At 39.1% G+C, this 64,175-nt stretch overlaps 2 protein-coding genes across 3 annotated transcripts; both read right to left on the reverse strand.

Moving 5' to 3' along the window:
• Positions 1-4,085: 4,085 nt before the first annotated feature.
• Positions 4,086-8,311, reverse strand: LOC111891893 (protein ACCELERATED CELL DEATH 6). 2 transcript variants are annotated; one of them, XM_023887955.2, is made up of 8 exons: positions 8,156-8,311; positions 7,666-8,058; positions 7,089-7,559; positions 6,771-6,917; positions 6,415-6,528; positions 5,626-5,673; positions 4,865-5,301; positions 4,086-4,790 (listed from the first exon to the last, which is right to left on the reverse strand). In XM_023887955.2, exons 1-8 carry the CDS (start codon positions 8,196-8,198, stop codon positions 4,170-4,172), a joined length of 2,274 nt encoding a protein of 757 aa, XP_023743723.1. In that variant the 5' UTR covers positions 8,199-8,311; the 3' UTR covers positions 4,086-4,169. The 2 variants fall into 2 exon arrangements, with proteins under 2 accessions (XP_023743723.1, XP_023743722.1); XM_023887954.2 differs by having other exon boundaries at positions 7,089-7,589.
• Positions 8,312-9,143: 832 nt separating this feature from the next.
• LOC111891901 (uncharacterized) lies at positions 9,144-10,196 on the reverse strand. Its single transcript, XM_023887962.1, has 3 exons — positions 9,934-10,196; positions 9,571-9,845; positions 9,144-9,349 (listed from the first exon to the last, which is right to left on the reverse strand). The coding sequence occupies exons 1-3, from the start codon at positions 10,194-10,196 to the stop codon at positions 9,144-9,146; spliced, it is 744 nt and encodes a 247-aa protein (XP_023743730.1).
• Between the last annotated feature and the right edge of the window lie 53,979 nt (positions 10,197-64,175).

Below are 64,175 nucleotides of genomic sequence, written 5' to 3' on the forward strand. Positions count from 1 at the left end.
TGGACTGTCTAAAGAATAAGAAAAATAATTTTTTTTGCTGTCTGAAGCATGAACTTGACGAGTTCCTTGCCCAACTCGACGAGTTGACTAAAATTTCGATTTTCATGTTTAATCTTGATTAGGATAATTGCCATAATTCATTTTTAAAGCCTAAAATCGAATTTTCTGAATGATAACATGATATCCTTATGAAAATTAATAGATTCGGCTAAATTTTGATAATAAGAAGATTATTTTGATTTTAGATTTAATCTAGTATTTGTAAAAAGTTTTAAAATACACCCTTTTGGTTTTATAGTTCAAATTTGAAATTAAATGTTTATTTTGGAAATTTAAATGGAAAAACCTAGAAAATATATTTATGGACTTTATTAATAATTCAATTAAAAGATTAATTAAAAGACAATAATAAATCCATAAAATTGTTTAGATTTAAATAAATTAAAAGTTTAATTTATTAAAAGATTAAACCTTAGTATTTTAAAAGTCTAATATACACCCTTATACTATATAAAAAAAAGTCCAATATATTATATATGTATAAGAAAAGTCAGTCTTACCGTTAGTAGGCCCCATTCATGAAGCTGGTCTATAAGGGGTGTTTAAGGAAGCGACCTGTAAAATGACTGTCATTATGTATCCACTCTTACCCACCGCACTCTTGACTAGTCGAGGGTATTTAGCCAAATGGGTTTGATAGGACATTAAATCTCACTAATAAGTATAATGAATATACAAAGTAACAAAACCTTTTTATATCAACCCGAGGGAGTTAATATAGAGCAACCATCTAGGTTTCTTGCTCTTGCGGGACCATGGTATAGTCTACAAACTAAGAAAATATTTGTATAGCTTGAAACAAGCTCCTCATGATTGGTTTGGGTGATTTAGTATCGCGGTGAATACATTTAGATTACAAAGAGGCCATATGATCATTTAGTTTTCTTTGCTTCATCCACCATGAGAGGGTGATTGAGGTTTGCCTAGATCTAACTCCTTTGTGGTTTTGTTCCTCATTATTTCCTTGTTAATGTCAAGCTTAATCATCCCCTAAATAGCTTGGTAAAGATATAATGTTTTATGTAGTAATTACCTTGTAATCTTTCATATTTAAATCACTTTGAACCTCATTAATTAAACAATTATTACATGACTTAATTAACCTCATTAACTTAATATCTGCCTTGTTAAAAATCACCTTCCGTATTTCTTAATACGTGTCTCAGTAAGTTACTATGTGGTAATGAAAATAGTGATTATTTGATTGTCAATTATAACAACTAACTCTTAAATTGGAAGTACTAATGAAAAAATCTTAGACAAATAATTCACTCAGGTTAAACCTCTGGCTTGAGGCTCTTCCTAGAGCTTAATGATTATAGAAATGATTGGTCACGAGCTTAATAGACAAGTCTTTAATGAGTCACACAATGAGTAAAAATAATCTTATTGGTTTTGCAAAATTCTGAAATTGTGTCCAACCTTTGAAAAATCATATAAAATCATTGGATTGTTCAAATTTCATGAGAAATATGTCTCATGAAAGGTATGGATGTATAGTTTAATCCATACCTAGGGATTTATCAGATTCTAAAAACAAGTATACAAGTTTTGCATTGAATTTAGAATGGTATGACAAATCCACTTATCACTTTGGTGAATTTGTAAAAATCATAATTAAATATAGGAAACTCCAACTTTCATGAGATTTTTTTGGAGTTTGATAATTTTGTCTAGTTTGTTACCTAAAAATGGATTGGCCTAATTCGATTCCTAAGTTTGATGAAATTTACATTCTTTACAGGTTGGTCTATAATGATGGTTGTTTGCAATAACCATATTGTAAAATGAATTAATAATTCTAGAAAAATCCAATAGGCATGAGTTTAGAGTCTGAGTTTATATGAACTATTCTAGTTTAACATATAATTTTTCAATAGAATAGTCCTTATTCCTTCCAGGGTTTTCGTGACCATTTTTACTGATTTGTCCAGAAAAATGGTTGATTTTAATAATAAAATTGTGAAATTCTATGGGGGATGTTCATTAATAACAAGTATTAAACTTTCAAGTAAATGAGAATAAGAGGGGTAAATTGGTCCACAAACCAGTTGTTAAAACGATAATAAAGGTGAATAATGAGTATATTATGAAGTATTATTAAGTAATACTCGAAATTTAAACTAAGTAAAAATTATTGATATGAGATGTAGGTGTTAAGGGTGCTGAGCGTCCATCTTAGCAACGATAGTAGTTTCGTGTTGTGAATTGCTGAATTAGATGAGTTCACTTTTCTATACATGATATTATGTGTTTTCATGTGTATGCTAAGTATGTTTGATGTAAGACTATGGTTGTGACCATTTCATTAATATGTTTGATGTAAGACTATGATTGTGTCCATAATATTTTTATGATAGATATAAGACTATTGTTGTGACCATAGCATTTTCATGATTAATAAAAGACTACAATGGTGGGGGAGGGGGGGTATAGCAATCTAAATTGTACTTAATTATGTGGCTCATTACATATAGTAGGCTGTATAAATATTATGAGATTACTAGGTGTTTTCGTTTACCCGTTGTTTATTAACATTTTTAAGGAAATGATACAGATGGATTGCTATAAGCTGTCACAAACTTAATCAAAGATTTTTATGGTTTTAATTTAATACTTTATATTATGATGATGTAACTTAGGTTTTCGACTTCTGTATTTTTATTATAATAAATCATTATTAAACTTCGATAAATGGTTTATAAAATATTGGGTCATTACAAAATGTTAACTCACATGATATCTTACATTGTTTTTAGAATTAAACAAAATGATGACTTCCAAAATGTAATCTATGTTTGGAAGTTTAATTTTAGTTTTAATGTTTACTTATTCAAAACATTTTCTATCTGACAATGATTTAGGCTATGTTTGACACGCCACAACTAGCTTATTTTTCAAGTTTTTTTATGTGGTCGTGTTTGGTAAGCCAAAAAGTAGCTTATAAGCTAGCTTTTTGAAAAGCTACTTAGACTAGCTTTTTAAGAGTTTTTTTAAAATTTTCCAAATACACCGCGTAATTAATTATAAAAATAAATACTCTTACATGTCATTTTATGTAATTTTATATATTTCAGTTAGTTTTACCAAACGTTATTTTTTATCAGTTAGCTTTTCAGCTATCAGCTAGTGTTTTATTTAACAGCTAGCTTTTCAGCTAATAGCTAGTACGCCAAACATAGCATTAATCCATATCAATTATATGAGAGCATATAAATTTTCTTAGGACAGGGCATTGTTATTATTTTCAAATTAACATATGTGGAATCTTTTATAAGCAAATGTTCTCCAAAAGGTTCTCCAAATTAGACACATTGTTTTTTCTCTAATTCACAGTAGTAGATGAAAAATATCTAGTCTCCAAATTAGTGGTTGAAGAACCTTCCATCTCTAGTTTAACAAAACCATTTGTGATACGATTTCATCCAAGTTAGAAGATACAAAACCATTTGTGATACGATTTCATCAAAATTAGAAGATGCAAACCTTCGGTATCTAAATTAGTGAACACGAATTCAGTTGAACCTCTATTTTTCTTCATCAAGAAGACTATAAGCAATAGAAAAAAATTGACATGGAAAAGCCCAAATTAAAAAGTTGGTCCACATAATGTAAGTTTATTTATTTATTTATTTTTCTTTCGAAGGAAATATTGTCTACTACAAGAAGATTACTAATAAATTTAATAGAAATGCCAAAACGGAAGAACTAGAAAATAAGAGCTTTTAAAAAATAGTTTAATCGAAAAATACCAAAATGTTAGGCCTTTTACATGATTAACTCAAAAATAAATAGTTGTACATAAAAAATAAATAAGACAATAATATGGAACTATGTCTTTTATGGTTATTTTACACAGAAATTTTTAGAATTAAAGACCAACTTATCACATAATTACATTTTGGCATCACAGCTAATCCAAATACATGTTCATAAACTATGCTTTGGTACCTATAAGCTCATACATATTTTTACAAAATAATAGTAATAATAAATACTACTATAAAATAATAAAACAAAAAAAATATAAAAACCATGATTTGGCAAACACACCCTTAGTCGATACATTGTATAATTACAAAACAACATTCAAGTTATGCACCATAATTTCATGATTTTTTGATCCTACAATCATTATGTTTAACAAAGATCCGACAACCATATGTTGAGAAGATGAGATCGACAAGCAATGGTAACTGTAATGTTACAAAGGAGGCAATTGGCAGACATGTTAATGTTGCTATCGGTATCAAAATCCATGCTTTCCCTTGTCCAAATGTAAGATACAATGTCGCACTAAAGGCTACCATCATTGAGCTAACAGACAAAAACAACATTGCAAGGCCGAGTATTAATCTCTTAGGTAACTTATACAGAAAATCTTCCTCTGCATAACGTGCTGTGAGAATCGATAGAAACAAAAGTAACGAAGTAGTTGATGTGAACAATGAGATTGCATCTGAAACCGCAAATATAATGAAACTCGGTTTTGGTGCGTAAATCGCTTTTCCAGTATCGCTATCATTTCCACCGGGTACAGTGATAGCTGCTGCAAAAACGATTGTAATGATGAGTGCAGCTGTAATTGTGTATGAATCCGCTGTCTTTTTCATCCACTCTTCACCTTCTTTTCTCAACTTTTTATGTTCTCTTCTAAACACCATAATTGGTGTCTCTTGGTTTTTGTTCTTTGATTTCTCATGCCAAGGACACGCGAAGCTTTTCACTTCCTGTAAAGATAACAACAAACGTTAATGAAAGTGAATTTAAACTAAGTTATTTAACGTAAGAAAAACGTGTTCACCTCAAACCATTGTAACTCTCTTTGCATTTGTAGAGCTGCACCTGAAACTAGATTGAGTTTGTGTATAGGTGCTAATTGTCCAGCTAAGTGCAAAAGATTGTTTCCATATTCGTCAACACGCACTTTTTGTGAATGTTTGTCGGTAGTTATTTGGTGTACTAAAAAGTTGTAAACCCTTTCACAACGGTTTAGAATAGCTAGCTGAATAAGGGGATATTCATTGTCTTTTGTTGAAATTGCTTGTGGAAAATATCGGATGATTTCTTCTACTGCTTCGGGGTTATCATGTTCCACTGCCGTAGTAATTGCTTCGTGGTAATGTTCACGAATTTTACAAAATTCATTTATTTTACTAACTTGTTCGCATATACACTTGAGTAGCAAAAGAGCTTTATTGTGGTTCACTTTCTCTTCCTTGATTTGCTTGATGTGTGGCACTGTGGTTAATTTGATAATTTCCAACCAATTAAATTTAAGTGTAGTTGAATCAAGATTCTAACACTTGTATAAAGCTTTAGTTAGTTTGTTCCTAATAGGCAGTTCATAGGAATAAAATAACTACCGATGAAAGCTTGTATTTCGCAATTAATTGTTGCATCATATATATAGGACTATAGTAGCGAGAAACTAATGTCCATATGTCCATAAGTATAATATATATAAAGAAGATATCCTTCCATGAAATCATATTTGTAAGACAACTAGAGAATGAAAAAATTAATTATAATGCATTTAAAAGGAACCAACAAAATTTTCATTACCATGTTGTAGTGAAACTTTCCAAAATCTGACATAAATCCACTGGATTACTACAAAACAAATAAGTATGATTACATAAAAATAACGAAATATAATTATCTAAAATTTGGCTAAGAAAATCAATGTACAAACAATCGGGCTAGAAAATACTAAGGGAATACAGATACACCTATGTGTATAATTCACTATTCGTTTATGTACATTATGTTTCTTGTTGCTCTAATATGATAAAATGTTAGTTAGATATGTAGAGGCAGATGCAACAACTACGTTAGTTATATAGATCTAGAGCCCTTTGGGAGGAGAGGCGGGTAGACCCTACATAGATAGAGACAATAGAACTATGTCTAGCCAATATGGAGCACCAACAATGAGCCTAGTTGTAACAACTACGTGACAAAATACTAAATATTAAAGTTTTATTGAGCCAGTAACGGTTATAATGTGATTATGACTATGAGGTACTATGTAGTTTCACATTGGTACATATTCTAATATTATAATGTCTTCACATTTGTTAAAACACATGCATACATTAAAACGATTAAAACGATGACATATGGCAAAAGTGTCCTATGGTAAGGACATGAGAAACTGTTACTTACAATATATCTGGAGAACAAATGCTATGCTTTAATTTATAATGTGTTAATTAGTAGTCTATAGTCAAACATTAGTACGATAGTAGATGATTTAGCTCATCATTCAGAGTTTTTGAACCACAAACCAGGGTAGAAGAACCTCATTATGCACTTGGTTATTGAATTCATTACACTTTTAGGATAACAAACCAGGGTGGAGCCTCCTTCTATACTTGGGGATAAAGTTCGCATTATTTGTCTCTTGGTTCTCAATATCCTGAATCTCATGTCCTCTGTTTAATTCCCCGTCCTCTACAAGTACATCTTCAAAAAAAAATGTTACATGTTAGATCTTGATAAACATAAATCAGTACTAAAACACACAAGAAATAAAATTAAAGGTAACGCTACCTGGTTATCAATAAAAATGATAACACAACATAAATTTAAATATTGTATAGCACTTTGCTATGATTGAGATTGATTCTCATGATCCAGAAAATTGATAGAAAGTAGAAACAACAATGATTCGCGATTATTATTTAAGTGCAAGTGAAGAAACATACGAGAATAAATAAATCTTTCATAAAAGTTGTATCCTTTTCCACTAAAATAACCGTCCAACTTTCCAGCGACAGACTTTAATGGAATTGAGTTCTCTTTCTTTTTTGTAGCCATTTCCGGGTACTCCTTAATTAACCCATATGCGACATCTGCAAATGTGTTTTACAAATCTTAAATAAACATAGACAATAAGACGTTAAATAAATATATCTATATCTATATATAATAAAAAGACGTATAATGGATGTTTTCTTAATATATACTAAATTTATAGTAACATATCCACTTTACATTATTTAATAAAGATTTCAAACACTGACCCCAAAGACTAGCACCAATTACCCTTGTGAGAAGCGAAACACTTTGTTTACCCTTAAAGGGACTATGATATCCTTCTTGTTCGGAGAGTATAATATTATCTTTAGTAACCTTAAGCAAATATAAAAAAGTTTCTGTGTGAGAACCAAAAATAGCTCTATGAACAGGAAAGCAGTTACTTCCGTCAGCAATGAACAACAAATATGGGTTTTTCGCCACCAACATCTCCGAAGCCCTTTTGTTGCCAACAAATGCGGCATAGTGTAGTGGGTTTGACTTTCTAATATTCACCATGTTCGGAAGTGACTCCGAGGTTATCTCCTTCAGAAGATTCTCAACAAACTGGATATTTTTACATGTTCCAATTGCAACATGGAGTGGGGTATCGTTGTCGTCATTGAGCTTAACCAATAACGCGTCTTTGTCCTTGTTGAAAATGTCTCCGGCTTCCTTCCAGTCGCCTCTCAAAATAGCTGTATACAGTGGTAAATACTCTGCTTGATCTATTTCCATATTAAGAGATTACATCACCTTATTCCGAAGTAGTAGGGAAGAAAGAAACAAGAATATGAAAACTACCTTTTGTGTTCGTAGTGGGAGAATAAGAAGGAGGAGTACTGTTACTGTAAGTAGACTTTAGCTTTCTCCATACATCATTAGCTGTGTGGAGGCCGATAACAGTATCCATTACATCTTCACATAATGAACCAAAGATCCATCCTTTCATAAGTGTGTCGGACCTTTTCCATTCCCTATACTTATCCTCAATTGCAGTTATATCTACTTTCTTTTTTGAATCGACGTTTTTCTTGGGGTTTCTAAATGTGCCATCGATGAAACTGAGCATATCGTGGCTCTCTACAAGGCACATCATCTGTTCTTGCCACCGAGTATAATTGGTTTTACTGGATAGCTTCACAGAAAGAAAGCTGGATGCATTCACATGAGAAGGGTAAGAGTATTGTTGTGACCCTGTTATCATATATGATTGATAGTCGTGTTAGTTTGTTGTATAACTGTAAAAATATGAAAGAGCTTAAACTGTGATAATGGAAGTTCGGAACCATACCTTGGTTAATAGTCCCGCTGCAAAAAGTCCCTGAGGAAGCCATTACAGGGAAAGTAAAAGTGTAAAGAAGATAAAGGCCCTTTTTCTTAGAAACGATATTAAATAACAAAGTGGACCATTCAATAATGAGATCCACCTCTTTGTGGTTCTAATAGTTTTATTATAATAGACTCTTCTCGTTAATGTAAGCGACATTTAATGTCCTGACATACACGTATCCTTTATTTCGGAGAAAATTGCAAACTTAAACAAACTATTTTGTTGATTTAGTTTTTTTTTTTTTTAACTAATTTATTATGTGGTTGGCTAAAAACAAAGCTTATTTTATCATTTAGATATCATATACAGTTTTTCAGATATTTTTATTGGTTGAAATTGCATTGTTTTATGAGAAAGAAGATTATAAGTAGTTACCTGTCGGTTGATTTTTGATAAAGGTATCTATAAGACTAGGGACTGTGGACAACTAGTTATGAGATGTTATTACAGCAAAAAATTAACACCTCACATGTCATGTCAATGTGGTGTTATAACACAAAATAGAGGAAATGAACAACTAGTTATAATATTTTTAACTTTCGATGTCATCATTTTTTTCCTTTTCTTTTTTCGATTTAATTTTTATTTTTTAAACAAAATTAATTAATTAATTAAAACATGTTATTTAAATAAAACCTATTTTTTAATTAAACATTTAAAAACATTACGAAAATATAACATTTGAAAAAATTACATTTCAATCATACATAAAATCAGCTAAATCCTCTGGAAGTTGTTTGTGTTTTCGTGTGTCTTGAATATCTACGACGCTATGTAAATATTCCGCTGTCCCGGGTTGAAATTGCTTGTGTCTGGGCTCCGAAGCCGAATACTCCTCAATGTTTCGTCCTTTATCTTCAACCACCATGTTATGCATTATGATACATGCATACATAATATCTTGTAGAACGTCTAACTGATATGGTCGTGCTGCATGCTCAACTATGTGCTATTTTGACTTCAGAACTCCAAAAGCACGTTCAACATCCTTACGTGGTCCTTCTTGTTTTCTCTTGAATTTTTTTTCTCTTGGTGTTATTGGGTGTCGAAATGCTTTCACGAATGTGGAATATGCTGGATATATTCCATCCGTAAGGTAATACCCAAACTTGTACTCATTTCCATTTACTGTGAAATGAGCATCTGGTGCCTTCCCTGGTAAAACATCGTCGAAAATCGGTGACTGATCAAGAACGTTCACGTCGTTATTCGAACCCGCAACCCCGAAAAAAACATGCCAAATCCATAAATCTTGGGATGCAACAGCCTCCAATACCACGAAGGCGTTTCATGATGACTACTTGCGTACTGGCATTTCCACGCCACGGGACAATTTCTTCAGGCCCAGTGTGTGCAATCAATGCTTCCTATCATACCAAGAAAACCATGTCTTTCTTCGTGCGCCACATATAGTTGTTGTATATCATTCAACGAAGGTTTATGTAAATAAACGTCAGCAAAGGTTTCGACAACACCCATCGCCAATCTATACAAACTTTCTTTTGCAGTTCTCTCAAACATTCTCATATAGTCGTCAATCGAATCAGGAGACTCTCCCATTGCGATGAGCTTAATTGCAACAACACATTTTTGCAACCCTGTGAATCCTCGTTTACCACTAGCATCATATCTCATTTGGAAAAATTCATACCTAAAAATATATTTAATATATAAAAACTATATTTGAAAGAAGTTATGTATTAAAATAATATAAAAGCTATATTAGAAAAAAACAATACCTGCTTTCCACCGCGTTGGCTATCCGAACAAATACATTTTTCCGCAAACGAAACTTTTTTTTGAAATCGCATGGCTGGTAGACACAATCATCCGCAAAATAATCGTGAACTAAACGTTTGTGCCCTTCTTCGTGATCTTTATTTAACGATGCACGCCTGATTAATAAAGGAGCTGGAGCTGGTTGCATTAGCATGTTCGTGCAATACTCGTACATCATATTGACAAACATGTCATCGTTGTCACTATTATTGAACGGATTCATTTTTTTTGTGGAATGTATTCAAAATATATGAAAGAGAGAGAGAGAGAAGTGGTGAATAGAGAGAAAAATTGTGATTTTATATGGAAATGTAGAGGTAAATTATGATTATATAGGTAACGTTTATTTTAATGTTACCGTTATTCAACGGTATAAAATGAAGAAATAAAAAAAATCACGTTATCGTCTGTTGCCACGAAAACAAAGGACAACGTAACGGCTAAAAAAAGGGCGGGGCGGTGTTCCACGTTATAACGCCGTTGAGTCGTCTTCCACGTCACAAAACGGTTGTGGGCGTTGCCCTCACCGTTCAATATAAGGTATCTAAAGGATGTCTTAAGAAAAAAGAAAGCAAAAAACGAAAACTATTTTGACCGTTAAAGTGTTCTTTTACATTTTGTAATATTTTAAGGTAGGTTTTACAAAACTAATGTTGTCAGCTTATAGTTGGTAGTTAGTAGTCATTAGTCGGAAGCTAAAAGCAATAACTTTATTTGTTATATGAGTATTTGAAAAGTAGATGAAATATTTTAAAATATGTAAAATTGCATAAAAAAATACTTAAAATAGATTAAGTTAATCTTGTTAATGATAATTTTGGAAATTGACTAAAAACACTCAATAATTTTTTTCTTAAATACTACATGCACTATAAGAAAAAAGGAAATTAGCAGCGACAAAAATCGCCAGTAAAGGCTAGCAAAGTCGCCAGTAAAAAGTCGCTGATATTGCTATGTTGCTATTGCTCAAAATGTTGTCGGTAATACACTTATGTAGCCACTAATGCTCTTATCGCCGATAATAGCCTATCTCGCAACTAATGTACTTGTCACCGCTAATTCCTTTTGCCGCCGACAATACCATTTTCCATTTTTTTTAATTAACAATTTTGGGTGCAAAAAAATCGATTCATAACGACATTAAATGCATAAAAAAATTACATAATCACATCCGATTAGGTACCAAATAGTGTTATAATTAATTTCATACCAAAATAAACAGCCAAAGTTTTATCATTCCAACAAGTACCAAAGTGTCATGACAAGTGTAACATACAAAACACAAACTAATTATCCGATGAACCATCATTCCCGGTCGTTGAGCATTACACGAAGATTTTCCAACTATATAATAAATAACAACATATATAAACTTATAAGTTAAATTATCAAACATAAACAAAAACTACCAAAGTACATTTTTATATAATAAATAACAACATATATAAGCTTATAAGTTAAATTCGTCGTGATGTCGTTTGGGCTCACCAATGAGCCGACAATATTTATGGACCTGATGAATTAGGTGTGCAGGCCGATGCTCGATCGCTCAGTTACTGTGTTCATCAATGATATATCGGTGTATTCCAAGACCATAGAGCAGCACGAGGAGCATCCCCGCAAGCTTTTGGGAGTTTTGAGGTGAGAACGACTTTATGCCAAGTTCTCGAAATGCGAGTTTTGGTTGCGAGAGGTTCAATTCCTTGGACATCTCGTTAACTAGGATGAGATTTTGGTCGATCCGGCAAAGATCGAGGCGATGATGCAGTCAGAGGTCCCAAAATCTCCCTTGGATATTTGGAGATTTCTGGGTTTGGAAGGGCACTACCAGAGTTTTATTCAAAATTTCTCCAAAATTGTAGTACCCCTCACTTGTCTGACAAGGAATGGGGTAGATTTCCAGTGGGGTCCTGAGCAGCAGACAATATTTGAGACCCTCCGACAGCGACTTTTCGAGGCTCCAGTCTTCACCCTCCCGAAGGTAGTAAATGATTTTGTGGTTTTCTGTGATGCATCCATCACTAGATTAGGAGTGGTCCTCTTGCAGAGAGGACGAGCGATAATCAATGCGTCGTGACAGTTAAATCCGCATGAGACGAGATATCCCACACATGATCTTGAGTTGGGAGCGGTGGTGTTCACTCTCAAGATTTGGAGGCATTACCTCTACGAGGTCCGATGTACCATCTACATAGACGACAAGAGCATGAGACACATTATGGATCAGCCAAACCTGAAGATGAGGCAGCGCAGGTGGCTAGACGTGGTCAAGGATTATGACTGTGAGATCCTTTACCATCCGGGTAAAGAGAATCTTGTTCCGGATGCCCTAAGCCGCAAGTCAGCTAGACCTTCTGTTCCGGCATCATGTATGAGGATTTTTGTTGACTCTCCACTAGTGGGATTGATTAGAGAGGTTTAGACCGAGGGAGTGCGAGAGGAAAATTAGAAGATTGAAGGATCAGGGGCGAGATCACCCGATTTATTCAGGACAGTCATGGGTTGTTGAATCTCTATGGTCCGGTGTGAGTTCTGGTGTCTGGCGAGCCTAGACAGATCATGCTGGAGGAGGCTCGTAAGTTTCATTTCTCTATTCACTTCGGGCCACCAAGATGTACCGGGATCTGATTTTGAGTTACTAGTGGACGTGCATGAAGAGTGAGATCGCTTGGTACGTCAAGAGGTGCTTGACCTGCAGGATGGTCAAGGCTGAACATCAGAGGCCGCATGGCAAGCTGCAGCCTCTGGAGGTCCCCATGTGGAAATGGGAGTAGATCACGATGGACTTTATCACCAAGTTGCCGAGGACGGCAAAGGGATATGATGCTATATGGGTCATCATGGATCGATTTACCAAGAGTTCTCATTTTTTTGGCAATTCGGGAGAGTTCTTCGATCAAGAATTTAGCCGATGTGTATATCCGTGAGATCGTTGCTTTCCATAGGGTGCCAGTCTCTACTGTGTCGGACCGTGATGTTCAATTCACCTTCCGTTTCTGGCATAAGTTCCATGAGTAACCGGGCACGAGACTATGTTTTAGCACTACTTATCATCCATAGACAGACGGACAGAGCGAGCGGACCATTCAAACCCTCGAGGATGTGTTGAGGGCCTGTGTCATTGATTTTGGTGGGAGCTGGGACTCCTACCTACCCCTAGCAGAGTTCTCCTACAACAACAACTTTCATTATGGCATTGGTGCTCCACCTATCGAGCTGTTGTATGGGCAGAGATTTCATACCCCAGTCTGTCGGGGCGAGGTTGGTCACCGGGTCATAGGACGGACCGAGGTGGTACTGCAGACTACCAAGAAGATTGAGCAGACCAGGCAGCGATTGTGGACTTCTCAGAGTCAGCAGAAAAGTTATGCCGATCGGCGCTGATCCGAGTTGGAGTTTCAGTTCAGCGATATGGTGCTGCTGAAGGTCTCACCCTGGAAGGGTGTGATTCACTTCTGGAAGAAGGGAAAGTTGGGTCCTTGATATATTGCACCATTTCGGATTATTTCCAGGGTTGCTAAAGTGGCATATAGACTGGACCTTCGGGAGGAGCTCCGTCAGGTTCATAACACTTTCCGCGTTTCGTAATTGAGGAAGTGCATATTAGATGGGGATGCAGTAGTGCCATTGGATGACATTGATGTCGACGAACCCCTGAATTATGTTGAGAAGCCATTGGATGTCTTGGAATAAATGATAAAGGTTCTGCGCAACAAGGAGATACCTTTGGTAATGGTACAGTGACAGCCTCGGAAGGGATTCGAGTCGACTTAGGAGCCGGAGGCCGAGATGCTGGAGCATTATCCAGATGTTTTTTCTACAACAGACTTCTAGGAAAAAGTCTAGTTGAAGTGGGGGAGGGTTTTTACATTCCGGATTTCGGGTATTCTTCGAATCCTTCCTTGGTATTTTAATAACTCAATTTTGGCCCCTGATATTGGTTTTGACCTAGCCCTTGGGGTAGATTGGTAATTTATGGAAAGTCAAGTAGTACGATCGTTGTACATTTAGGAATGCCCTGCGTATTAGGGCACGCCCTAGTACGCTGGGTGTACACTCATGTACGTCGGACGTATGTGAAACATCCCCAAAAACATAGACCAAAAATTTTGTTAAAAAACCATTAATAAAACCATGTCATTTATAAACATACATTGTTGTATCAAATCAGAGTATCAAAACATATTCTTTTTATCAGACTAAACATCCAGGCTAAAACTTCTTGGTGTGTGTCATACAATCATCCTGAGCTCTTCCCTCCGCTACCGGAAGTACCTGAAACCAAAACTGAAAACTGAAAGCATGAAGCTTAGTGAGCTCCCCAATCTATCACATAACATACACAGAAGCACATATACTGGGCCCCTACTCGTAGCATTGGGCACCGCCATGCATCAGGCCTCGCCTGCCATCTATCCCCGTTTGGTATACAGATCTGTTTCTACTATGCCCCGCCTGTCTCCGGGCCCCGCCCGCTATACACATACAACAATAGCATATAATCATGCTAATACATAACAAACAATCGCTATACGGTAACTGATAGTATCAAGGCCCCGCCTATCTTGGGCCCCTCCCCTACTCTAGTACTAATGAGATATGGAACCCTGACCACACTCAGCTAGTGATGAGATACGGGCCCCCACCCACACTCACTTCCCAACTAGGCACATACAATTATCACAAAGACAACAAGTATACTACATACACTACTGCCTCGGGTACCACTCGACATCGGACTGAAATCCGGAACATATAAACTGCAACGGGCTAACCCCGACATCGGATCTAAATCCGGCATACACTAACACACATAAATGGGCCAACATTGGTGCCTTAGACCCATTCCTACTGGAGGAAACTCACCTCGCAAGGCTGACTGTGGAATCCTGTGAATACCCTTCGCTGCTAGCTGACAGATCCCCAAACTACTGATCTCTCGACTCCCCGAGCTATCAATACCAAAATATCACTTAATCCTGAACAATAATCCTCCTCAGGGTAAAATGACCATTTTACCCCTAGTCCAACTTGGACCATATCTAAGGTTTAAAATCATAATATAAAAAGCCCAACACTGGATGGACTTCCTAAGCCCACTTGTGGCCCACTTTGCTAAATTGGGCCCAATCCTTCTAATGTGCCTTATCCTAAGCCCAAACATATTCTTGGAACACATTATCTGACTCCTGATGGACCTCTAAGTCCCAAAAAACCAAAATCCCCTTGCATGGCCCAATCAGAGGCCCAAAACTTGCAAGACCCAAGTCTGATGAGTACGCTGGGCATACTCCTATGTACGCTAATCGTACTGGCCAAATGGTGCGTACGTTGGGCATACCTGCATGTACGCTCAACATACTCCTCTGTTAAGTAACTTTCCCATTAAGTGCTTAATACTCAGATCCAGAAGCTACAATTACAGAACCAAGTCCTTTTCATCGTCCTAATCCGTAAAGTCACTGACTTGGTGACTTTACATGTCCCAAACAAGTCAAAACTCCAAAAATGATGCATTACTTCCATGAAGATGGTCTTAACTCTTGCGTGAGTCCATTAAGACCATCCAGGGGTCGACTTTCTGTTCTAGGGAGTTATTTAGCACCAAGGGTGGCAACCCTTGGCCTGGAAATCGGATTTGGGCTATAAAGCTTCCACCTTTGGACCAAAATTACTTCAAAACTAAACCTCACTATATCTAAGAACTCTTAGGTAAAGTTATGAACTTTATACCTCCAAGGAGTTCCAGATGATGATGCTCTCCCAGATCTATGAGCTCCAACTTCCCAAGTTCTTCCTTGCCAACTTCTTCTTTTCCTCTTCCAAGCTTACACCACCAAAATGAGATTCTCAAGATCAAGGTCACCCAAGGAGGAAGGGATGAAGCATTCTAGGGTTTCTCTGAGGTTGGGGAGGCTGATAAGGGGCAAGAGTTTGAGCCATAATGTTCTTTATATAGTGGTTAGCCCCAAAATTAGGGTTTAGGGTCTCTAGGAGTACGCTGAGCGTACTTCTCGTACGTTGGGCGTACTCCTCTTACACTAGCGATCCTCTTACTCTACTACGCTAGGCGTACCACAGCTTTCATTGGGCATACTTACCCAGTTGTCACCTTTTCATGCATGCTGAAATGCAAGTTTTCCCCTTCAGGGACCACTTCTGCCTGGAACTTCAAAGTGCTATAACTCCTTCGATCTAAGTTCGTTTCCGACGAACTTTATATCCACAAAAAGGTGGCAAGAAGCCCTATGCTCCTATCTACACTCTCGGGCCTTAAAACCTTCTGAATTAATCTCAAGGCCCTTAAAATACCGAATTGCTTATACTTTCAGCCTCCGAGACCGCCACCAAAGTACTTTATAAAACGAAGTGTTACAACTCTCCCCCACTTGAATTGGACTTCGTCCTCAAATTCCACTATAAACAACTACCCCGTAACCTCTCACGGTGCTAAGATATGATGCATACTCTATTTGTCTGGTCAAAATCCTCGAAGAACCGCTTTTATTTGTCTCCTATCTGATCTTTCTGAACAAGCTGCTAAGCCTCTGGGGTATCTTCTGGAGAACCATCTAATCGCTATAAACCTTTAGTACATCGCTCTTATCGAATCAGTACTTCTTCTTGTACGCACAGAGTACTCGCGCTGACATTTTTGGGTCCACCCTTCCTTTCCTACGCGCTAACTGGCCTTCCTAAGGAAAGTTTCCATAACAACAACCTTCTCTATCTCTGTGTAAAATAACCCTAAGCTGTAACTAAATCTACGGTCACACCGAGTGCTGACTCTTCACTGCTACTTACTGAATGCTTCTTTTTATCACGTCTCAGTGCTGAACATCCAACTCAGCGGAGGGATCAAATAATCCTTTGAGTAAAAGATTCACCCCTGTAACGGTTAGACTTAGACAAGAGCTGCGTAACAGAGTCAAATCCTTCCCTATGAGATTATTTGATCCTGCTATGAGGGCTTAGCACCACTCGGTAAACTGGTTGCTCCCCACAAGGATTTTCCCATCCTTGCTTCTGTCCGGAGGTCCTGCTGTGTCTTATCCGCTTTCCGGATGAACTAAGACCACCCTGGTCCCAACTAACCTGTCACCATCTTGGCTACCGGACTCCCACTGGTTACTGAACTCAAAATCCATCTCTCAGTCGTTCCCAACGACATCTAAAGGAAGCTTCGACTATCTAAAACTGCTTTATCTACCTTGCCACTCTGGCTCTATAAGCCCTGGGATCCTCAATCCCCTACATTGACCCTACAGTCTTTACCAGGTCCCACCTGCATTGCTATAAGTACACAGGCCTCACATACGGGTCTCACCCAACTATATTTTGGAGCGACCTCTCCCACAATTCTCACCTATCTAGCGCTATGCAGGCCCACTCCTCCTCGAATCTCAACATGCTATCTTTTCCTAATTCCTACCATACTAACTAGGAGATACGGGCCCCCGCCCGCACTCCGCTAACTAGGAGATACATGCGCTCGCCCACACTCCTGTAACTAGTCTACTAATGTATGCTACGACTTACCCGCAATCTTACAACACACCTCACACTGTCTAACGGTTGATGAATGCCACGACTATCCCGTAGTCTTACATCTTGACTAAACTCGAGTTCTCACTGATAGGATCTCTAACTTGGTTCCCAACCAGTTATAAAATGTCGTGAATACACGAACTCAATGTTGGAAAGTCTTCTGAAACTCCAAACTCGCGCGCTCCTCTATCCAAACAACCATTTGGCTGCTTTCCTCCCCAACAAAGTTGTGAACGCATCCCAGTTTTGTACTCACTTCTGCTCCTAACCACTGGGATGGTTATCCCCCACTCATATTCAACTAGATCCCTACAGTTCCCAACTTGGAAAGGATTATTAATCCTTCTCTCCATCTAATGGTCGATCTGCTAACAAAAAATACTTACTACTGCCAGTACTCCAAAACTAACCAATACTAAATCTAAACTACTCTAAATGACTAACAGAACACCTCTTGAGCCCTACTCAAACTTGCTGTAGTGACCGCATCCTGTGAACCTGCCCTAGGGAAACATCTCTGAACTACTACTCGAACATCCATGGTATGCAAATGGCATATAAATTTTCATAAGTAGGAAATATAATATTCTAAAATATACTTACTAACATAGATACAGTACAATAACAAATAAATCATAAATAAAAGCTGATAGGAAAGGGAAAGATACGCACCTACCATATAAGGGGTTGCTTGAGTATCCCCTGTAACCAGTTGAATACTCTACTTCTCACCACGGGTGCCTCCGCCCGGTCCTAACGGCCGTCGGTAATCCTTAAAGTTGCAGGGGCAGGTGCTATCACCTATCCCGTAGTAACCAAACGAGGACACTGGGCCTTCTTATGGCACCGCTGACTGCAATGAAAACATATCAAATCTAATCCCTAGGTAGTGGTAGCATTACAATCCCTACTATAATGACCGATCTGGCCACACCTGAAACAGCCAAAATCACCACCACTACCACTCCTACACGCACCCTCGTGCATCTTGCCGCACTTCCCAAAGAGGCTACGGTCCCGATGACCTCTCGATCTAGAATCTGATGTCTTGGGCCACTTGCCCGGTCCCACGGATGTCTGCACCTCGACTGGTTTCCTCTTTTGTCCGCCTCTAATTCAATCTCCCTCTCCCTGGATCGAGAAATCAAATCCTCCAACGTCTTGCAGCTGGACCGGCTCACAAACTGTCTGATTTCGCTCCTCAACATCTCGTGGTACCGTGCCTTCTTCATCATCTCATCCGCCACATATTGCGGAACAAGAAGGGCTCTCTCTCTGAACTTGGAGGTGATCTCCACCACTGACTCCGTATTCTGCTGGAGGTCTTGGAACTCCTGTACTAACTGCTGCACCTTGAACCTAGCCGAGAAATCAGTTCTTTTTTTTTTTGTGGCCAACGCGTCATCATCTCCAATAGCATGTCCAACCTCCTTCGACCAATCACGCGCTCTGTCTCTCAGGAGACAGGAGGCAAGTCGGACATTGTCCCCCTGGGGACACCAGCTAGTGCGAAAAGCGTTGGCGACATCTGCGAACCATCTGCTGCTAGCAATGGGGTCCCTGGCTCCATGGTAATCTGAAGCTCTACAAGCTCTGAACTCTCGGAATGTCAGTGTACGCGCCCCCATCATGGCCACCATCTCAGCGGGGAAGGCTCCCAACCTCTCATCCAAAATCTCCAATATACCCTCCTTGACCGTACCAAAGATCACAAAAGTCTGGTCCAAAATATTGTGAGTAATCTCTGCTGATAAAAACTCTCTCATCTACTCCCCGAGCTGCTCGGCTCCTGAACCTGAGCCTGATCCCTAACCGGCGCCTGAACCGTCCACTGGTCTCTCACGCAACGTCACCATTCTACAATATAACATAACTATCATAAGAATACTCATCACTACTGAGGGATCACACACGCTCTACAAGTTCCCTGGTTTTATCTTAGCCCTTCTCGAATCGAGTACGGATCCTCTTCTTTCAGTAGTACGGTCCCATACTACCTTCCAGATCTATCCATACTTTCCTCAAGAATTGCCTCGACTCTACAAAGTCCCTACTACTACTACTACTACTGCTCCCAGCACTACTCTCACCTTAGGCTTGTCCTAGGGTAACCTCCAACCCGAACCCAATCCTCAGCTACTGAAGGCATCTTCATAATGCCAATTAGCCACCACCTGAATACCATCACATGTGACGAGGCTCAGATAATCCTTCGAGTAAAGGACTCGTCCATACAACGGTTAGACTCAAACAAGAGTTGCGCAATAGGGACAAATCCAACACTCTGAGATTATTTAACCCTGATGACATGTGACTTGGCGTATTCACCTAATGGCTAACTCCCATCACTCAGAGTCCCACAAAGCACAAAGAAAGTAGCATTCAGACAAAAAGGAAAATCTAACTAGAGCATAATTAAGCTATTCTATCCACCTATCAGGAATCTGTACTAGCATGCAAAACATATAGCTCATACACATAACAAGGACATAAGGCATCATCCTAGATCCTCATTCCTAATCTAGCAAGCAATTCTCATAAGCATATCATAATTAAGCAAACATGTATTGGTAATTTGGGAGAACTTACTTGAGCTTGGCTGATTGCATGCACCAAACCATTTTTCTCTTTTTCAAAGTTCTTTTCTCTTTTCTCAAGGTTCATTTACAAAAATGATTTTCCTTTGAAAATTTTCATACCAAGTCCTTAGTTTGAGTTCAGACACACTCGAGAGTGTGCCCAAATCCCTTAAACCAATGCTCTAATACTAACTTGAAACATCCCAAAAAACACAGACCAAGAATTTTGTTTAAAAACCATTAATAAAACCATGTCATTCATAAACGGACATTGTTATATCAAATCAAAGTATCAAAACGTATTCTTTTTAATACTTCTTGGTGTGTGCCGTGCAGTCATCCTGAGCTCTTCCCTACGCTATCAGAAGTACCTGAAACCAAAACTGAAAACTGTAAGCACGAAGCTTAGTGAGCTCCATAATCTACCATATACCATACACATAAACACATATACTAGGCCCCTGCCTGCTGCATCGGGCCCTGCCTGGCATCGGGACCCGCCTGGCATTAGGCCCCGCCCAGTATCGAGCCCTGCTCGGTATACATATCTGTTTCTACTAGGCCCCGCCCGTTGTACACATACAATAATAACATATAATCATGCTAATACATAACAAACAATCGCTATACTGTAACTGCTAGTCTCAAGGCCCCACCTATCTTGTGCCCCGCCCCTACTCTGGTACTAGTGAGATATGGAACGTCGTCCACATTAGCTAGTGATGAGATACGGGCATCCGCCCACACTCACCTCCCTACCAGGTACATATAGGTATCACAAAGACAACAAGTATACTACATACACTACTGCCTCGGGTACTACCCGACATCGGACTGAAATCCGGAACATATAAACTGCATCGGGCTAACCCCGACATCGGATCAAAATCTGGCATACACTAACACACAAAAAAGGGCCATCATTGGTGCCTTAGACCCGTTCCTGCTAGAGGAAAATCACCTTGCAAGGTTGATTGTGGAATCCTATGAATACCTCTCGCTGCTAGCTAACAGATCCCTGAACTGCTGATCTCTCGACTCCCCGAGCTATCATTACTAAAATATCACTTAGTCCAGAGCAATAATCCTCCTCAGGGTAAAATGACCATTTTATCCCTAGTCTAACTTGGTCCATATCTAAGGTTCAAAATCATAATATAAAAAGCCCAACACTGGATGGGCTTCCCAAGCCCACTAGTGGCCCATTAATGGCCCAATTTTCTAAATTGGGACCAATACCCTAATGGGCTTTACCTTAAGGCCAACCATCTTCTTTTCCCACACTATCAGACTCCTGATGGCCCACTAAGGTCCAAAGAACCAAAATTCCATTGCATGGCCCAAGCCGAGGCCCAAAACTTGCAAGACCCAAGTCTGATGAGTATGTTGGGTGTACTCCTATGTACGCTAAGAGTATTGGCCAAATGGTGTGTGCGCTGGGCGTACCTAGATGTACGCTCAACGTACTTCTTTGTTAAGTTCCTTTCTCATTAAGTGCTTAATACTCGGATCCAAAAGCTATAATTACAGATCCAATTCCTTTTCATCGTCCTAATCCATAAAGTCACTGACTTGGTGACTTTACTTATCCCGAAGAAACCGAAACTCCAAAAATGATGCATTACTTCCATGAAGATGGTCTTAACTCTTGCATGAATCCATTAAGACCATCTAGGTGTCAACTTTCTATTCTAGGGAGTCATTTAGCACCAAGGGTGGCAACCCTTGGTCTGGAGATCGGATTTGGGCTATAAAGCTTCCACTTTTGGACCAAAATTACTTCAAAACTAAACCTCACCAGATCTAACCACTCTTAGGTAAGGTTATGAACTTTGTACCTCCAAGGAGTTCAAGATGATGATGCTATCCCAGATCTATGAGCTCCAACTTCCCAAGTTCTTCTTTGCCAAGTTCTTCTTTTCCTCTTTCAAGCTTACACCACCAAAATGAGCTTCTCTAGGTCAGGATTACCCAAGGATGACGGGATGAGGCGTTCTAGGGTTTCTATGAGGTTGGGGAGGTTGATAAGGGGCTAGAATGTGAGCCATAATGCTCTTTATATAATGGTTATTCCCAAAATTAAGGTTCAGGGTCTTTGGGAGTACGCTGGGCGTACTCCTCCTACACCCGCGATCCTCTTACTCTACTAAGCTGGGCGTACCCCAGCTTACGATGGTCGTACTTACCCAGTTGTCACCTTTGCATGCATGTTGAAATGCAAGTTTTTCCCCTTTAGGGACCAATTCTTCCAGGAACATCAAAGTGCTATAACTCCTTCGATCTAAGTCTGTTTCCAATGAACTGTATATCTATGAAAAGGTGGCGAGAAGCCCTACGCTCCTATCTACACTCTCGGGCCTTAAAACCTTCCGAATAAATCCTGCGGCCCTTAAAAGACCGAATCACTTATACTCTGGCCCTCCAATACCGCCACCAAAGTACTTTCTAAAACGGGGTGCTACAGTATGTGTCTCTGGATAAGAGCCTAACTTTTAGGTTTTTTGGGGTATTTAAGCACCATTATGGGACACGTTGGCTCACTCTTTCATCCTCCAAACCTCCCTTAGCTGTCTTGAGAATACCCTAGACTCACAATGAGCATTTTGAGCTTATAAGAGTGTTTATGTGCCTTAAAAGAGAAGCTTGTGTATCAAGAAGTCAAGGAGGGAAGATTGGATTGTAGATCTTGGTTCATCATTTGTTTTAGGAGCTCCAAAATGTACAAAGTTGCTACCTTTGGGTCTATTTCTTCTGGATAGCTCCTTGGTAGCTTATTTGCATTCTTTTGTTCCATAAAGTCCCATTATAAGGCATGTTTCATTTTGGACATTTTAAGCTGTCCTTTCAGACCCTAGGAAGGGTTCTAAGTTATAAAATGAAGTCCTAATGGCTATAAATGTCTCATGCAATTGGTATAAAGGACTTAATGGATTAAGACCATGTATTAAGGACTCTTTGGACGTCCAACGTCTTAAAGTTTGAGACTTTATGGTTCTGAGACACATTTGGTCAATGGATCAGGAATATGGGATTAAGGCATTAAGAAATTATTTTTGTTTTGAATACAGTGAGGGTATGCCCCACGTAGAGTAGTACGCCCTACATACGCAGTCAACGTCCTCGTTTTCCAGTCAATGCAAGGATTGCGTACACCCTACGTTACTTCGGGGTAAGCCTAGCGTACACCCTCTGATGTGTTTTTGCGAGTTGGGCTTTAGATTTGGGCTAATTTGGCTTGGGTCCTTGCTGGACTTTCTGAATAGAAGTGTCTTGGGCTAATTATGGAAATGGACCTTAGGATGACAACCAATTAAAGTGTAACACCCAGATTTCCAAAAATAAAATTTTCATTTAATTAATCACTTTAATATTAAAAACACTTGTTTAAAATCTTATTCACATTCAAAATACAAAACGTAGTTTCATTTTCATTATAAAAGAAGACCAGGATCCTCCAAAACTCAACTCTTTCTTCGGTGTGTACAATCGAACCGTTGCCAACCCGCGTTACTGTAAGAACCTGAAACAACGTAACATAAACAACGTAAGCACGAAGCTTAGTGAGTTCCCCAATATACCTTACGCACATACGCCATCCGGCCCGGACCGTTCGGTCCACATAACATTGCCTTCCGGCCCGGATCTTTCGATCCACATAATATCGCCTTCCGGCCCGGATCTTTCGATCCACATAATATCGCCTTCCGGCCCGGATCTTTCGATCCACATAACATTGCCTTCTGGCCCGGACCTTTCGGTCCACAAGATAATCGCCTTCCGGCCCGTACACATATATAACACATAATACAAATACTCTAACACATAAAGCACATATATCACATATCATACCTGACCTTTCTGTCACATAATACCCAGCCTTCCGGCCCATATATAAGCATGTATATCACACGTAGCAGCTAACTTTCCATTCATAGCATATAAACATAACACATAACATACTTGACCTTCCGGTCACACAATCAAACCCTTCCGGGTGAGGTATAGTGAGAAGACTCACCTCGTAGTACGCAGGCTATAACCTCTTCGAGCTACTCGCACACAATCCGCTAGTTCCGCAGGTTCCCTATAATACCACAGCCTTAGTTAATGATCTTATCAAACAAGGCAACTGACCCCTCTAATATATATACAGGTCAACGGTCAATCCTGACTGGACTCGTCGAGTGCAAAGGGTAACTCGACGAGTATAAGCATCCTGACACCACTCGCCGAGTCTGAAGAACGACTCGACGAGTTCCAGTAGATCTTCAAGCTACTCGCCGAGTCTGAAGAACAACTCGGCGAGTCCTAGTGAATCTTCAAGCTACTCGCCGAGTCTGATCATCCGACTCGGCGAGTCCACGCCATGCAGTCAATCGAACTGCTTCCTGAGATACGTATATTCTCGAAAAACGCACTAATGGGACTTCTGGACCTCTAATCATCCTATTACCAGGGTATAAACTTTTGTATAACAACATAATAATCCATTAAATCACCAAATGGGTTTCATAAACCCTAAATCCATGCACACATTCACATAACAGGAAATAATCCGAAAGATTACCTGAATCATGCACTCTCAGTGTCCCCAAGCCTCAAAACGTGATTCCCTTGCTGTCCCATTAGCCATAACCTTCTCCTTCTTGGACCATAACTTCCTCAAATCACCAATGATCTTCAAACCTTGTTCTGGATGCCCACAACCGATTTAGGATCCTTCTCAGTCGGCCAAAAGGCGAACAATGGAGGCATAAGATCCCTTAAATACTTCCCAAACCGAACGGCTAGGGTTTTCCACTGAACAGCGTCGACTCGCCGAGTCCATATCTGGACTCGTCGAGTCCAGTCGCGAACCCGCGACCAACTCTGCGACCCTACTCGGCGAGTCTGGCTCCAACTCGCCGAGTCTCTCCTTTAAAACACCCCAAATTGCAATTTAACAATACTTGAGATTTTGGGCTGTTACAACTCTCCCCCACTAGAATTAGACTTCGCCCTCGAAGTCTCACCCTGAAAATAGTTCTGGATGCTGCTCCCGCATCACACGTTTCGGCTTCCCTAAACACTTCCGATATCTTCCAAGGTCGCTACTGAATCAATACCAGAGGTACCTCCTTGTTCCTCAGAACCTTGATCTTCCGGTCTCCGACGGCCACTGGTCTCCCGACGTAACACAGGCTCGCATCCACCTAATCGTTCTCTAGTAGAACCACTGCTGACCCATCCGCTATACACCTCTTCAACTGCGACACATACCAGTGTCATGGATCCGTCCCAATTCCGTTGACAACTCCAAACGATAGGCCACCCTTCCTACCTTCGCACCTTCACGAAAAGACCCAACATACCGGGGCCCCCCATTTACCCTTCTTCCTAAATCGAAGCACCCGTCAGAAATACGAAGTCGCTGACCTGAATCACATACTCGTACGGCGTCTGCCTGCATAACTTTCCTGTTAACTCTAAACGATCACTAACTCTCCTTAACCTGCTGAGTCTGCTCTGTCGACTGAAGCCCAAACTCTGTACTGTCCATCTCTCTCTGTAACCGAGAACCACCCAAGATGCAACTCTGCTCTTTAACCCCAACAATCACTCGAACAATGAGGGTTAGGAAGCCCTGAACCACCGGATCCCCGATCCAAAGCCCACTTTGTCCATCCCAGACCAACTGAGAGATCCATTCCCACTCCCAGAGTAACTCTCACAAATTCTTCTCTTGCCATAATATACACATGCTGAACTAGCCCCAACACTCGTAGGTTGGAAGACCCGATACACTGATGATATCCTCGAACATCTCCCAAGATGAACCACTACATCCACCCTACACTCTGATCAGATTCACACTGAAAATTTAAAATTTTCTCTCTCCACGCATCCCTTCTAAGCCTCAACAGACATCCCAACCTGATGGGTTCCTACTCCACCGCCGCGAACACGATGCTCAAAACCATACTCGAAATATTCTAACCATAACTCTGCTCTGCAGCTTTCACTTTCGTGAACTTGCACCCCCTTCGGAGTTACATACCCTCCTCTTTTCCTTTCCACGGAACTCTCTTGAACATAATGCCACTCCAACCAGCTCCACGGTGCTCGCCCCAAGCGACACCACCCTTTTTGCGTAACTACTATTCACATACTCTGGTTCTCATTGCAGGGACTCTCAATCCCATGCACTCTCTTCACTCATCGAAATCACTGCCTCCGCTAAACAAGATCAACAACCCAGGGCCAGACCTTCCAATGCAATCACACTGCAACATACGTGATCCGCAAATCTCAAACTAATCCAGCAATACCAACAGAGTCTCCAGTATGACTGGACCGACTCTCATAACACATACTAGCCATTCGAGGCTATATCTCTGTGGGTCCGTACACCCAACTCTGCGGACCCTCAGGTTCTAACTCTGGGAACCTTCCGGTTCCAGCTCTAGAAACATGCACAACATAATCCCGTGGGATTGATGCAGTACAACCATCACGTACCCCAAACGTACCAATACTCTGATCGCAAACTTCCGTTTACTTACTCAAGCTCGATCCCGACCTCCTCTCGGCCTCCACAATCAATGCCCTAGGTCTGTATCTCGCCCTGCATATCCAACACTCGCTCTCGTCAGCCTATACTTTGCGCTGACAAACACTGCTGAATCCCGGCAGCTAAGCACCCTCACATACTTATCGATCTCCCGGAGAATTTTCTAATTCTCCCCCACTAAAGCACTGACTAACTGCCACCGATCGTCATTAACGACCTCTCAGAACAATCCTGCACAAAGAGAACATTTACCCACTGACTGCTTCCCACCAACGTGAGCAACCCTCAGCAAAACACATCTCCTCCCTGATCAATCCGCTCAAAAGAATCCGATCTTTCAATTATCCACTCCACAACTGCAGATACTACCCGTCATTCAACCCAGTGCCGCACCTCCACTATCAACCCTCACAACGATGACCAACGGAATTCCCAAGCAATAACCCATAACCAAACCCACAACCTGCCAAAGGTTGAATACCACATCGAAAACCGCACAAAGCTATCGACACTAAAACACCATACTATAACCATACCAACCATCAGGGAACAACGAATGCCAAATCGAAACCTGAAGCACCAATCCATAACCATGCCAAACCCGCGAAACAACGAATACCGCATCGAAATCCACACTACCAACACAAACAATACGCCACAATCAACGCAGGCTAATCAAGACATCAAGACAACATCATACCCGCAGCTGCCCCCCCGGCACTGCTCCGCCTCCCTCTGCCGCAAGCCGATAAGCACAACCCTGAGCCCTTGGGCTCTACTCCCTCCTGTCCTCCTCCTGAACTCCTCAAGGTGGCCGGTGCTAGAGCCTGCACCGATCCTGCAAAAGCTGTGGACATTTGACCCTCAATTGTCCAACCTGTCGACACTGATAACAAATCCTGGAATCCCGGATTGGCACTGACTGCCGACATCCCCGTGCACCATGCCCCTCCTTTCCGCACTCGCGGCATGCACCATTGGCCAACAAGCTCCGGTGCCATCTCTCTCACACTTCCCACAAGTGTGACCGCTCCGATCCCCCATTCTAACGTCTACGGTCATGGACCGTTCCGGCGCCGACTGCGACTGCATCGGGGCCTGCCTCATCTCCCGCTACTGCAACTCAACCTCTAACTCACGCCACATGGCGGCCTTCTGCAACTCCAACAGGGTCTCGCACCTTCGCGCAGACACGAACTGTCTGATACCCCCTTGAGCTTACTTGAATATCGGGCATCTGAGCCTGCTCCGAAGCGAACTCAGGGCAAAACATCGCCCTCTCAACAAACATCCCGGTGCTCTCAGTCACCGACTCCAAATCCTGCCTCAGCTTAACGAACTTCCGAGCCAATTTCTCCTGTTCATCCCGCGGAACATAGCGAGTACTGGACATCCCTCTGAATTGATCCCATGAAACCGCAGCCCTCTGCGCATCGGAGAATGACCTCGTGGTCAATCTCCACCAATCCTTCGCCCCGAGCCTCAACAGGTTCAGAGCACACCCCACCCTCTGATCAGTAGGGCATAAACTCGTGGAGAAACACCCCTCCATGTCTGATAACCATCTCATAGCAACAATCGAGTTCTGAACTCCATCGAATGCGGGAGGCTTCGCATAATAGAAGTCCCGATACTGAAAACCCCGACTAGTCCCTTTCTTTGCCGTTGCTACAGCCGCTGTAACCGCCGCGGCAGCCGTCTCTGCGAAAGCCGCATATCGCTCATCAAACTACTTCAATCATAGTGGTCCTGATCGACCCAAACAATTCTGGCGACTCAACCCGCAACAATGCAGCAACTTCATCACGCCGGATCTCGCGAATCCTCACATCCCGCTCGCTCGTGCTCGTCCGATCGATAACCGGATAACAAGATAGCCACAAGCATCATCCACTATGAACCATGGTACTCATCCCATGACATCCTTCCTCAACATGCTTCGGTGTATGGTACCTGAACCATAGCACCATTCCTCAACCTGCTCCAATGTATAGCACTCGAACCATAACCTCTATCTCAATCTGTTCCGATGTATGGTGCCCTGACCATAACATCACTCTGTATCCGCTCCGATGTATGGTATCCGAACCATGACATCACCCCTCAATCTGTTCCTTAGGACCTTCAGAATGCCCCCTGTATCAAGTATGGGTCCTCTGCTTTCAGTAGTACGGGCCCATACTACCTGCCACATCTACCCATACTTTCTACACGGACCATTCCAGAGTTCCTAAGTAGCTGATAAACCTGCTCTTTCACCAATCGCATCGCGCGTGCTCGCTTTCCAGCGAAATCCTCTACTCTACTAGCGCACTCATCTGGCTAGGTTTACTCCCTAATCTCTTCCGCCGTCCTCCCACTTCTTTGCTATCAGCTGCTGAAGAGTTCCCAATGATGCCAGCCCTCTACCTCCTGAGTATCGTCATACTCACTTGGTAGCTGACTCCCATCATCGATAACTCCACAAAGCACAAAGCAAGCAGCATTCGAGCATTGAAGCATACATAGGACTCCCCATCTGTGGTAGCTCCACCTTCTCGATTCCTCCTCGGAAGTACCTCTGTACTCCGTAGCCTTACCCCTTGTGCGTTCTAACTAGATACTCTCACTCATCACATACACATAAAAGTATAACGCACATATAACAGCAAACCCTAGACTAAGGCATCACAAATCAGGCCACTCTAGTCCTAAGATGTGAAATACCTAGCCTGTCTCTAGCATGCAATAATATCTCATAAAGTGCATAATAGATATTTCATAATACAAAAGTAAGAGTATTTTGGGAAATCACCGTTTGGCTCTGGCTGATTGTACACACTGCTCTTTCTTGCTTTCTCTTTGAACTCTTATTCACTTTTAGAAAACCATTTATTTGGAAAACTTTTTCTTACTTCCTCAGTTTGAGTCCAGATTTACCCGTAGGCGCGTCCGAATCCCTCAAACCAAGGCTCTGATACCAATTTGTAACACCCAGATTTCCAAAAATAAAATTTTCATTTAATTAATCACTTTAATATTAAAAACACTTGTTTAAAATCTTATTCACATTCAAAATACAAAACGTAGTTTCATTTTCATTATAAAAGAAGACCAGGATCCTCCAAAACTCAACTCTTTCTTCGGTGTGTACAATCGAACCGTTGCCAACCCGCGTTACTGTAAGAACCTGAAACAACGTAACATAAACAACGTAAGCACGAAGCTTAGTGAGTTCCCCAATATACCTTACGCACATACGCCATCCGGCCCGGACCGTTCGGTCCACATAACATTGCCTTCCGGCCCGGATCTTTCGATCCACATAATATCGCCTTCCGGCCCGGATCTTTCGATCCACATAATATCGCCTTCCGGCCCGGATCTTTCGATCCACATAACATTGCCTTCCGGCCCGGACCTTTCGGTCCACAAGATAATCGCCTTCCGGCCCGTACACATATATAACACATAATACAAATACTCTAACACATAAAGCACATATATCACATATCATACCTGACCTTTCTGTCACATAATACCCTGCCTTCCGGCCCATATATAAGCATGTATATCACACGTAGCAGCTAACTTTCCATTCATAGCATATAAACATAACACATAACATACTTGACCTTCCGGTCACACAATCAAACCCTTCCGGGTGAGGTATAGTGAGAAGACTCACCTCGTAGTACGCAGGCTATAACCTCTTCGAGCTACTCGCACACAATCCGCTAGTTCCGCAGGTTCCCTATAATACCACAGCCTTAGTTAATGATCTTATCAAACAAGGCAACTGACCCCTCTAATATATATACAGGTCAACGGTCAATCCTGACTGGACTCGTCGAGTGCAAAGGGTAACTCGACGAGTATAAGCATCCTGACACCACTCGCCGAGTCTGAAGAACGACTCGACGAGTTCCAGTAGATCTTCAAGCTACTCGCCGAGTCTGAAGAACAACTCGGCGAGTCCTAGTGAATCTTCAAGCTACTCGCCGAGTCTGATCATCCGACTCGGCGAGTCCACGCCATGCAGTCAATCGAACTGCTTCCTGAGATACGTATATTCCCGAAAAACGCACTAATGGGACTTCTGGACCTCTAATCATCCTATTACCAGGGTATAAACTTTTGTATAACAACATAATAATCCATTAAATCACCAAATGGGTTTCATAAACCCTAAATCCATGCACACATTCACATAACAGGAAATAATCCGAAAGATTACCTGAATCATGCACTCTCAGTGTCCCCAAGCCTCAAAACGTGATTCCCTTGCTGTCCCATTAGCCATAACCTTCTCCTTCTTGGACCATAACTTCCTCAAATCACCAATGATCTTCAAACCTTGTTCTGGATGCCCACAACCGATTTAGGATCCTTCTCAGTCGGCCAAAAGGCGAACAATGGAGGCATAAGATCCCTTAAATACTTCCCAAACCGAACGGCTAGGGTTTTCCACTGAACAGCGTCGACTCGCCGAGTCCATATCTGGACTCGTCGAGTCCAGTCGCGAACCCGCGACCAACTCTGCGACCCTACTCGGCGAGTCTGGCTCCAACTCGCCGAGTCTCTCCTTTAAAACACCCCAAATTGCAATTTAACAATACTTGAGATTTTGGGCTGTTACATAAAGAGTTGGGCCCAATTTGGCAAATTGTGCAAATTATGGGTCTTGTATATTTGGACCTTTGGATAAAAGATTTGGAGTTGGGCCGTAGGCCAAATTAGGGAATGGGTAAAATGGACTATTACCCTATGTTTGGCCCTTAGCCAAGATTTATATTCCAACTGTTAATTAGTGTTCATATATTGTGATAGTTCGATATTTTTGGTGAGTCAGCATCCGGAGGTTTTCAGTTCAGTTCGAAATTATGAGGTGAGTTTTTCTCACTATACTGAAAGGTCGTAGGCACCAAGGCTGGCCCTTTGGATTGTTATCATGCTTTATTACTTTTATGATCTGTTAGATGGGTATCTTGGTAGATAGGATGTTTCTATGTGGTTATGATCTGTTACATTGGTATCCTTGTAGATAAGATGTTATTATGCTTAGTGATCTATAGATCGATTTGACTGTCTGTAGACTATTATGTGATTATCTGATATATGTGCATATGTTTGATTGGTTGTTAAGGCTTTTCTGCTCTGCACATGAGCCAACTGACCGGGGCATTCCAACCCAATGGTTGTGGGCTGAGAGTATTCCATCCCGAGGATGATTGGACTCATAGTATGTGGGTATTCTAACCAAATGTTTGTGGGCCGAGAGTACTCCATCCCGATGATGATTGGACTCATAGTATGTGCGCAATCCAACCTGATGGTTATGGGTCAAGAGTATTCCATCTCGAGGATGATTGGACTCATAGTATGTGGGCATTCCAGCCTGATGGTTGTGGGCTGAGGGAATACCATCCCAAGGATGATTGGACCCATATTATGTTGGAATTCCAACCCGATGGTTAAGGGCCTGGGGCATTCCAACACGACGGTTGATTGGGCCCATAGTATGCTGTTATTATATGTGTGTTATTGTTGTGCGGATATTTTGGGGGAACTCACTAAGCTTCGTGCTTATAGTTGTGGATTTTATTTTAGGTACTTTTAATGATCGCGGGAAGGCGAAGGCTTTCTCGTGCACCTCCTCATATTTTATGTTATGATTTATGGGATTTCTCTAATGTTAAACTATTTTGAAAACAATCTATACACAATGGATGGTTATGGAATGTCTGAAAAGTTTAAAATTTTCATGAATTTTATGGATGTTACAAGTTGGTATCCGAGCTTTGGTTTGAGTGAATTGGATGAACACTCGTGTGAATCCATTCTCAAACTAAGGAAAAGATTTTCAAAATTATTTTAAAATGGTTTCAAATGGTTTTCAAATACTAAAGGAGGATACGATGTGTATGATCAGCCGGAGCCAATAAGTAGACCCCAGAATACCGTACTGTTATTTGATATTATGATATGTTAGAACAACATGCTAGTGATAGGCTAGGGATCTTCAGGAATTGCATGATAGAATTTCCTTATTATATGATGTCTGATAGCCTAGGTTTTTCCTTATATGCAGTTGACATAATTACTGGAGTTGCTTAGTGTATGCATCACGGTTGTATATAACTAAGATCTTATAGCATGAGAATGTTTGGTTTGGCCTTATTTATTGTTCTTGTTTTATGAAGGGCTTCGGGTAGGATCGAATATTCGAATGTCTATAGGGCCCAGTGTTATGCATCGCTAGCATACACGGGTGCTACAGGGTTAGTGGAAGTTTCATGGGTGAGTTGTATGGGGTCAGTCGGCCAGTTGTGAGATACTTAGCCTTCCTCTAGGAGTACGGATTGAGCGCTTGCCTATGCTTATGTATATATCTAGGGTGTTGTGATGACCATTGAGACAAATATGGGTAGGTGTTGAAGGTAGTGTGGGCCCATACTACTGAAAGCACATGACCCATACGCGTAGCAAAGAAGTCACAACCCCTAGGGTTTTTTTTGGGAGTTGGTTCCTGGTTATTATATGGAATTTCTGATATCTTCCTGGTATGTTTTCAATATGGTGACTACGAGGCGATTTCAGACTGGATCCGGGTCAGGATCGGGAGCTGGCAGCCAGGATAGGCTAGCATTGACAGAGGATCACGTTAGAGAGATCATTCGTGAGGAGGTGGTTAAGATTGTCCGAGGATAGATTCCGGAGATGTTCGGGTCTATCAATACCGCGATGATGGATTACTTTGATGATAGACACATAGCCATTTCTGAGACTACTATTAATGCAGCCTCTACAGCTGTGGCGGCTGTGGGTGTTGGCCCAGGACGAGTGTTTCAGTATCGGGACTTCGATAACATGAAGCCCCTAACTTTAGATGGAGTACAAGACCCGATTGTAGCCATGAGGTGTCTGTCTGACGTGGAGGCATGTTTCTTCACTTGTTCCTGCCCAGCTGACCAAAAGGTCAGGAGCGCTCTGAACCTACTGAGGTCCGAAGCAAAGGATTAGTGGAGAGTCATCACGGGGTCGTATTCTGATGAGCAGATAGCTACAGTGTCATGGGATCGGTTTAGGGAGATTTTATGCTCTCTCTACATTCCTAGGGTTGAGCGTGAGAGGTTGGCTTAGGGGTTTTTGGATCTAAGACAGGGTACAAAGTCGGTGAGGGAGATCACCCAGATGTTTACTGAGAGGGTGATGTTTTGCCCTGAGTTTGCTTCTGAGCAGTCTCAGATGACCCGTTATCTAAGCATGCTAAAGACAGATACAATGCAGTTTCTTTCTACTCAGAGGTGTGATACTTTTTTGGAGTTACAGGAGGCTGCCATGCGTTGTGAGCTTGAGATTGAGTTTTAGTTCAGGGAGCAGAGGCAGGCCCCGACGTAGTCATATCGTGCGCCAAATCGATTTAAGACCGATGATGTTAGATCTGGTGGCCGAAAGGGCCACACTTGTGGTAAGTGCGGCAAGACGTACAAGCGTACGTATCGGTCATCATCTAGGTGCCACAAGTGCGGCAAGCAGGGCCACACGCTAGGTATTATAGGTAGCAGACTCCATCTTCTGGTGTCAGACTTTGTTATCATTGTGAGTAGGTGGGCCATATTAAGGCCCAGTGTCCCTACTAGCTACCAAGACGGCGTAGACTCCATCACCGACTACTTTGAGGATCACTGACGAGGGTCAGGGTAGAGCAGAGCCCCCAAAGGCTAGGGGTTGTGCTTTCCAGCTTATTACCGACGAGGCTAGGACCGCACCAGATGTTGTGGCTAGTATGTTTCTATTCCTTATCTCATTGATTATATTTATTGTATACTCGTATGTTTGTACCTATGTCAGGTATATTTTTAATGAAATTATTGCCTGCTCTTGTATTGTTTGACTTGGGGGCAAGTCGATTATTTGTCTCTCGATCGTTTAATAGGGAGTTCGATTTGCCGTTAGGAGACCTAGAGTGTCTGTTACGAGTCTATATCGCCAACAAAAACGAGATTTATGCTTCTTCAGTCTATCGGGGTTGCATTCTAGAGACCTTTGCGGTATCCTTCCCAACTGACTTGATCCCAATTCCCATGGGGGATGTTTGTGTGATAGTGGGATGGACTGGCCGAGTCATATTGGTACCATGATCGACTGCGAGGTTTAGCGCATGGTAGTTAGAACCCCAAGTGGGGGAGAACTGGTTATCTATGGTGAGGGCACCAGGTTGGGCTCAGGGTTTTGCTCGGCAGCCAAGGCTTGACAGTATATTCAGGACAAGTGTGCGGGTTATTTGGCGTACATGGTAGACACGCGGGTCATGGATCAGGTCTCGGTTTCTGATGTTCCAGTTGTTAGAGATTTCGTTGATGTGTTTCAGGAGGAGTTACCCTGAGTGCCTCTTGAGATGCATGTCGAGTTAAGGATCGACCTTGTGCTAGGTGTTGCCCCTATTGCCAAGGCGTCGTACCAATTGGCACCACCTAAGATGCAGGAGATGTTATCTCAGTTGCAGGAGTGTCTAGGCACACAATTCATCTGTCCGAGCAGTTCTCCGTGGGGTGTACCGATCCTTTTCATCAAAAAGAAGGATGGTTCACACCGGATGTGCATTGACTATCAGGAGCTGAACAAGTTATAGCTAAAGAATCGTTATCCCCTTCCACTCCTTGAGTAGAGTGTACATTCGCTCCACTCCTGCTAGTTCCACTAGCACTAAACTGAGCTACGGCTGCTGTGACAACCACATTTACCGCAACTTGGATAGCTGCCGGATTGTATTGTGGTGGAGGCGGTGGTGGTGGTTGAGTTGAAGTTATTGGAGGATCGCGTCTCGATGATCAACGTGGAGGCATCTTTTAACTAAAATTTTACAAAGATGAAGATAATATTAAGAATCAATTTGTAAGTATAATGAGAGTGATCCATGGACTAAATTGCCATAGTCCAACCATTGAATGAGTGTATGATTGAAATAGAGATATAACAGTAGGAGTAGGAAAGCACTGGGATGAAGATTTTCTAACGGATTAGATAACTGTCAAGAATATTGGTATTAACGATGTAATGTGTTCGGGAAAATGAGCTAACAGTAGGTCTTACATGAAACCATATAGGGAAAATGTTGATAGCTTAGAAGTCTAATTATAGTACTTGAAAGACAAGAATATTTTACAGGGAAATGCTTCATAGAACATAGACAAGAAAGCTATTCCTTAAACCAAAAGAAAGCACGGGCCAAACATCTTCTACCGGCGATGGGTACTCCTCGGGTGAACCCTCAAATCAGCCAGTTGACGCACTACGTCTTGAATATGTCACTCATGAGCTCTCTGACGCACTCGAAGTTCTATGAATTTAGCACGGGATGCAGCTAGTTGTTGCTGCAGAGCCTCATTGTCTATCCTAGTACTTCCCATAGCCTCTTCGATATGGCGAATGCGGACCGTGTTAACGCCTGAATTGGCGTCAATTTCCATGATTCAGCCGATGGCTGCCTAACCTTGCTCATCATTCCGAGCAATCCTGCTGACCATAATGGGTAGGACTCGGTCAGCTGAGCCTCCCTCGCTTAGATTGTAAAAAATTATGTCTCCATTGAAGGGTAAAGGTTTACCCTGTTCGTAAATCCATCGGTTCATGTTTGTCGCCTACAAGGGTGTGGGGCCTTGAAATGTTGGTCGGCGGTTGAGATTTGGGATTGGAGCCTCTTGAGGTAGGTTGTTGACTTCTTGTTCGGAGTCAGAACCTTCGGAGAAGTCTTCTGTGAGGTCATCATCTAATGGGATTGCGGGTTCTTTCTCTGGTTCGGCGTCGAGCCAACTAGTATTGCCTTAGTTTGGAAAGTACGGGTCGCCAGGAGGATGGAATCCAACCATGATATCTATGCGAGAAAAAGGGGTATAAGAATCTTATATAAATAGACGTACTACTTAAGATAATTATAAGATGATCCTTACCAGTTACTCCAATACTTGCATAGTGCATACCGGTTATATGAAATCAAAACATGATAGACCTTCGAATAAGTGACACTAACTCTAAATCCACAACCAAACAAGGAACAGGAAGTAAAGAAAAGATCACAAATTCTAAGTGTATGACACCTTAGTCACATATAACCTTAGCGTATCCACTTAGCCACTATTGACCTATTAGTAAAGACCTTTTTAGTTCTCAAATAAGTAATTATAGTAACACAAATACTCCTATAGTATTTTAGGTTCATGTTCTATTCTAATGTTTTCATCGTAGTAGTGTTGGTAAGTTTTTAGACTTGTTGCAACATTACAACCATTCTTTGGCATATGCTAATCACTTCTCGGACCAACATAGTTGATCAGGCTATGTCATTCCCAGAACTGACCATAGATCCCCAAGCCTACTTGTGCTGTTCAACAATCACAATACTTTTGTTCTTTCCTAGTGATACTGATTTTAGTATGAATGCAGGTATGTATACTTAGTTAAATACTTTATTATTTAAAAGTATAAACTCTTGGTCAGAGCATTTTAATCCCGATGTGTTTATAGTTTTTATATCTTTTATGGGTTGATATACTCGATTCCTTATAAACAATGCTCTGATACCAATCTGTCACACCCCAAAACCGGAACGGCGAAAACGTTCTGGGGCGGAGGACGTCATGTACAGTATCATAACAATGCATAATAGTAAACAAGCAATAACATCATCTATTGTATTAATAGTATAATTCAATACACATGTTCTTTGTATAGTTTATAAGACACCAAAAATGAATAATAAAAAATAAAGACGAGTCTGGAAGTGCTCCGTCTTCTCAAAACCACCTGTCTAATGATGACCTGAGAATACAAGTTATTTTGAAAGAGTTTATCAACATTAAAGCTGGTGAGTTTGTAAATGTTTGTAAATGTTTGTACTTCCTAGAAAATCCTATATTTTCTACTGAAATGTAGTCTTCTACCAAGACCCGACTGTTCTATATGTTTTTTCTTTGTAAAAGTACGAGTTTTTCCCATCTATAACTATCATTATCAAAATATAGTTTACATTATCGTTTATGTGAGAAGATCACAAAGTGAATGCAATGGGAAAATAATGTAGTACTGTAGTATTGTATATAGTAACTACTGTTGTACTAACTACCTTAAATCAATTGTTAATTAAGGTAAAATGTGATATGTTGTAACCATACTTGATTGACTATTGGAAACACGACACTGAAATACGTCGAAAAGTTATGACCTTCGTCACCCGTAGACCTGTAGGTCCCACTGTAGCTAGCAGCAAGGTGTAGGATGGTCAATCCAATATAGATCTATATACAAATTCACGCTCTCCCTCCAGGAGACTCTGGTTACAAAACAAGACACAACAGTGATGCCATGCCCCGAAGTAGTAGCTCACATTTATGATATAGTATTCATGTATATGTATAATTTGATTTGTCAGTATATTGTATAGTATGTTCTTTTTGTATAGTGTATTGTATGTTCTCTTTGTTTCTCATCATAGTATGTTCTTTCTATTTCTCATAATAGTAAGTTTGTATTGATTCATGAATGAACTGACTCATGTATGTTTCATTGTACTAGAAATAGTGAATAGTAATATCCTAAACTATACATATTATAGTTTACTAGTAATGTTGCTTGAATAACTAAGTAAGTTTATACACCTTTGCTACCCAAAGGTGTTGGAACTGAGGTAACAACTTTTATATCTATACCTATATACATAATATATAACTAAGGATCAAACGATACTCAGACAAACAACATGGTAGTGTAAGTCCACAACCAAACAAGGAACATGAAATAAAGTGAGTTATTAGTCCTAAGTCCTTCCAACCTTATTTATATAACTATATCTATATAGACATGGTTTTAATAATATATAAGTTTAAAAGAGTTTAAAGGAAAGGTTTAACGTATAAAATGAGTTTGATAAAGAGTTTAGCATGTAAAAGAGTTTGATACCAGGTTTTGAAATAGATTTGTTTGATAAACATTTTGAAGTATATGAAATCCATATGTTTGATAGTTATTAATCACATGTGATTGATTAAATAATTATAAAGTTCAACTTATATCCCCCCCTGTAAAAGCATTTAAAATCATTTAAAAGGTAGATTAAGGGGTATGAACCTGTAGTGAGTGGTTTGGATGAAAGAGTGGTATAAGATGCTAAGTGTCAAGTGAAGACTTGAGCACACACAAGGATCCTGTATAGCATATAATTACACATATATGTATATAATTAGTGTTTATACAACTAATAAAGTAAGGAAAACACCCTAGGACTTAGAAAACACTTAGATTGAAGGGTATAACCACAAATGATTGTGTACTAGGGGAGTTTACGGCTACACTTGGTGTTTGCGGCCAAATGTTCACGACCTTAGGAGTTTACGGCTATAGGGTTTACGGCCTCATGAGTTTACGGTCATAAACTTATGATGATTTGTGCCAAATGGTGTTTTAAGGTTATACAAACCACAAGGAAGTGTTCTAGACTCAAGTCCAAGCCTTAGGAAGAGTTTATGGTCCATATGCACCTCTAACTAGGGTTTACGGCCAATGGAGATGCTCTTGGTGGTAAAAACCTAATGTTCTTGAAAAATGGACGATTTCAATATAGGGAAGTAATGCTTACGATATAGGAGCTACAAGGTTGATTTCGGACCAAAACACTAGTGTGTGTTCTTGGTGTTTCTTGAAGATCTAACCCAAAAGATGAATTTATGGATGGAATCAATGGGTGATGCTAGTTAAGAAGACGTAGTAACTAATCAAGGGATGAAATACTTACATTTTTGAAGAAAAAAAATGAAGATCCTTGATGATAGTTCAGAGCAAAACCGAGTTCTTGAGTTAGGAGTGGTAAAAGTTTTTAAAAATGGCCAAGTATTATACATATAGCCAAGAGTTTACGACCATCATGAGTTTACAGCCGTAAACTCATGTGCCCTGGCCGTAAACTCCTCATAAAGGGGTTTATGACTTGTTTGTTGGTTTTGAATTTCAGTTGACACTTCTTAACACTTATTCCTTTGATGTACTAGGCTTAGAACACTCAAACAGACTATAAACAGTGCTAAAAGTTAGCAGCAACAAGTCTGACTTTGATTGAGTTGAATAGTTGTACAAGATAGAAATTTTGGGTTTTCACACTATGCGATTAGCCAAGTATACCCATATTCGTATCATGGGTATTGTTGTAAAAATATAATCAATAAAGTTGGGGCTTCCACAGGAAGTACCGTTGTGGAACAGTTGCTTTGGAAGACATGGAAAGCATATAATGTGTCTGAATTTTACGTTTGTTTGAAAAAATTAAGAAATGAGGTTAATGGGAATGATCTTCACTAGCTTGAAAATATTGCAATTGCAAAATGGGCTCGAGCCTAAAGTCCGTTTCAACGTGAAATACATCAGCATTCCGATTGGATTGAATTGGCTAAAAACAAATACACACGAGTTACCAATAATGCCAATCATTGACATGGTCCATTAGTCAATACAAATAGTGTACACCCAACGAGTTGAATTCGGAGGTAATAAATATTTGTTATTTAACTGTTCCCTTAATATTCTTTTTAATTGTAACTCAATTAATTTCACAGGGGGAATGCATGGTCATCTTACCCCTTATGCACAACACGTGCTTGAAAGAAGAATGAAACAGTCTAATGGTTATAAGGTTACACATATTGGTAGTGAGAAATTTAAAGTGAGTTTAAATTTAACCACTGAAACGATACAAGTTGAACGTGGTATTTGTACATACGACAAATGGCAAAAATGTGGCATACCTTGTGAACACAATATAGCATCACTAAGAAGGCTTATAGTTGAAGAAATACAGAAATTGATAAACTATAAGTTGAATTCTACGGTGTATCGAAATGCATTGCAATTTGAGATGGTCAATCCTATTCTAATCTTTCTACATTGGGAAATACTAGTTGAACCTATGGTCGTCTTACCACGATTTTCACGTTAGTAGAATGTTATGTTATGTTTATTATTAATGTTATGTTTATTTTTTTTTTTATTTGTAATGTTATGATTATTTCTAATTCTAATTTCCTTTCATTATTTTTTGCTAATAATGTTATGTTTATTAGTAATGTTATGTTTATTCTTAATTCTAATTTCTTTTCAATTTTATGTTATGTTTATTTGTAATGTGTCCGATGAAGAAGTATGTAGAAACAACGTAATCAACATATAAAACATGAAAAACGGGCTTAAGAACATACTTTTATGGTAAGCTAAAAATGGCAATTTATTTTATTTTATGCTATTTTTAACATCACGAAGCCTACTTTGGACGGTAAAAGCAATGAGGTAACGATATCAGATTTGAAATCCGGATATTTTCTGACGAACAACTATGTACAAAGAACGTAATCAATATATAAAACATGAACATCAGAATTAAAAACATACTTTTATAGTAAGCTAAAAATGACAATTTATGTTATTTTACGTCGTTTTTAACAGCACAAAGCCTAATTTGAAGGGTAAAAGCAATGACGATATCGGATTTGTAATCAATATATTTTCCGACGAACAACTATATACGAAAAATGTAATCAATATATAAAACATGAAAACCAGAATTAAAACATACTTTTATGGTAAGCTAAAAATGGCAATTTATGTTATTTTACGTCGTTTTTAACAGCACAAAGCCTACTTTGAAGGGTAAAAGCAATGAGGTAACAATATCAGATTTGAAATCCAGATATTTCTGGCGAACAAGTATGTACAAAAAAAAAAATAATCAACATATAAAACATGAAAATCACACTTAAAAACATACTTTTATGGTAAGCTAAAAATGACAATTTATGTTATTTTATGTCATTTTTAACAGGACGAAACCTACTTTGGAGGGTAAAAGCAATGAGGTAACGACATCGGATTTAAAACTCGGATATTTTACGATGAACAACTATGTAGAAACAACGTAATAAACATATAAAACATGAAAATCAGACTTAAAAACATAAATTTATGGTAGGCTAAAAACGACACTTTTTAACATTTTTTAAATCGTTTTTAGCAACACGAAACCTACTTTGGAGGGTAAAAGCAATGAGGTAAACATATCGGATTTAAAACTCGGATATTTTCCATTACACATGGGCAAATATATTACAAATGTAACATCCCGAAATTCAGGTACAACTATTTAACCCTTCTCTTTTGTCAAGTTGTCAAGATTAGCCCTTGACAAAGGAAAATGTTGTAAATGAGTACGCTGGGCGTACTAGAGAGTTCGCTACACATACTCATGCACTTAAGTTGGACGCAGACTTGCCTAGGTACGCTGGGGGTACCCAGGGTTATGCTGGGCGTAGCGCGCCCAAGTACAAACCCTAATTTATGACTTGTGCACTATAAAAGGAATGCTAAGGCCTTATCCTTAGCCACCATTGTAGAGAGTGAAACCCTAAGAGAGCATTTCCTTCGTCCTAAAGCTTGTGTGTCGGTGTTTTGAGTTAAAGGTGCCTTTGTGTGTTAGTGAAGAAGAAAGAGAGCAGCTTGTGGAGGCTAAGGTTTGAAGTTCAAGCTTGGATCTGAGTTCTACAGAAGAAGGAGCTACACTTTGAGGTCAAAAGCTCAGAACTTTCCTCTTTATTTTGGTTTGGTGTTTTACGGTCCATTTCTAGGGTTTAAGTCCCAAAGGTGGAGACTTTATGAGCAAGAGGGGCTCCATGGACCTAGATCTGTCCCATTTCAGTGTTAAGTGTGTTGTTGATTCATAAAAATCCCAACTTAGTCGTTGTTATGGAGTCATGCTTGAGTTATGAGCTTGTAAGTGTTGGAAATAGAATGATTATGGGTATTGGTGACTTTTACAACCATGCAAAGGCTTAGAGTCACAAACTTTATGGATTAAGAGGCTTAGGGGTGGTCAGATCTGAATGTTGGACGTGTGTCTTAACTGTAAGACCCCAAAAGCTAAGGAGTCTAAAACTGGAAGTTACGCGGGGCGTAATCCAAGTACGTGCAGCGTAGGGGGTCGCATTCCCCGTTTCTGTGAGGTTGTCGAGTACTCCCAGCATACAGGTTTGGTACGCGCAGTGTAACCCGGAGAGTTGACTTTTGTTGAATTTTAAGGTTTGGTCAATGTTAGGGTCTTTGAGCCATGAGAAGGGTAAAATGGTCTTTTACCCTTCTGAGAATGCTAAGAGAGGAATTAGTATAGCCTTGAGAGTTATATTGATTAGAGTGCTTATTCCATGTGATTAGGCGGAGGCTAGACTAGATTTTTTACCGAGTTCAAGATTACCGAGTTACCCAAGGCGAGTCTTCTCACCATACTTTACCTTGAGTGGTAACCAGAGTTATGTGAGTGTGTATCTTATATGCTATGTATGTGATATATTACACTGCATTAATACTATGTGATTATGCTGTGTGTATGCCAGAGTTTACTGAGTTAGGACCGGATGGTCCACAGAGTTAGGACCAGAGGGTCCACAGAGTTAGGGTCAGAGGGCCCACAGAGTTATAGCCTCGAGTGGCTAATATGTGTTGCATATGATATTTTGGGGAACTCACTAAGCATTTATGCTTACAGTGTTTTGTGTTATGTGTTTCAGGTACGAGTGAGGATCGCGGGAAGGCGCCGACATGATCAGTACAGACACATGAGAAGACTTTATATATTATGATCTTGGGATGTAGTTATGAACTGATATGTGAACAATGAGATTTTATAATATTAATGAATGAAACTATGTTTTAAAATGTGAAAAATTGTTTTGAAATTTACGCTGTTACAACAAACATGATAGATTTCTCATTACACTAACAAATGACAAATAAATTACAAACATAATAATATTTTCTTTTACACAATGGAAAATATATTAAAAACATAATTAATTAAAGGGAACTAAAATTACATTGGCAATAAAACAACCATCAAAGGGTTTGGTATTTCCCATTCAGATGGAGGGGGAACAGGGTGAACGGTTTGTGTCTGGTAGACGAGCGGAAATACATTAGCATGGTAAAATACTTGAAACATATCAACTAATTCATGCATGTTTGAATGATGTGTTGCCACGATATCATGACCACACGCTATACCGAGACTGCGCCATTTGCGACATGAACATGTATTATTGTTAAGGTCTACAACACAAGCTTTTTTTTTTAAATGAGAAACTAGATAAATATATGGCAACAGGTTATACGAGATCTGTTGGGAGATCTGTGTTGGTTGCTACCCAACAAACTTTTGCATCCTTTTATGAAGCACCATTTCAGCATACGGTGTGAGTATGGTAGTCAAACTCATTGAAAAGTAAATATGCCCATAAAAGGTTGTTGTATAAATGATTTAATACTTTCATAACGCACCCGAAAATTTATCTGCCATTAAACTTTGTTCAACATAAGTTTATTGCATGCACTCACGAATTCTCACGATAAGTGTTATTATCGGCACATTAAGTTGATTGAGCAATAAGACTAAAAAAACAATTGAGGAACTTCCATGTCGAGTACATTCCAATGGATGTTAAGGAAATAGGCTCTGGCCTACTTAGGATGACCGATGTTCGTAAGCACTTCACGAGCATCACAACTTAGCCTAGAGAATTTTTGCTCAAAAATAGACATAGTGTATACTTTTAATGTCATCCACAACAAAGGTTGCAATGATCTTCCAGAGCCTACTCTTGTATGTAAATATTTGTGGATGCTCTTACAAGTCTACCCATGATAAGAATCAATGAAAACATGATTTATGTAAGAAGTAATGACATCGTCCATATTGGATTTTAACACTACTTCCCTACCCTTTCCGAGACTTTCTTTTAACCTCATAAGGAACCAGGTACAACAGTCGAGATTATTTTCAACTGCCATACCAAATGGTATATGGAAATTCTGATTGTTCCCATCTTTAGCAACTACTACAAACATTATTTTTAGGTAGTCCCCTCTAAGACAGAGACTACCTTTGACAATGACAGGAAAGAAACAGTTTATGAATGCATGGACTTGTATTTTTTTTTGGGAGTGCAAACCGATTAGTTTAAATGTAGAAACATTATTAGATGTAAATAAACAATAGAAATTTGGAAAAAAAATACCAACCACCCAATAGCCAGAAAACATGCTTGGAAATGATCCATCAAATGTTTGATGTGAGTGTGAGTATGCGGGTTGGTTCAACTTAGGTTACGAAGGTAAACATGCAAGTTGTTAAAGCTTTCTTCATGCTTTGTGTTAGAGAAACTCATTTTGAATCAGTTATAAGAGACAATTACCAATTACTTGGTGTGGCTAAGGTTGTTAAGGTAAGGGTCTTACCACATGCGAACACATGTGTATGTAGGAGCCAGAAAATCAGGTTAAAATCCGAAAGGAAAGGTCCATAATGTATTGTCATTTCGAACTGTAGCATTGTCGTTTCAAACAGTATTTGTGTGTAAGTTATATGCCAATTTGACTACTCTTTGACATTATTTGAATACTATTTCATATACTTTGACTACTACTTTGTAGCCTGCATATTGTATTTGTTGGATAAGGTGTCTAAGTCCATAACTATTTCGGGCTTGTACTTGACCCGACCCGGCATGGTCCATTTGGGTTGCATGGCACCATGCAATTGGATAGACTAAATGAGAGAAATAACACTTGGAGATTATTAATATATTATAAGTTCTAATATATTAATAATATTATTTGATTAGTTTGATCAAGAATTAATTTGGAATTAATTAAGTGATCAAAGGTTAACTAATTAAATATATGGGTTCATCCATATCTTGTATAGTGGGCTAAGAGGCTCCATGGATTATCAAGTTGGGTTCTACCCATAGGATGCTCCATGGATGCTCCATGGGAGTTACAAACCCATGGGTCATGGAAATGAAGAGTCATGACACATTAGGGTTTACATGGTGTAACCCTAGATGTGTCAACACTATATAAGAAAGATAATCTCCACCAAAATCGGTTGCCAAACTACTACTAAAGAAACAAGAGGGCTTGGCCGTTTTTGAGAAGTGTGTGTTATCTCAAGAGTCTCTCCAAGAGCATTTGGTGTTGTGTGAAGCATTTGAGGCATCACACTTGGGGTGCTAGGCTCACAAGGTTTCAAGGAACACAAGCAACAACAAGGTAAGTTATTCTATCTATGATTCAAGTTAAAATTGTTCCCCATGTATGCTAGATAGGAATATAACCTTGGAATTCAACTTTGCATGATAATTAGACAAACATAGATCCAAGGTTATTAGGGTTGCATGTACACTTAGGAAGTGTTAGAATGCTCAAAACCCATCAGTGGTATCAGAGCCTAGGCTTGTTTGTTTGTTATTTGTGCTTAAAAGTTGAAGAAAGTCGAAAATCTTGCTGTCTGACTGATGGACTCGGCGAGTCCATGGGGAGGACTCGACGAGTTCATGTGTATCTTCAACCTACTCGGCGAGTAGGTTTATGCACTCGGCGAGTAGGGTCGACAGAGTGCAGAATTTCGACTTGTGTTGCTGGAAATGGATTAGAATCATTACCCTAAAATGTTTTGGTACTTGAAAACTTATTTTAGAAGGTGTAATGTCTTTTCTAACTCATTTACAACAACTAGTTATCAAAATTACAAAGATTAAATGTGATTTTGATTCTTGAAAGTGTTCATATTCATGTTCTTGTTCTTATGATGTTTAGATGATCATAGGAATTATTTGTAACCTATGTGGTAGATTAATTCATGATCATAATGTGTTTTAATGGAGTCCATAACTTGTCCTCAAGTTATGGAAAACCAAAAGTCTCTTGGATTAAAAAAACCATTAAAAGAACACAAGAGTTAGAAAAATGAAAAGTTCTCATTTTATTACTCTATTAAACTCATAAGTTACAAGAAATGAAAAGTTTTGAAAGTTTACAAAACTTGCCCTCAAGTTTTGGAACAAGTAAAGTTAAGTTAAAACTTTAGTTCCAACCCCTAGAATTTTAAAAGTTAAAATTCAACCCTTATACTTATATTATTATGATTTAATAATTATATATATATGTATAAGAACAAAGTCGTCTTACCGCTAGTACGCCTCATTCACGAAGCCGGTCTATAAGGTGGGTATAAGGTTGTTGCCTATAAAATGGTGACTTAATGGGTGTCCACTCTCACCCACCGCTTGCTTGATCGGTGGAGGGTCGTTAGCCGAACGGGTAAGACAAGGACTTATTAATTCTCATTCAAAGTATGATGAATATTATAAAGTAACTAAATGTTTTATTAAATTCCCAATCTTAGTTACTTTAGGAAAAATGTGAATAAGGTGCTATTCCATGAAATTACACTTTACACTTTGATTAAGTCGTTGGTGGAGCGTGTGTGGTTAACCGGCACACTAACTTGGACTTAACAAGGTAGGTAAAGGGTGACTTAGGGTTTATTATAGTATCGATGGAGCGTGTGTGGTTAACCGGCACATCGATTGAGTGATAAACTTTAAGGGTACCAAGTGATTTGCATGGTTACTTCACACCTCGTTTTGTGATCCTCGGCATCCCAGTCACAAAACTTGGAGGGCACACTCGAGATTGAAACATGCCTTTGAAAAGTTCATTGAATCTCAAAGAATCTAGGAATTTCTAAGAACCATTCAAAAACCTAATAGTAAAATATTGCGGTTTTCGTGGTGGAAATTGGTGAATCGTCATTCACCTACCTTTCAAATATGATATAGCTTAGATTACGGCATACCTCTTCTAAGTTATATTATATTGTGATTGGATCCTAGCCTTAATATTACATTTGGGTGTTTTATTAAGGACTCTCTTATATCTAAACTAATCTTGTCCTCTCTCCTTCAGATGTCTTTCAATAATGCTTCTGGCTCTAATCCTAATGGCTCCTTTTCCATTATGAACTTGTGTGGGAAAGTCACCTTTGATGGATCCAACTTTAATGAGTGGATCAGAAACATCAGGATGATTACCCGCTACGAGGACAAAGAATATGTCCTTGACAAGGAGCTTAAGGAGATTAATGAGTCCACTGCAACTCCTCAGGAGATCGCTGAATTTCGGGCGCATGAAAGGGATGCTACGAAAGTGGCTTGCATCATGACTGCCACGATGACAGCGGAACTCCAAAAGTCTTATGAAGATTTCTACCCTTATGACATGCACCAAGATTTGATGGAAAGATACCATCAAAGTGCAAGACAAGAGAGGTATGAGATCATCTGCTCCATGATAACAACCATGATGAAGGACGGGGAATCCGTCACGAGCCACATGCAGAAAATGCAAAGGTATGTGGATCGTTTGCTGAAGCTTAATGTGAACTTCCCGGAGGATCTTGCAATAGATATTATTTTGCATTCCTAACCATCGTGCTATGATCAATTCCGCATGACATATCACATGAACAAGGAAGAAGTCACCCTCAGCAAACTTCAGGGACTTCTCAAGACCGCAGAAACAGGTCTTAAGGGGAAGTCGGTTGCTATCACTCCTACTCAAAACTCTACTCCGGTTTTGGCAATCGGGAAGAATCGAGGGAGGAAGAGAAAGAGCTCTTCTAAGGGTACCAAGGTTCGGACCCTTGATGGCTCTTCTTCAAATGGAACCAAGAAAGGTTTCGTTACTCCTTCTTCTGACCCAAAAGAGGCTGAATGCTTCTATTGCCATGAAAAAGCTCATTGGAAGCGGAACTGCCCAAAATACCAGCAAGATGTGAAGGATGGGAAAGTTAAACCCAACCATGCAGGTATTTACACTATCATTTCTAATAACTCACCCCATTCTAATTCTTGGGTCCTTGATACCGGGTGTGGTATTCACATTTGTTGTGACTTGCAGGGACTAAGAAGAAGTGAGGATGTGGAGCAAGGAAGGATAAACTTGATCATGGGGAATAGGAAAGTTATACCTGTTACCAAGATTGGAGTTTATACTTTATCGCTAAGTAGTGGGTTTAGTTTAGATTTGAATAAGTGTTGTTATTCGCCAGGAATGGCAAGAAATATTATTTCCTTTCATGCTTTGTACAAACAAGGGTTTACCTTTTCATTTAATAATGAAGTTGGTTCTATAGAAGTTTTCTATAATAATGTCTTTTATTTTAAAGCATTACCTTGTGATGGTGTGTATGAAGCTGTATCTGTTGTAGATAACTTGGGAAATAATGTTTTGTGTATTGATTCTACTAATAATAACTTGGATAAAGCATCTTTATGGCATTGTCGTCTTGGACATATATGCAAGAAACGCATAGGCCAACTCCAAAAAGATGGAGTCTTGGAGTCGTTTGACCTAAAGTCAGATGATAGTTGCGAATCATGCTTACTTGGAAAAATGACAAAGTCACCCTTCACAGGTTCATGTGAGAGGGGTGAAGGTTTGTTGGACCTTATACACACGGATGTGTGTGGACCATTCAAACATGCCACAAGGGATGCTAATCGTTATTATTTGACTTTTACTGATGATTATAGTAGATATGGATATGTCTACTTGATCAAGCATAAGTCAGAGACTTTCGAGAGGTTTAAGGAATTTAAACAGGAAGTCGAGAATCAATTGGGCAGGAACATTAAGATGCTTCGATCCGATCGTGGTGGTGAGTATCTTAGTTCAGAGTTCCTCGACTATCTAAGGGAATGTGGGATAGTCTCACAATTGACACCTCCCAGGACACCACAGTTGAATGGTGTGGCTGAGAGGCGTAATCGAACCTTGTTGGATATGGTTCGTTCCATGATGAGTCGAGCTATGCTACCAATCTCTTTCTGGGGGTATGCCTTAGAGACTGCCGCCCATATCCTCAATCTAGTCCCTACAAAGAAAGTTGCCAAAACTCCTCACGAGATGTGGACTGGTAAAGTACCTAAACTAGACCACATCAAGATTTGGGGTTGCGAGGCTTTCGTGAGACGCGAGACTCATGATAAGCTCGAACCTCGAAGCGAGAGGTGTATTTTCATCGGCTACCCACAGCATTCCTTTGGTTACCTCTGCTACAGACCTAGTGACAATGTGGTCTTTATAGCAAGAAGAGGAGTCTTTCGAGAAAGAGAGTTTATAAGCCAAGGAGACAGTGGGAGGCAAATTGATCTTGAAGAAATTCAAGAATCAAGCGGTGAAGGAACTTCAAACTCTAGCCCTCAACTTGAGGAGGAAACTCCTGTTGAGCAAATTGACAAATCTGTACCTCTGAGACGTTCCACGAGAGTTAGGAGTGCACCTGAGCATTACTATGGATTCCATATTACTGCAGAAGGTGAGACACTTATTAGTGATGAGACACTAGTAAGTCAAGATGACCCTAACAGCTACGAGGAAGCCATGGCAGGCCCCGAGTCTGCTAAATGGAAAGAGGCTATGGATAGCGAGATACAATCCATGTATGACAATCAAGTTTGGAACTTGGTTGAAAATGTACCAGGTCGTAAGACAGTAGGGTGCAAATGGGTCTTCAAGAAGAAGACCGACATGGATGGTAAAGTACACACTTATAAGGCTAGACTGGTTGCAAAGGGCTTCTCTCAAATTCCTGGAGTGGACTATGATGAGACCTTTTCTCCGGTAGCCAAGATTAAGTCTATTCGGGTTCTGTTAGCCATAGCTGCGTTTCATGATTATGAAATATGGCAGATGGATGTCAAAACCGCTTTCCTTAATGGGAAGTTGGCTGAAGATGTTTACATGAGTCAGCCAGAGGGTTTTGTCAGCAACGAGTACCCTAATAGAGTGTGTAAGCTTGAGAAATCCATTTATGGATTGAAGCAAGCACCTCGCAGATGGAATCTTTGCTTTGATGAAAAGGTCAAGAAATTTGGCTTTTCTAGGAGTGAAGATGAATCTTGTGTGTATGTCAAGGCTAGTGGGAGTATAGTTAGCTTTTTGGTATTGTATGTGGATGACATACTACTCATAGGAAACGACATTCCAACCCTGCAGGAAGTAAAGTCCTGGCTTGGGAAGTGTTTCGCTATGAAGGACCTTGGTGAAGCTGCCTATATTCTAGGGATAAGAATCTTGAGAGATCGGAGTAAAAGACTAATTGGACTTAGTCAGAGTACCTACTTGGATAAGGTGCTGAAGAGATTCAGCATGCAGGACTCCAAGAAAGGAGAGTTACCCATCCAGAGTAACACCAGGTTGAGTAAGACACAAAGCCCTAGCACTGAGGCTGAGATAGCAGAAATGAGTCGAACACCTTATGCTTCGGCTGTAGGATCGATCATATATGCTATGACGTGTACTCGACCCGATGTAGCTTTTGCCTTGAGCATGGTTAGCAGGTATCAGGCGAACCCTGGCAAGGCACACTGGACTGCGGTAAAGAATATCCTCAAGTACCTACGGAGGAGTAAGGACTGGGTCCTTACCCTCGGTGGGAGTGATAACTTGAGAGTTGTAGGGTATAGTGATGCTAGCTTCCAGACTGATAGGGATAATTTCCGCTCTCAGTCGGGCTGGGTCTTTACCCTAAACGGAGGAGCAATTTCTTGGAAGAGTTCCAAGCAAGAGACAGTGGCTGATTCTACTTGTGAATCAGAGTATATTGCAGCTAGTGAAGCAGCAAAGGAAGCGATATGGCTGAAGAACTTCATTGGAGACCTTGGAGTTGTACCAGCTATTAAAGAGCCAATGGAAATTTTCTGTGATAGTGAAAGTGCTGTTGCCTTAGCCAAGGAACCAAGGGATCATGGGAGATCCAGACACATCGACAGAAAATACCATTTCATTAGACATCGGATCGAAGAAGGACTCCTCGTGGCAAAGAGGGTATCATCGGATGAGAACCCAGCAGATCCCCTCACGAAGGGACTGAGTAGGGTTAAGCATCTCCAGCATGCTCGGAGCATAGGGCTGAAGGATGATACAAGTTTTAGTAGTTAGATAACTCAGAAATTTGTAAAGTGTAATTGACATTTGATGATGAATAAAAGGTGTTTTATTTATGAGTAAAGTGTTGCTATCTCTTGTCAATCGTTTACTATATTTCTTTTGCATGTTTTGACTTCCAGAATAATTTTGTTTGGTGTAACATATTATTCAAACCTCCACAGTCGGTCATATGTCGGAAGTAGGTATGAATCAAGACTGTCATGATGGGTTGTAGAGGTCCAAGGTGTTGGACAAGGCTACAACAATCATGAGTGCTCATAAGTTCTGAGCATTGGACTCAACCCACGCTCACTGGAATCACTTCATGGAATTCTATCTCGAGTGATCGTGAGACGGTAATATCATATAAGTCTTCAAACCTAGAGATATGATTTGTTACTTACAAGTTGGTTATGCATTGACTGTACGAAACCGCATTGGTAACTCGATGTTATAAAACGTACTTTTGTGTGTAATTCAATGAGTGGTAGAACAAACATATGAGTCGAAGTTTATCTGTTCCTTCTTGGATTAGAAGCTGATATCTGGGCCCCTCGGTGATTTTGTTTTGACCCATGTACCGGGCCCGGTCAGAACTAAGTTGATGTGTTCAATTAAGTTCTATGTCAAACAAATCGGAAATCGAGAAACAAATGCTGGACAAGAAGTAAGACTATGTTCCATGTATTTGTCCGGCTGATATCTAGAACGGAGGATTATATGATCACTTATCTTAAATGGCGTACCATCATCTTCTCAAGTTTCGAGAAATCTTGTAAAGAGCTACGATTGCCGGTCGGTTCCTGAAGTACTAGAGATATAGTTATTAGACTTATCCAAGTGGGAGACTGTTGGATAAGGTGTCTAAGTCCATAACTATTTCGGGCTTGTACTTGACCCGACCCGGCATGGTCCATTTGGGTTGCATGGCACCATGCAATTGGATAGACTAAATGAGAGAAATAACACTTGGAGATTATTAATATATTATAAGTTCTAATATATTAATAATATTATTTGATTAGTTTGATCAAGAATTAATTTGGAATTAATTAAGTGATCAAAGGTTAACTAATTAAATATATGGGTTCATCCATATCTTGTATAGTGGGCTAAGAGGCTCCATGGATTATCAAGTTGGGTTCTACCCATAGGATGCTCCATGGATGCTCCATGGGAGTTACAAACCCATGGGTCATGGAAATGAAGAGTCATGACACATTAGGGTTTACATGGTGTAACCCTAGATGTGTCAACACTATATAAGAAAGATAATCTCCACCAAAATCGGTTGCCAAACTACTACTAAAGAAACAAGAGGGCTTGGCCGTTTTTGAGAAGTGTGTGTTATCTCAAGAGTCTCTCCAAGAGCATTTGGTGTTGTGTGAAGCATTTGAGGCATCACACTTGGGGTGCTAGGCTCACAAGGTTTCAAGGAACACAAGCAACAACAAGGTAAGTTATTCTATCTATGATTCAAGTTAAAATTGTTCCCCATGTATGCTAGATAGGAATATAACCTTGGAATTCAACTTTGCATGATAATTAGACAAACATAGATCCAAGGTTATTAGGGTTGCATGTACACTTAGGAAGTGTTAGAATGCTCAAAACCCATCAGTATTGTCATTTCGAACAGTAGATCTGTCATTTCAACCAATATTTCTGTGTAAGGTATTTGACAATTGGACTTCTCTTTGACATTATTTGAATACGGTTTCATAGACTTTGACTACTACTTTGTATCCCGCATAATGTATTATCATTTGGAACAGTATATTTTGTTGGATTAGTGTCTAAGTGCATAGCTATTTTGGTATGTACTTGACCCGATGGTGCATGGTCCTTTTGGGTTGCCTTCACCAAAGCAACTTGATAGGATGAATTATGGAGAGAAAGGATTAATTATGATTTATTAATAAATTATGAGAATAATATATTAAAGGAGAAATCATATTGTTTAATTAATATTAGTCAAGAGTTAATAAGAATTAAGTTTGTGATTAAAAGAGATTAATTAAACTTAAGGGACTGGAATTGTAATTATAAGATAATTGCAATTGGGCTATGGATTACCTTATTATATAAGGTTGGACGAATTCTATGGGGAAACCCATTAGAAATCGTCCAAGGCTTGTTAAGGAAGGAGTCCATGGGTTTCTTAGGGCTTAAGCATCCAAATTAGAGTTTCCTTGTTAGATAACCCTAATAGCCTCTCTATTTAAAGGACCCTTATGGCTCAAAAACATGGGGAACTTGTTGTCTAGGGTTTCCACACGTTTTGGGCAGCCTCCTTTGTCACACCCCAAAACCAAGAACGGCGGAAACGTTCCGGGGTGGAGGACGTCATGTGAAGTATCATAACAATGTAAAGTAGTAAACAAGCAACAACATCATCCATTGCATTAAAAGTAAAGTTTTAATACATGTGTGTTCTTTCATAATGTACAACAATAAAATGAATAATCAAAATAAGACGAGTCTTGTCTGTGCTCCGTCTTCTCAAAACCTGGCCATCGTACCTGTCTAACTGATGACCTGAGAATACAAGTTATTTTGAAAGCGAGTATCAGCCTAAAGCTGGTGAATTCATAACTATTTAAGTGTTATTGTCCTATTTTGGAATGCTGTTATGAATGTCATATAAATCTTTCAATGGAACAGTTGATATAAGTATGAAATGTAGTCTTCTACCAAGACTCGAATATTTTTGTAAGTAAAAATGATAGTTTTTCCTCCTTTTTGACTATTACAAACAGTAATTAGTCTAACTCATCGTTTATGTGAATGTGTCACAAAATAAAGTAAAATAGGAAAAAGATATGATGGTCTTCTACCAAGACCTGAATGTTCTGTAAGTTAAAATGATGATTTTTCCTTTCTATTGACTAGTACTAAAAGTACTTAGTCTAACTCTTTGTTTATGTGAATGTATCACAAAATAAAGTAAATAGGAAAAAGTACTAATGTAAGTGTTATCCCGAGGTACTAGGGCTAACACGGCATCGCATAAAGCGAAAGGTATATCCTATCACAAAATAAAGTAAATAGGAAAAAGTACTAATGTAAGTGTTATCCCGAGGTACTAGGGCTAACACGCCATCGCGTAAAGCGAAAGGTATATCCTATCACAAAATAAAGTAAATAGGAAATATATACTAAAGTAAGTGTTATCCCGAGGTACTAGGGCTAACACGACATATGTAAATGTTATCCCGAGGTACTAGGGCTAACACGACATATATAACCTAATGAACATCCAAAGATTGTCCAATTGTCCTCTGTAGTAGCAGCAGGGCGGAGGAAGGGTTAGTCCCGTAATTGACTCCTAATATAAGTAATAACCTTAGGCATCCGTAGATGTTCATCACCCACTGGTGCTAACAGCTGGGTACCGGAATGGTTAGTCCCGTCTAAATATCCCGAGGTACTGGGGATAGGGTCCCGTCTAGGTATCTCGAGGTACTAGGGATAGGGTCCCGTCTAGATATCCCGAGGTACTAGGGATAAGCAGGAAAATTTATACAGAAGGTAGTAATAAATCATCCTCGCAAATCGAGATACAAGTATTTATGTAAATATACACAGGTAAATGTATCTACGTAAAGGTACTCATGTAAGGTATTCATGTATCATGTAAGCATATGTAAACGTACTCATGTATCATGTAAGCATATGTAAATGTACTCATGTATCATGTAAGCATATGTAAATGTACTCATGTATCAGGTAATGTACTGGTATAGACTCATGAATGAACTGGCTCTTGTGTGATTCCTTGTAATAGGAATAATGTTTTGTTTCTTCTAACTATCCCTATGATAATTAACTGGAAAGTAATTGGTTTTTCAAGTAGATTTATGCACCCTCGTTACACTAGGGTGTGGGAAACTGAACGAAAGATGAAAACTATAACATCAATACATATATAAGGACATATGCGTATAAGTGTAGTTTTGCTCAAGAAGGTAAAAATAATGGTTTTGCAAGATATCTAAGAGTTTTGAACAATAATTAAGAGTGACTTGATGTCATTTTAATAAACATTTCAAAACTAATACTTTTGTTATCAAGGTATTTTAAGATAGAAAACCATTTCAGGTATAACATTTTGAAGTATGTGAAATCTACTGGATGGAAACCCAATTATAAAATACATAAGAGTGATTTAATAACATACTGTTTTCTACTTGTATTCCCCCCATTAAAGCATTTAAAATCATTAAAACATTGATTAAGGGGTATGAACTCACCTGTAGATGGTGGTTTGGATGTATTGAACGGTGTCGGGTTGTTAGGTGTCAAGTGAGGACTTGCACACACACTATGATCCTAATGAACATATAATCACACATATATGTAACCATTTAGTCTTAAACTACTAATTGAAAATGTTAAGACATCCTAGAACCTAATAAACACTTTATATAAGTGTTATAAGCCTTAAGGATTGCATCTAAGTTGTTGTGGGACAAGGCACTTGGGTTTATGGTTCCAAAGGACCCCATACTTGAGTTTACTCTTCATATAACCCCACACAAGGAGTTTACGGTCGTAAAATCTTGTGTTTATGGCTGTGAACTCCTACGCTTGGTGTCATTTTGTGTTTTGAAGTTCTAAATGATCCCTAGAAGTATTCCAACTTGGTGGTTTAATTCTTGGAAGGGTTTAGGGCACTAATAACCTCCCTTGAGGAGTTTACGGCCCCAAGGCCAATTCCTTTGGAGTTTACTGCTGTAAACTCACATGGAATGGTGTTTTTGATGCTTTCAAGTCTCATACACATGTAGGATAGGTTCTAGACTTTTACCTAAAGCAAATGAAGGCCTTAGGCACACTTTGGTGCCCTTCTTTCATGTTTACGGCCCAAGAGCCTTATTAGGGCCGTAATCTCTCAAAAAGAAGGGTTTTTGATGTGTTAGAGTCCTTGATTTAAGTGGAAGTAATTCTATGTGATAGTCCAAGGCTTTAGGTGCATTAAAAGCACACTTTGGTCCATGATTTTGGAGTTCACGGTCCAAGATCTTCTTGGGCCGTGAACACCTAAACTTGGGTGTTTCTTTGTTGTTTTCTTGTCCCAATTACACATATATACAAGCCTAAGGTAGTAACATATCACGGGGGAAAGGCTAGGCATTGTTTCGGGAGTTTACTGCCCAAGAACACCTTGGGGAGTAAACTCCTAAATCTAGTTGTTTAGCTATGTAATCTAAGTTATAAACACATTATAAGCTATATAACACTACTAGAGAGAGGTACTCACAATTTGGGATGAAAACCCGAAGATCCGTGAGAGAGAAAATGGCTTTTCTCTAGTTGGAAATGTAACTAATGAACGAATATGGTTCAGATTTCTATTTATAGTCCTGAGATTTTTGGCAGAAAATATTTCATTCCCGGAATGAACTCTAATATCATAGAGTATTGGAATAACAGTGTTGCACAAAACCACAGTGCATCCACTCTCCTGATATCTCCTGAAGTGTAAACCCTGAATTATTCAAACTTATACAGAAAAGTCTGAAAATTTGCTGTGACCGCTATAACTTCTATTGAAGTGATATTGTTTGTTCAGAATGGAAATTTCGGGTTGTCACATCCTTTTCTTCTCTTCTTCATCCTCTTGCTCTTGGTGTTTGTGAACCATTAGAGGAGTGACATTTCTGACTCTAAGCTTTCTAAAGTCATTACAAGGAGGATTTGAGATTGTTATTGCTACATAACAATCAAGGTATGACCTAAACCCTAATTCATATGTTATATTGATTATCATATACTAGATCTAGGGTTTATAGTCTTGGATGAATTGCATGTAAAATAGAGAAACCTAGATCCAAGCATTAGGTTTGTATGAGCACATAATATGTTCTTATGGCTAAAACCCATCAGTGGTATCAGAGCCTTGATTGGTTTCTATTATATTGATGCCTTGTATGTTTGTTCAAGCTGCAAAACCGATTTTTAGCCCATCTGTCTGATGAACTCGGTGAGTCCCATTGTGGATCGACGAGTAGGCCCATACTCGGCGAGTCCATAGGGGTACTCAGCGAGTTCAAGCGTCAGAAAGAGGGGATTTGGGGTTTCTTGCTGTTTTACTCTTGGATACTTGCCTTATCTGTTTTTGGTCATTAAAATCCGATTTTAAACATATTTATGGGTATATCCATGATTAAACAAAAGATAATTACGCATTGATTAGATAATAACTTCCTCATATGATTGAAGTTGGATTATTTGTATTAATTGGGTAACTTATTTTGCAAGAAATTGAAATTAGGTCAAATATAGATAATGAAAAAATTAATTGTTTAATTTATATTATTTGTTATTTGATCCTTGTGTTATGAAAAGTTTCAATTTCCCCCCTTTAGGTTTTATAGTTTAAATTTGAACTCAAAAGTTTTGTTTTGAAATTTAAATAGTTGAAACCCTAATGTTTTGAAAAGGTTTCAAAACTTGCCCTCAAGTTTTGGAATTTAAATTTTGATTAAAAGTTTAATTTTGATGTATATTTAAATTCTAAACCCTAATGTTTTGAAATGTTTCAAAACTTGTCCTCAAGTTTTGGAATTTAAAAGTTGATTAAAGGTTTAATTTAGGAATGTTAAATTCTAAAACCCTAGTATTGTTTTGAATTGTTCAAATCACACCCTTATGGTTTTATTAATTAATTAAGGTGTATAATTAAAGGACGTTTAATAAATCCATAAAGTCTTGGTTTACAATTTAATTAAATTAAAGGTATAATTTTTAAATTAGACCAACTAGTATTTTAAAAGTGTAAAATACACCCTATACTATATATAACATTAAAAGTCTAACATTATATATGTATGAGTAAAAGTCAGTCTTACCGTTAGTAGGCCTCATTCACGAAGCTGGTCTATAAGGGGGTGTTTAAGGAAATTGCCTATAAAATGGCGATTGAATGGGTATCCATTCTTACCCACCGCACTCTTGACTAGTGGAGGGTCGTGAGCCGAACGCGTAGGATAGGACAGAACCTTCCATTATAAGTATAATGAAGTACAAAAGTAACTAAATGTTTTACAAATTCCCAATCTTAGTTACTTTAGGCAAAAGTGAATTGATGCAATTCCATGAAATTACACTTTGTGCCCTTGCGAAGACGTTAGTGGAGCGTGTGTGGTTTACCGGCACAATAAATGGTTCTAAGCAAAGGTAGAAAAGGGTGACTCAATGTTTTTCATAGTTCAGTGGAGTGTGTGTGGTTTACCGGCACATCGAATAGGTGCCTGTAACATGTGAGGGCACCATGTAAGTTTGCATGGTTATTCACACCTGCTTTGTGATCCTCGGCATCCCAGTCACAAACTAGAGGGGCATATCAAGATTTAAACATGCCATTGAAATGTTCAATGAATCTCAAAGGATATAGGAGTTTTCATAGATTTAAAAGTTAAATTTCATTTTCATTTTCATGGTGGAAATTAGTGAATTGTCATTCACTTACCTTAAAATATTCTGCAACTAGATTACGACATCCCTTTTCTGAGTTGTAGCGTATTGTGTTGGGTCCCAGTCTTAATATCTCATTTGGGTGATTTATTAAGGACTCAATCAATCAACTAACTTGAATTTATTTTTCTCCCGTTTTGTAGATGTCAAAGTACGACAACTATGGTCTTCCCAAATCCCGTGGAACAAGCTTTCCACATGAAGATGATATTCCACGATTCGATCGTGGAACAAGACATCATGCTTCACTTCCTCCACCAACCCACAAGATCGAAGAATTGAAAGGTTCAATGTCACTAAAGCCCTATGGAAATGAAACATGAAGATGGTAAACCCGTGTGTGCCCACGTTCTAGGAATGAAATCACACATCGATAGGTTGATCATGTTGGGTGCGTCATTCCCTGATAAGTTGGCTGTGAACTGGGTTCTGCAGTCACTCCCTAAATCATATAATGAGTTCAAAAGAAAGTATTATATGATGGATCATGACGAAAACCTCATTTACCTAACTTACATGCTCATTGCTGCTGAATCAGAAATGATTTGGCAAAGCAATGGAGCATATTTTTTGGGAAAGTCAACCAACCATGCTTCCAAGGATGTTCTAGGAGAATCGACTTGCGTTTGCTGCCAAGAGAAAAGGCGTTGGATACAAGTCTGCCCTAAGAGCCTGAAGATTCCAAAAGATGGGAGAGTCAAAGAGTATGGTTGTGCTTCAGGTAAAATCCACTATCTAACTCCATTAAGTTCCTATTCGTTGATTCTTAATACATGATGTGATAAGATTGCATTTGAATGTTTTGCAGGATCAGTGAAAAGAGAGGAAGCTTGACGAAAGAGCAAGATAAGTCTAATCACAAAGAAATGGATCTCGATCTCATGGACTTGAAGATTAGATTTTGAGCTTAGAAAGTTATGATAAAATTGTTAGGAATATTTGACTACATAGTTTTTCAGTTGATTTTGCATTGTAAGGACAAATGTTTTCCGCTGCTTTTATGAATAAAATAAATTTTTTGTTTGACATATTTATTTATTTCCTTGCAATTAAAACATTATGAAAAATTAATGTTTGCATATTTCTACAACGAATGGATGTCATTCTTAATTATGTTGTTCGTGGAAATGTCAAGAATTTACCAAATAGGAAGAGTTTCTCATCGCCCAAGTTTCAATTGGACAGAAACTTGGAATCATGCAGCTTGGTTGCACGATGAATGAGAAATTTCATATTTGGAAATTAGACTAATTCGTTGAGAAAGTGTCAAGTGAAGGACTAGGAGATCGAGTACACAAAGTTATGTGTTGATCAAGTCCACCACAAGAGTAACAAAGATATTCGTCATGATTTACTAAAGGTTTAGTAAATGTGATTATACTTATAAGATTAAGTGTAACTCTGAATTGATTGAAAAGGTTTAAATCAATAGCAGGACGAATAAGAAGAATCAAGTAGGCAGGAAGATAAAAGCTTCTCTATTCTAAGAAGAAGGGAGAGTACCTTTTATGCTTTATGATATGTCTTAATGATTAAGAACCATATCTCAATTGATCCTCTAAGTAAATCTTAGTACAATTGTATGTCTGAGAAGAGGAATTAAGAATTGAAGAAATGGTTAAATCAAGAAGTCAATCATACTTCATTCCAAAACAAGTCTTAGAGTTAAGATTGTGAAATTGAGTGATAAGTATTAAGAAGGTTTATAACATTCATCAAATGTGGAATGGAAATTTTTTTATTCTTGCACATTTGAAATTGGTAAGTTGTGATGTCTAGGATAAGACAAAGACCAACTAGGACCAATTTTATGAAGTGTTTTGTCTTGATAAAAGCTGCACTAACTCTTGAATATTTGGTTGTCAAGAAATGTTCATTGACAAGAGAATCTTATATGTCAAGGAGTCAGTGGGAGTATTAATTGTCTTGAAAAGGTTCAAGAAACTAATAAACCTTATCGATTATCAATCGCACACGACTTGAGGTTTACAACCTATCGTGTTGACATTATCTTGTTTCTGTGCCATCCCAATTGAGTTAATTATGCATGAGAGTTCTATGAGTTCTCATTTTCACGCATAAAAGGCAAGCACCTTGATCAATGGAAAGTACATTGATAGGAAAGGGTGAGCTGCTTAACTACTTGGAAGACATGGTGGGCACTCGTGTTACCATAAGGCGAGAAATCAAGATTGAGAAGGCTCGGTCCATATGAGTTTGAATTTGTCATAAACATTGTTTTTAACAAATTCACATGGATAGGAACAAATACACCATTAAAATCTAAGTGTCGTAAGATTCCCTCCTTCATGAAAATGACTGTGAGGAAATGCGTTCACTAGGAGATATTTTAAGAAGATAGTAATTGTGAAAAAAACTGGATTCTCGAATTCGATTATGGTTACGGTATCCCTTTCCATGATTCGAATTGTGAGATTTCGCAATTTGTCTGAATTGTTTAAGACACACATATGAGCTATCTAAGGCAAATGTGTATAAGTTCAAGAAGCCTTGATAAAAGATTATCAAAGCATTGGGTATTAGAAATATGAACTTAAAGAAATTCAATAGGCATTGTTTTTCTGAAAGTTAAGTTGTTTCTGAATACATGTCAAAGCTAGTGGGAGCATAAGTGTTATGTTTATAATAATCATCGTGATAGTGGAGCATACATGTTATGCTTGTATGATTATTAAGGCAAGTATTGCAAGTTAGCAATATTAATTATAGAAAACAAGAGTTATACTTTGCAAAGTCTCAATGGTTGTAAAGTTGTTTTGCTATAATTAAGGGAGAGAATATTATGCTTTATTTCAAATCTAAAGGCTTAGGTTGTGGAATGTTAATAATTTTAGTCAAGGATACGTAGTGTGTTCTTAAATTTGGATTATGATTACAGCATTCCTCTTCATAGTTCGAATTGTAAGAACGTAGCACATAAAATATTATGGCAGAAGATTGATAAAGTATCAAATCTTTATGTAAGACATTATGCATCGTGTCCCATACGTTTCGGGTATAGGATCGATTGCAAATGCTATAATATTTGACCATTCTAAAATTTTCCAAATGTCTAGTGCATTCAGAGGGAAAAAGGACAAGAATCGGTTTTTGACTAAGATAATTAAACAACTATCAAAGGATGATCCAAAGCTCGATGAGGATTGGTCGCTTGTGAGAAGTTGGAAGTATGATATTGGATGGACCATATCAACATTATTATGAATAGATAAGATATGGTAAGTATGGAAAGGTTTCCATATTGGGAGTTGGATATTGAGAATCAATGTCTAGATTAGAAACTTTTATGCAAAAGGATGTTCAAAGGAATGTACTTTGAGTGAGAGACATCACATCTATAGAATTGTATTGTAACAATCACAAATAGAGGACTTTGTAATTTCATTGGCAATAGTCATTGTGACTTTAGTGTCGTGATATTACGAAAGGATCATTGCATAAAATGTTAGAATCTAACATATTCCATAAATGGCAACAATTTGATATTCTTTCACTTATGAAAAAGGATTAGGAGTTGTGAAATGAGTATGATTGGAAATGTGTTCATTTGATCTATTTAACAAAGTATGAACCATAGGTAAACATTGTGTGCATGCTAAGAGCATGGGACAAGTGTTGTAATTCAAGTAAGAAGTTGATTACCCGAAACAACAAATAATGAGTAATCGATATGGTGATAAATAAAAGGTGTTTTATTTGTACTCAAAGGTTGAGCCCATTTGGTATTAGTATTATTCTTGTGTTTCACTTTGCATGTTTTGACTTCCGGGACTAAATTGATGTGTTCAAGTGTAGTCTGTTGTTAGTCGTCATAAATCTGAATTCGGGAAACAACACATAAACAAAGAGAATGATTTAGATCCATGTCTCAGTCCATACGATATCTAGAATGGAGGAATATATGATCCCTTATCTAAAGGACACCCGTATCTGATAAGCTCAGAGTTGACAGCGGCTTTAGAAAGCTACGATTGCAGATCAGGATCTGAAGTCATACGCGGAATAGTTATTAGACTTATCCAAGTGGGAGACTGTTGGATTAGTGTCTAAGTGCATAACTATTTTGGTATTTACTTGACCCGATGGTGCATGGTCCTTTTGGGTTGCCTTCACCAAAGCAACTTGATAGGATGAATTATGGAGAGAAAGGATTAATTATGATTTATTAATATATTATGAGAATAATATATTAAAGGAGAAATCATATTGTTTAATTAATGTTAGTCAAGAATTAATAAGAATTAAGTTTCTGACTAAAAGAGATTAATTAAACTTAGGGGACTGAAATTGTAATTATAAGATAATTGCAATTGGGCTATGGATTACCTTATTATATAAGGCTGGACGAATTCTATGGGGAAACCCATTAGAAATCGTCTAAGGCTTGTTAAGGAAGGAGTCCATGGGTTTCTTAGGGCTTAAGCATCTAAATTAGGGTTTCCTTGTTAGATAACCCTAATAGCCTCTCTATTTAAAGGACCCTTATGGCTCAAAAACGTGGGGAACTTGTTGTCTAGGGTTTCCACACGTTTTGTGCATCCTCCTTCTCTTCTCTTCTTCATCCTCTTGCTCTTGGTGTTTGTGAACCATTAGAGGAGTGACATTTGTGACTCTAAGCTTTCTAAAGTCATTACAAGGAGGATTTGAGATTGTTATTGCTACATAACAATCAAGGTATGATCTAAAACCTAATTCATATGTTATATTGATTATCATATACTAGATCTAGGGTTTATAGTCTTGGATGAATTGCATGTACAATAGAGAAACCTAGATCCAAGCATTAGGGTTTGTATGAGCACATAGGATGTTCTTATGGCTGAAACCCATCATATTTGTCATTTCAAACAATACTTTTGTGTAAGGTATTTGACAATTGGACTACACTTTGACATTATTTGACTACGATTTCATAGACTTTGACTACTACTTTGTAGCCTGCAACTGAATTGGCCACGGAAGCTTGTGGTTTGACTGCAACTGTGATAAGTATACCATGTTTACTCTTTTTACTAAAAAAACTTGACAATAAGATAATATAAAACTGAATTATTATTATGATTAATTGTGACAACCTGAAATTTTTTGCATTGAATGCTCAATATGTCAACTCAACTGAGAGTCAGACTCATTTCTAGTGAGTTCTAGCCTTGTTAAAGGTCATTCTAAGGAGTTTTAAGCCTAT

The sequence above is a fragment of the Lactuca sativa genome, chromosome 1, assembly GCF_002870075.4.
Source record: "Lactuca sativa cultivar Salinas chromosome 1, Lsat_Salinas_v11, whole genome shotgun sequence".
In the NCBI taxonomy this organism is placed as follows: domain Eukaryota; kingdom Viridiplantae; phylum Streptophyta; class Magnoliopsida; order Asterales; family Asteraceae; genus Lactuca; species Lactuca sativa.

Bases quoted from the DNA above. Each gene is read 5' to 3' on its own strand.
- LOC111891893 (XM_023887954.2), bottom strand. From the start codon at position 8,198: ATGGCTTCCTCAGGGACTTTTTGCAGCGGGACTATTAACCAAG. The intron at 7,590-7,665 runs GTAGTTTTCATA...ATATGGAAATAG, and splicing joins TCCCACTACGAACACAAAAG to ATCAAGCAGAGTATTTACCA. The intron at 6,529-6,770 runs GTATGTTTCTTC...TTTTTTTTGAAG, and splicing joins TGAAAGATTTATTTATTCTC to ATGTACTTGTAGAGGACGGG.
- LOC111891901 (XM_023887962.1), bottom strand. From the start codon at position 10,196: ATGAATCCGTTCAATAATAGTGACAACGATGACATGTTTGTCAATATG. The intron at 9,846-9,933 runs GTATTGTTTTTT...ATATATTTTTAG, and splicing joins GCCAACGCGGTGGAAAGCAG to GTATGAATTTTTCCAAATGA. The intron at 9,350-9,570 runs GTATGATAGGAA...ATGTTTTACCAG, and splicing joins AGAAAGACATGGTTTTCTTG to GGAAGGCACCAGATGCTCAT.